General features: G+C 38.6%; 2 protein-coding genes across 2 annotated transcripts; both read right to left on the bottom strand.

Annotated features, from left to right (window-relative positions):
* Positions 1 to 20,406: 20,406 nt before the first annotated feature.
* Positions 20,407 to 22,648, bottom strand: LOC129676550 (cytochrome c oxidase subunit NDUFA4-like). Its single transcript, XM_055606938.1, has 2 exons — positions 22,637 to 22,648; positions 20,407 to 20,670 (listed from the first exon to the last, which is right to left on the bottom strand). Exons 1-2 carry the CDS (start codon positions 22,646 to 22,648, stop codon positions 20,407 to 20,409), a joined length of 276 nt encoding a protein of 91 aa, XP_055462913.1.
* An 8,614-nt stretch (positions 22,649 to 31,262) lies between these two features.
* Klhl15 (kelch like family member 15) lies at positions 31,263 to 56,929 on the bottom strand. The gene is made up of 2 exons (XM_055606942.1): positions 56,222 to 56,929; positions 31,263 to 36,581 (listed from the first exon to the last, which is right to left on the bottom strand). The coding sequence occupies exons 1-2, from the start codon at positions 56,924 to 56,926 to the stop codon at positions 35,472 to 35,474; spliced, it is 1,815 nt and encodes a 604-aa protein (XP_055462917.1). The 5' UTR covers positions 56,927 to 56,929; the 3' UTR covers positions 31,263 to 35,471.
* Between the last annotated feature and the right edge of the window lie 2,654 nt (positions 56,930 to 59,583).

The following is a 59,583-nucleotide window of genomic DNA, read 5'->3' as shown; positions in this document are numbered from 1 at the left end:
GATAGATAGATAGATAGATAGATAGATAGATAGATAGATAGATAGATAGATAGATAGGGATGGATGGGTGGATGGATGGATGGATGGATGGATGGATGGATGGATGGATGGATAGGAGATATCTTTCTTTTGATGGTATAATAAACTTTGCTTTGAAACTTATTTTTATTTTTTCATGAATTTCTTTGATCAGTTTGTGTTTGGGAACTTTATTCTTTCCCTGCCTTGTATATGGTAGAGCCAGAACTTCCTTGGAGCAGAAGATCTTTTAATGAGGGGTGGGTAGCAGCCCCAGGGACAGCTTCATACTTGCCCTCCACGGTCACAAGTCCTGTCTCCCAAGGGCTTGAGCAACACTGTTGTCACATTAGGCCTTCTTATCGGCCCTTCTCCTCCAGGGCTCATGCTCCACCCTTCACTTCTCTCAGAAGCATGCTTTGCCTCAGAGGCTCCTATCAGGCAAGTACAGAACTGAATGTCTAGAGGTCACCCCTTCCACCCTCAAGGCAGGAGCAGGCTACTGGAAAAGATACCTCAATAATTAACACTGTGTGAGAAGAACCTTGACTGACCAGTCAAACAGCCACATACCATCTACTCACCTCTGCTAAGAGTAACTATACTCCTTACTTTTACAGCAGTTGCCTCCTTGCTTTTTATTTTACTTTGCTTCCATATTGTCTTCACCTCTTTTTCATCTAGAGGTTCCCTTCTTACCTCTTTTAAATGTTTTAATTTTTTTAATATTTATTTATTTATTATGTATCCAATGTTTTGCCTGCCTGCAGGCCAGAAGGTGACACCAAATCTCATTATAGATGGTTGTAAGCCACCATGTGGTTGCTGGGAATTGAACTCAGGACATTTGGAAGAGCAGGCAGTGCTCTTAACCTCTGAGCCATCTCTCCAGCCCTTTAAATTTTATGTATTTACTTACTTATTGGTTTTTGGAGACAAGGTTTCTCTGTGTAGCCACAGCTGGACCAAAACTCACTATGTACAACAGGACGGCATTGAAGTCAGAAAACCACCCAGCTCTGATTTTGTCTTAGTCTCCCAAGTTGCTGAGATCAAAGGAATGCACCACCATGCCCAGCTTTTTTTTTAAATATTTTATTTTTCTTTTACGTGTATGAATTTTTTTGCCTCCATTTATGTATGTGCAGTACTTGTATGCAGTGCCTGTGAAGTCAGAAAAGGGAGTCAGTTCCCCTGGAACTGGAGTTACAGGCAGTTGTGAGGAACAAATGCTCTTAACCACTCAGCTGTGTATCTAACCATCTTCTGTTTAAAAAAAAAAAAAAAAGAAAAAGAAAAGAAAGATTTATTTATTTTTGTTTTTTGATTGTTCTTGGTTTTGGTTTTGTGTTTGAAGTTTATTTTTGTTTTTGTTTTTGTTCTTTGTTTTTTTGAGGGGAGTTGTTTTTTTTTTGTTTGTTTGTTTTGTTTTGTTTCAAGACAGGGTTTTTCTGTGAATGTGGAGGGATATAGAGGCAGAGAGGTGTAGAGGCCAAGAGTAGAAGAAGTTGGGGGCATAAGGAAGAGTGACCAAATGGCACAGAGACATAGAAGCCTATAGTCAGAGGGCCATTGAGGCTGAAGGACAAAGAGGCCAAGGGGACGTAAAGGCCAAGTGACAGAGTGCATAGAAACTGAAGGACAGGGAGGCTGAGGGGCATAAAGACCAAGGAACAGAGAGGCAAGGATAGAAGAGGCTGAGGTGCATAAAGACAGAGTGGACAAGGGACATAGAGGTTGAGAGGCCAAGGAGCATAGAGGCTGAGGGACAGGTAGGCCTAGGGGCATAGAAGTCTAGAATAGAAGAGGTTGAGAGGCATAAGGACAGAGTGGCCAAGAGGCACAGAGACAGAGGGACATAGAGGATGAGAGGATGAGGGGCATAGAGGCCATTGAGGGACAGAGAGGCTGAGCGGCAAAAAGGCCAAGGAACAAAGAAGCCGATGGGCATAGAGAGTGAGGGACAGAGAGACACAGGGACAGAGAGACCTAGGGCCATAAAGGCTGAGAGACAGATTGTGAGGGGCCAAGCAGCCGGTAGGGGAAGCTATTGAGAAAGGCCGAGAGGCCAAGGGACAGAGAAGGGATGGGGAGGAGGGCCCAAGAGGCCTAGAAGCTAGGAGGCTGAGGAGCATAAGGGAAGAGGAGAGAAGAGCTCAGGGGCTTAGGAAAAGAGGAACATAGAAGCTGAGAGGTAAATGGGGACAGAGGCTGACAGACACAGAGGTCAAGGGGCATACACACAGAAGGAGAGAGAGACTGAGCGACAGAGACCCTGAGGGGGCAGAAAGGCCAAGGGACAGAGAGGCTGAGGGGCTGAGAGGCTGAGGGAGAGGTAAAGAGGCATAAAGGCTAAGGCTAGAAGAAGCTGAGGGGCATAAGGACAGAGTGGCCAAGGGGCACAGAGACAGAGGGACACAGAGGATGAGAGGTATAGAGGCCGAGGGACAGAGAGGCTGAGGGGCAAAAAGGCCTAGGGACATAAAGGCCGAGGGTCATTGTGGCCAAGGGACAGAGAAGCCAAGAATAGAAGAGGCCAACAGACATAAGGAGAATGTAGCCAAATGATATAGACACAGAGGGACAGAGAAGCTGAAAGACAGGGAGCACAGGGGCTGAGGGACAGACAGGTTGAAGACTGAAGAGGCCGAGGAGCATAAGGGCAGAGTGGCCAAGGAGCATAGGGACACAGAGGCTGAGAAGCCAGGGGACATAGAGACCGATGGACAGAGAGCCAAAGGGTAGAAGAGGCCGAAAGGCATAAGGACAGTGTGGCCAAAGGGTATAGAGACTGAGGGACAGAGAAGCTGAGTGGGGGGGGGGGGTTCATAGAGGCTGAGGGGCTTAGAGGCAGAGGAACAGAAAGGCTGAGGATAGAAGCGTCTGAGGGCATAAAGACAGAGTGACCAAGGGGCACAGAGAGAGGGGGAAATAGATGCTGAGGAACACAGATGCCAAGGGGCAGAAAGGCCAGGGACAGAGAGGCATAGAGGCTGAGGGAAAGAGAAGCCAAGGTTAGAAGAGGCAAGGGGCATGAAGAAGAGATGACAGGAGGGACACAGAGGCCAAGGGCCATAGAGGCTGAAGGACAGAGAAACCAAGGGACAAGAGAGGCCAAGAGACTGGGTGGTGGTGGGTGGTGGGTTTCAGACATCCTCATTCCCTACCTGCTGCAGGATGTGACTGGTATGTCCTGCCCTCTACCCTGAATTCCCCAGCCCAGGAGTGGGTCTTTTCTCCCAGAGCCCCTTCACTATATAATCCAGACATTTTGGTTCCCCATTCTCTCGTTCTCCCCGCCCTCTCTCTCTCTCTCTCGGTCTCTCCTCTTCCTCTTCTCTCCTCTGTACACGTGCCTCCCCCTCTCCCTTTCTCTCTCCCTCTCCTGCATGGTGGCAGAGAGCTACTTCCAATAAGCCTGCATTTATATGCTCTAACTTTCTCTTGCAATTAGCTCATTCCACTGTTTCAATAAGCCTGGTCTCTATATTAGTCAATTTTCCATTACTGTGACAAAATGGCAGAACTGCTCAACTTACAAGAAGGAAAGTTTGTTTTGGTAAAGAGGTTTCATGTCAGGTTGTTTGACACTGTCCTTTTAAGCCTTGGAGACACAGGGCACTGTGCCAGTGCTGGATTAAGGATGGAAGCTGAGAAAACTCACTTCAGAAACAGAAGCTTAAAATGCAAGCTTTGTTTTCTGCACCCGCAAGCAGGTGGCCAGTTCAGGATCTGAACTCTGTCCCTGAAGGGAGATTGTGCAATATTTTTACAGGATGGGAACGCAAAGAGAGGGGAAGTGGGGTGGACGGCTGTAAAGAGAGCGGGAACGGGATGGGCTGTTACATTGACCAATCGTATTTTGACCCAAGTGTTCGAGCAAGGAAGTAAAAATGGGTGACTGGGCCTTATTCAGGTCACCTGGTTTCAAGACCCTAGACTCAGCTTTTGCAGTCATGTCATCTCTTGGACTTTGGCCTGGAAATTACAATGATAGGGGAACAAAGGGGTGGGCAAGCTTCAAGTCAAGACAGGGTAACACATTTACAAGTTGTGTGCCTTAGCAAGATGGAACTTGTTCCTGAGATGGCCGGACCCAGAAAACTGTCTCTTAACACCAGAATTGTGTAACAGAAAAGGTCTGTTCACCTCATGGCAATTGGGAAGCAAAGAGAAGACAGGAAGGGGCCAGGTCCTAATATCTCTTTTTTGATAGTACGCACTCAATGATCTAGCTTTCTCTGTCCACCACTGGGTCCCACTTCTTAATGGTTCTACCACCTTTCAATAGTGTAACCAGCTGAGGATCAAGCCTTTAACAATATGGCCCTTTGAGGCCTACCTACAAACCAACAGTCTCCAACTCTGAAGACAGCTCCAAAAATCGCAGGCCTCACCAGATGTAGTGACGCACACCTGTACCCTCAGCACTTAGGAGGTCAAAGTTGAAGCTTTGCATTCAAGGCTAGCCTGAGTGACTGAATGAGTTCCAGGACATCACTGGCTACAAAAAGAGGCTCTATTTCAAAAAAAAAAAAAAAAAAAAAAAAGAGGAAAGAAAAAGAAAATTGTCAGGCTTTATGTGTAAAATGTATAACTGACAAAGCACTCCTGATAAAAGAAGAGAGGCAATCAACAATGCCTTCCTAATGACAGTATTAACTATGCAACCGTTTATGTAGAAGCTGCTGGTCTAATTTTCAAGGTGGCTCGACAGTGATACACTAAGCAAGCACACTGACAATGGCTGCAAATTTCCAAGGAGCAATTTTTGGTAATGAGGTAATTAAGGATTCTTGAAGATGAAAAGGAATGTCATGGGTATTTCTAAATAATCACAACCATTGTGAAGAAGTGATATGGAATAATAAAAAGTGACTCGGAGCCTATGGATCACTTCTTTCTCTGGCGATCCGACAGCAGTTTTCCTAAACAATGCTAATTGACAACTCCAAGAAATGTTAATTCGTGTCAAATCAAATTTCGAGGCTTCTACTTTGTAATCTGCACTTGGTTAAGTTGTTCTATGTGTCTGTTTAATTAAAATTAGCTTATGGTTTATTTTCACACCAAACTGGTGACTGTAATATAGTAAGTTTATGAAATGAATCAGGTTTTAGAAAGAAAAGAATTGTTTTTTTCAGCTATATCATTGAGGGCATGCTATCAAAGAATGAATATTAGGACCTAACCCTTTCCTGTCTTCTCTTTACTTCTCAATTGCCATGAGGTGAACAGACCTTTTTTTAATAGTTCTTCTATTTAAATCTTATTAAATCTTTGTCTAGAAGCAACGTGAAAGGCCCAGCACCTTTGGCCAGGAGAGGCAGAAAAAGTGAATATGGCCCAACATTCAAAACTCTCTGATCCTAGTCTATAAATTTACAGTATTATATTCAGCTATGATTCATAGAAATGACATTAAGCTTAAAATATTCAAGTGTGTCATTTTTTTAAAGTTCTCAAACTAAATCATTTCCTTCTGTATTTTTGGAAAAGTGAATATTCATTTCTCCCTGGTGATATTAAATTATGACAATCTTTGGCATTCAAATTAACCTGCCAAATTACATCCTCCCCAATTCTCCAACATTTGCAGATATGAAAAGACTCTGAAAATGAAAATAAAAATATATCACAGTTATGGGCCACAATTAAAAAAACATTGTACCATTCCATCATGGAATTTTTTAAAGACTCAAATACATTCTAAGCATATTTTGGATCAATAATTATTACAGATTTCTATAAATAAGCTTTCAATGTTAAAAGATGTTGAATTAGCATTTCCAGAAATCTATGACTAATGCCATTATACTGTCTGAAGAGTTTTATTATGACATCATCTCTTCAGAAACTTTAAATATTAACCCATAGGTTATTCTTAGCATGTTTTTTTTTTTTTTAATTCAGGATACTTTGTCACTTTGTACAAATAAATGAAGGTATTTTTTTTCTAATGTCATGCAAATGTTTGTTTGGAAGCTAATTTCTCTCACTGTGTCCAAAATGTAACTTCCAAGCCTACTATAATAGATGCTACCCGGATCTCCTCGACTTCATTGCTTAGCCATCTTCTGGCTTGCCAATCCCTAGGCATCTTTGTTTATGGCAGCCTCCAGGCCCTGGGCTTATGCAAGCAAGCAAAACAGGTCAGAGTCTGAGAGTAGTTGGTTGGAGATATCCCAGTTCCTTCTGCCTTGTGGGGTGTTTATAAACTTTATGCTTGGTCTCAGAAATTTCCCAGCACAGTTGAATTTGAGTTCCCCACAGTGGTAACTGATTTTTTTTTTTTTTGGCTTCCTGGTTTCACCTTTCTTCTGTGGTGTTTTCCTTGTTTTCCTACTAAGGTGTATTTTGGTTTGGTTGTGTTTTGTTGTGTTTTCATATCTTCTTCTTGCCAGAAGCCTTGCCGGCACTTGTGCTTTTGCTCCTGCCAGCCTGCAGCTCACCAACCTGCAAATGCAGAGGCATTTGAATTTGTCATTTCCTGGGCTTACAGTGCAGCGAACAGAGCAAATGTCAATGTTGTTAGGAAATGACTTTCCAGCTACTTCTGGATTTGTCTTCTTTGTAGTCTGTGTCAAAAGACAATCATTTTATTCCTCGGCTAATCCCTCAAGATAAACAAATCTACAATTGGTTCCGGCAACCCGAAGAGAAAAAAATTGGGTCTCTGAAGTTAGGTTCCAGTCAGTGATTTCAAGGGTTCAAAATTCAGTGAATTTTTATCCCCAACTCTACAGAAACAATCTGGTACAATTGAAGAGGAAGGAATATTTCCCATCTCATTTCATGAAGACAATGTCACCCTTAATAGCAAAAGCAAAGGTCATGCAAAAACCAACCAAACAAACAAAAAACCCAGCAGGACAAGCTTGTTCACGAACTTGGACACAGAGATCCGTTGAAAAGGTTACAAATCAAATTCAGAAATATAGAACAAGAACTGTATGCAGCACAATTGGAGGTAGATTTCAGAATATAAGTGTTTGATATTCAGAAAACCACTGGGGCTGGAGAGAGCTGGCTCAGCTGTTTAACAGCATTTGATGCTTTTATAAGGGACCTGGTTTAGATTCCCAGCACCCACATGGCAGCTCCCAACCATCTGTAACTCCAGTTCCAGGGAAGTCTGTCATCCCCTACAGACCTATCATGGGCACCCGACACATGGTACACGTACAAGCAGTCTAAGCACACACATCAAATAATTTCTAATATAAAATAATTTAAAACAACCAATGTAGTCCTTTAGTTCTATCCATAGGTGAAAGTACTTGATTCAGAAAAATTACTTGAAATAAATTGGACACCTACAGTAAACATAATAAATACTTTGTAAATTAGAGGAATTTTGTTAAGTTGATAACTTAATAAATCCTACAAATAACACATACTCAATGGCAAAGATTGATGTTTTCCTCTAAGAGGTACTCATATTTAGCAAAGAAGAAAAATAATAAAAATAAAAACACGATGCCATTTAGAATTACTGTTTAAGTCAGGTGTGATAGCAAATCTCTGTGAGTTCAAGGCCAGCTTGTTATACATACAGTGTTCCAGACAAGCCAAGACTGCATAGTGAGAACCTCAAATTTTGTATGTTTCAAAAAGAGACCTAGGTATAAATCTAACAAGACATACATAAGCTCTTCATATTAAATTTTTTTAATGCTAATGAAAAGAATCCAGTTTAAAAATGCCAGATTCAGTAAGCATATAAATTCTGCCCACGTTGAAACACAGGTTTAACACAAGTCCTATCAGAAATCCAGCAGGACTTTTCTTGGTAGACTTAACCTTATTCTAAAAGTTATGTAAGGAAAACAAAGGAGGTAGAATGGTGAAAACAATTTGAGAAAAAGAATAATTAATTAAGGGTAACAACCAGGAATAATTACATCACCAGATAGTAATATACTATGCAGCTACAGAAATCTAGACAGCATGACACCAGTGGGAGAAGAAACACATAGATCAGTAGAGCAACACAGAATCTGTAAATGGACCAAAATAAATATGCAAATAGATTTTTTACAAAGGTACAAAAGCATCTCAATAGAGAAAGAATGTCACTTAACTGATTAGACAGCCATAAGCAAAATAAAAACAAAAAAATTAACCTGAATAGTACGCAAAAAAATTAAAAATAGATTATAAATTTTTAAAAAATATTTATTTCTTTATTTTATGTATGTGAGTGCTCTATCTGCATGTATATCTTCATGACAGAAGAAGGCATCAGATCCAAGTATAGATTATATGTCACTGAGTCAAAGTCATCTGTCACCCATCCCCCAAACACCACAGGCTGTTGCCAAGACTATTAGTAGTCTCCTTCCATGGCCTGGTAGTAAGGCTCTTCTTCTGGAGACACCATTTATTCATGTAACAAAGCATGGAGAAATCAAGCTGGTGCCAAACTAGAATTTTCACCCCATACTGACTAGCATTCTTGATGCTGGAAGGGACTCTGTATGCTCCCAGAAGAGAAAGGAATCAGCGATATTATCCAACTGCAAAGCCTGTGACCTGAAACAGCTACGTGCCTGCATGAAATGCTGGAGCAACAGTAGCCCAAATATTATGGGAGTGACCAGCTGTTTGGGTTTTTTTTTAATTGCATTTAAGGCCCAATCTATGAGATGGAACCCATTCCTGACAGTGCTAAAGTGGCCAAGAACCTGAGCCTTGATAGGTCATGGGCTTAAGGGAAAGCCTACTACTATTATTCTGTTAAAGGAACACGGCAATCAAATAGCCTCTAATAGCATATTGGTATAGCCATAGATCAGTGTATTTCTCAACTCTTACCAGAGAAGCTTCTTCTTTCAGTAGATGGAAACCAACAAAGAGATTTGCAGTCGGACAGTATGCAGTGAATGAGTCTTTGGAGCACTCAGTCCTAAGTGAGATATCTTCCTAAAACCCCTGCCCTTCAAGGCTCAGAGGTCTAAGCAGAAGGTCCAAGCTGAAAGATTGCAAGAATCAAAGGTGGCAGGTGACTCCAAGGAAAACTGTCTTTCAGGCACAGCAAGACTGTTACGTGGATGGACTCACAGAGACTGTGGCAGCAGGCATGAGACCTTGTACAGGTTCCAGCCAGACAAGGTCCCAGAACTGAGATGGGGAAGTGGACAGACATGAGGCCTCACCTCTAACCGAGAAACTACGTGCGACTGGTGTCTGCTGGCAAAGGGAAAGTCGGTTTTTTCAAGTGGAGTGTTGCTGGGTATATCGATCACACTCCAGAACAGGCCCCATATGCCCAGGAGTAATTGGCCAGCACAAAGCAAACTCCATGGGATGTTTGTGAAGGGGTTTCTTTTTGTTTGTTTGTCTATTTTTTTTATTACCTTTTGTCTTATGGGGGGGTTGTTTGGGATTTTGTTTTGTTTTGTTTTGTTTTTGTTGAGGGGAATGTTTGTTTTTGTTTTTTGAGAGAAAGAGACAAGAGGGAGGGAGGGGTAGAGGGAACATAAAGTTGGGGGTGGGGAGCATCTGGGAGGAGCTGAAGGAGGAAAAAACATGATCAAAATATATTGTATGAAAAAAATCATTAGGCTTGGAGAGAGAGTTCAGTGGTTAAGAACATTTGCTACTTTTACAGAACACTGGGGTTTCACTTCCAGCAACCACACGATAACTCCAGTTTCAGCTTCAGGGGATCCAACATCCTACTTTGCCTTCTCAGCCATACGCATATAAGCACACACACATAAATGAATAATAATAACAAAATTTAAAAAGAAAAAAATCTCAATAAATTAAATAATACCAAATGCTGATGAAAATGTAGAGGAACTGGATCACTTCATTAATTGCGGTAGAAATGTAAAGTGATCCAGCCACTCTGGAAACACAGTCAGAACTAAGCATGCATTAACCATGTGACTAAATATTCCCACTGTTAAACATTTATTGTGAAAAAAAAACTTTACCCAGAAAAACACCGTAGATGAATGCTCACAGAAGCTTTACTTATAACAGCAAAATGCTAGACACATCCTAAATCCATCTCAGTGGGTGAATGATTGGACAAACTTCGGTATATCTGTAGAATGGAAGAGTATTTTGAAATCCACAGAAATGAATTATTGATATTTTAGCAACAACTTCCAAGGACCTCAAGCTCATTATTCACGGTGAAAAAAGTTAACCTTGAAAGATTATACACTGTATGATTCCATCCATATAATATGCTTGGAATAACAAAACCGTAGAGGAGAAGAACAAATTAGTGGTTGCCAAGCAACAAGAACAGGAGGCCAGAATGGCAACTGTATGCAAACGCAAAATTCTGAGACAGTATTCCTTCGAGATGATGGAACATGTCTATGTCTTGATTGTGATGGTCAGTCTGCAAATCTACACATATAATAAAATGTACCCTCAGACTCGCACAAACAAATGAAGGTTAAAAATGGTGAAAACTAAACCAAGTGTGGTGGCACATGCTTATGATCCCTGCACTTTGGGGGTGGAGGCAGGGGGACCACGAGTTGAAAACATATTGAGTTTAAAGCCTGCCAGGGCTACATGCAATCCTCTTTCAAGAAAACAGAGTAAAACAATAGTGAAAATTGACTATCTATAGTATAATTATCAGTAATTAAACTGTAGTTATTTTCAGTTTTCTGGTATTTTTTATTATATAGGATATCACTATCGAGGGAAGCTAGAACCAGCACACATGGGGTGATTTGTAATATTTTTGACACTTCCTATAAATTTTTTCCAAAGGAAAGAAAATTTTAATTCTATGAGTTTGTTATCATAATGAGGAAGAGAAAAAAAGGCATAAAAGCTCTTTGGTTATTAAAGAAAGAATCTCTAGGTGATACTTAGAAATGTTAGGTGTGGATGTAGCTCAGTGGTAGATCACTTGCTTAGTATGAGAGAGAATCTGGTTTCCATCCCCAGCAAAGAAAAAAACACAAATATATGTGTATAATATTATAATTATAATATATGTGTGTGTTTGTGTACATATGTGTGTGTAAATATATATTATACACACATACATACAAAGTAGAACAGCAAACATATTGATGTGCATAAATTTCTGGCAAAATGTAAATTACCTGTCACTATGAAAGCCTTAGGAGAATGTCTTGGAGCATGAATGAGTAAGAAGAGTTTGAGACCACTGGAGTGGAAATGCTCTGACAGGACATTTACTGATTTTTCTTATCCCTGTATTTCAATCTAATCTTCTGTTTTTGTTTGGCTACTGTTGAGGATGCATAAGGGTTCATGAATTATACATTACATGATGATAAAATATCACTCTCTGTCTTATTAAATGTTTGCTGTTTTGAATTCTATTTGTCTATTATAAAAAAATTTACATAAGACTTTCTTTTCCCAGAATTTGCCTAGTATAGCTTCCCAATTTTTATTTGTAATCTTTGCTTGTTTTTATGTGTGTCCTTTCTTCTTTCTTTTTTCCTTCCTTTCTTTCAAGATGTGCTCTCATGTAGCCCAAGCTAACCTCAAACTCACTACATGGCCACAGATGATACTAAATTCTTGACCCTCCTGCCTCCATCTTCTACACAAGCATGTGCCACCATATATATATATATATATATATATATATATATATATATATATATATATATATATTTATGTGTGTCTTTGATAGAGAACAAATAGCTGGTGTATTTTTCCCAAGTGAAAATCTTTCACTGTTTTAGGAAGAAATTGAACCCAGCTGTGGTGGCACACCTAAAATCTGGGAAGCTGAGGCAGGCAGCCCAGAAGTCTGAAGGCAGCCTGAACTACATGAGACTTCATCTTAAAAACTGTAAAAGAAATGCCAGGCGTGGTGGCACATTCCTGCAATCCCAGCACTCAGGAGGCTGAGGCAGGTGGATCTCTGTGAATCTGAGGCCAGTCTGGTCTACAAAGCAAGTCCAGCACAGCCAAGACTACACAGAGAAACCCTGTCTTGGAAAAAAAAAAAAAAAAAAGAACTTTCACACATTAAAAAAAAAAAAACACTTTAAAAATTTTGTCTGATGAACTCAGTGGCAGGCTCTTTGACCTCCCCACCCCCGAGGGTGGCACAGCCTTGTTAGGCCACAGAGGAGGACATTGCAGCCAGTCCTGATGAGACCTGATAAGCTAGGGTCAGATGGAAGGGGAGGAGGACCTCCCCTGTAAGTGGACTTAGAGAGGGGCAGGGAGGAAATGAGGGAGGGAGGGTGGGGTTGGGAGGGAATGAGGGAGGGGGCTATGGCTGGGATACTGAGTTAATAAAATGTAACTAATATAAAAGATAAAAATTCAATAAAAAAATGCTGTCTGTGTGTACCTGTGTGCGTGCCCTATGAGCTGCCCAACATGGGTGCTGGGATAATGTAGTAGAGTAATAAGCACCTTTAACCAATGAGCCATCTCTCCTGCCCCAGAAAATTTTACCCACTTGTTTTATTGTGACAGCGTACTGTTTGAGTTAATCTTTTGTTCATGTTCTGTGTCTCATATGCATTCAGGACATTTCACTGCCTTTTCCTTTTTGACTTTTGCTGGGATGATCCAGTTTTCACTGTCTTCTACTTTTTTTCCCTCTTGTGACTTTTAAGGTTTATATACTACTTTTATCCTAGTATTATTTTGATTAATTTGCTCAATTCCTAATCTTTATTTCTATATTTGAAAGTGTACTATTTAGGGCTTGGGCAGTGGTGGTGCATGCCTTTGATCCCAGCACCCAGGAAGAAGCAGGCAGATCTTCGTGAGTTCAAGGCCAGCCAGGTCTACAGAGAGAGGTCCAGAGCAGCCAGGACTACATAGTGAGACCCTATCTCAAATATATACATATATAGGTACATATTTATTTATTTATAATATATATATACTATTTAAATTAGTTATAAAAATTGAAAAATGTAACCAACAGTTTTGGTGTCCTTAAAAACTCAGTTATGTAAACATGTTTTTGTTTTAATCTCAGGTGTGGGATGTGGAACTGATTGAGATTGTCCACAGCAGCAAACTGTCTGCCTCATGGAGCTCTGAGGGGGCTCTTTTGCCAGCTGCAGATAGTTTAACTCTGAGGGCTCTGGAGAGGGAATAAATGTCAGAGCCCAGAGAGTGTTGTGGGCTCTGAGAAAGAAGGAGGCTGCTGGTGCTTCCCCACTGCTGCTCCTGGTTGCTGTTGATGCCGAGTGATGAGAAGAAGATGGAGATATCCTGAAAAGAGGATTGGACTTTGCACAAGGAATCTGACGACCCTAACCAGCAGGAAGTAACTAAAGATAACTATGGTCATTCTCCCCACTAACCTTCTTTCTCTCCTACCTGGTATTGGGGTGGGATAGGGAGGGAGAAGCGTAAGAAACATAAATAAAATAGATTTTAAAAAATAATGCCTACAGAAAAATCTCTACATTTACCTCCCAGACCCATCAAGGAGTTTGTCACATTTACTAATGCACCTAATATTTTGGTGAAGTATTTTGTTGATTGTTTTGTGCAACACAGCTCTTTGGTTTGCTAGATAGGGATGTTCAGCAGTCCCAGGAACATTCCTTAAAGAGATTATCTTTTTTAAAAAAAAAAAATGCCTTAGGGACCAGCAAGATGACTAAGTAGAGAAAGGCATCTGCCACCAAGTCTGAGAACAGGAGCTGACTCTGCAGGACCCGCATGGCAGGAGAGAACTGACCCCGAAAGTCATCCTCTGACCTCCATGTGTATACACCATGGCATACACACCCCTACTCAAACACATACAGAAAAATAAATGAAAATGTAATAAGCTTTTTTAACAAAAAAATAAAATCACCTCTGTACTTTTGTGGGCCTGTTCCACCCTCTCTGTTCTAGTACATGGATCATATTTGGTCCTTTTCCTTTGCCAAGATCTCACTGTCTTAATTCTTCTGAAGTCAGTTACTGAGTTCTCCAACTTTTTTTTGTTTTGTTTTGATTATTATAATTCTTTTGCTGTATCAAAGACATTTTAGAGTTTTAAATTTTTTACAAAAAGCCTTTCTGGGATTGGGTTTGCTGACAATCTTTTCATGAATTTGGGGAGAGATGACATTTTTATTATTACTAAATGACAAAACAGCTAAAAACTTAGTATCCTGTAACATCAGATATTTATTACCTCACAAATCATGTGGTTCAGCAATCTGGGTAGAGTTCAGGGCCTCCTACCTCAGGATCTTTGGCTCACTCACGAGGCTGCAATCAAGTTGTCAGCCGGAGCTGAGTTAACGCTCAGCTGGGGGATTCCACACTAATCGAGTTGTCTGCAGCTTAACCTTGCAGGCAGTGAAGAGTGCTGGATTTCTCTCGAGAGAATCTGAATTTGGTTCCCAGCACCCACAACAGGTAGTTCACAATTGCCTGTAACTCCAGCTCCAGGGGATCTGATGGCCTCTGAGGGCACCTACACGCATACACGCATACACGCATACACGCACACGCACACACACGGTGTAGATTTGGAGAGATCCTCAAGAGACCCTAGTTTCCTTGCTATTGCTCTGATAATCACCATAACCAAAACCAGCTTGGGAGGAAAGGATTTATTTTGGTTTACAGTTCTACGTGCACGCCATTGATGATGGAAGCTGGGGCAGAAACTCCAACAGCAAGAACCTGGAGACAGGAAAGAAACAGAAAAGGCCATGGGCGAATGCTACTTACTGGCTTGATCCCCATACCTTGCTTTTTCATACAACACAGTACCACCTGCCGGGGGTGGGGGGCAAAACCCACAGTCATCTGAGCCCTCCCACATTAATCATTAATCATGAAATGACCCTCACAGACTTGCCTACAGGACAATCTGATGAGGTGATTTTCTCAATTGAGGTTCCCCCCTCCAAGATGACCCCAGCTTGTGTTACATTGACAAGACAAAAATCAAACAACAAAACTGAATAGCCAGTAGTCAAAAACACTAAATGCTCTTTCAGAGGACCTGGGTTCTATTCCCAGTAACCACATGGCTCCTCACAGCTCTCTATACTCCAGCTTCAAGGGATCAATACCCTCTTTTGGCCTCCTCGGGCATCTGGTGTGTAGTGGTGCACATATATACATTCAGGCAGAACACTCAACGTAAAATAAATAAACCAAAAGGCTACTTTAAAATGTGTGATTCCTTGCTAATTGTTGGCTTCTCACATAAGAGCAAGAGTGTGAGCGCAAGCGCTCAACAAAGCCACGGGCTTTTAGGAAACCTATCTAAGAGGTGATACTCCATAAAGCTTGTTGCCCCTTCTGTTTATTGCAAGAGCATTCCCACCTTCGGTGCACCCTTCAAGACAGGGATTGTGGAAGGAGGTGAATGCCCAGAAGGCAAGGATCACTGGAAGCCATCTTGGCTGTTAGCAAGATCCTCACAATGAGACTTCAGTTCAGGAACACATCGTATTTACTCTGGCCATCTTTGAAGTTTTTTCATTGAAGTTTTATTGTGTTGAGCCTCCAGACCTTGTACATCTTTTGTAAGGATTATGTCTAGTGATTTGGTATTTCTAGTGCTATTGCCAACATTACTGTTTTAAAATTCAATTTCCAATCATTTGATACTATTGTATACAAATACAATTGATTTTTTTTAATGTATTGACCTCATATCCTGCGACCTTGATTAAACCCATATAGTGGTTCTAGTAACTTTTTGGTAGGCTCTACAGTGACTGGCTGGCTATACAAATGGGTTGCTTTTTTTCTTTCTGATTATATATCCTTTCATTTTCTAGGCAAGTACTTCCTGTGTTAGCTATTGATTACTATTCCTTCTTACAGCCTAGAAGCTCCTTCTAGAATTGCTTTTTTTTATCCTTCAGGAGTGTGTTTTTTGGGGGAAAAAAAGTGTTTGCTATGTAGGCATGAGCCCTAGCTGCATCCCTAGCACCGACATAAAAAAAAAAAGTCAGGTGAATTAGCATGTCCCTGGAACCCCAGAGCTGGAGAAACAGAGACAGGGGAACTCTTGATAATTGCCAGCCAGCCAGTCTACATAAATCAGTGAGTTCTGGGTCCAGACAGAGACCCTGTCTCATAAACTAAGGTGATGAACCATTGAAGGAAATACGTGACATTGGCCTCTGGCCTCCACGTGCACACGTGCTCCTGAGCATGCACTCATGCACCCACAAATTAAAATTCTTTTAATGATAGCTGGTTATGGAGGAAAATATCTTTATTGCTCCAGCATTTAAAAAAGCTTACTTAGTGTATAGAGTAGTGTCGAGGGCTACAGGTCTTTCTTTTATTGCTTCAAGAATACTGTTTCATTGTCTGCCAGCTGTCACTACATTGAAAGTCTACTTGATTTTGATGTTCTGAAGTTTTATCATGCTGAGTCTAAATTAACTTTTATTTATCCTACTTTGGACCTTTTTGGTTTCTGTGCATGAAGACTAGTGTCTCAGAGGTAAAGGTGCTTGCACCAAGCCTGACAGCCTGAGTTCTGTCTCTTGGCACTCACATAATATAAAGAAAGAAGTTGTTCTCTCTGGCATGCTTCCTGTGTGTGCATACACACACACACACACACACAGAGAGAGAGAGAGAGAGAGAGAGAGAGAGAGAGAGAGAGAGAATAAATGTTAAAAAAAAGACTGTTGATATTTTTTAAACTTATCTCCTAATTCTCCAACTTTTTGATGCTTATAGCATTATTGTGGGTTTCTAATCTAAATTATAATTTGTATTGTTTACATTTTAAAGACTTGTTTTTATTCAATATGTGTGTGCATGTGTATGTACACATGCCTCCTGTATGTAGTGCCCTCAGAATCCAGAAGAAGCCACCAGATCCCTAGAACTAGAGTTGATTACATGCTGTTTGTCTCTCTGTGACTAGCTTATTTCACTTGACAAAATGACATCCATATTTAACCATGTTGCATATGGCAGGATTTCATCCTTTTTATTACCCATGACTGTAACATGTTGCTTTTATTTATTCGTTATTCAAATGGCCAAGGTGTATATGAAAACTTAACGGACCTTTTTGGTTCTTTCTGTTTACTGCTTACTGTGGATAATACTATGATAAACACAGCAATGCAGAGGTCTCTTCAACATAGTGATTTCATTTCCTTTAGATACACACTCAGAAGTGGGACTGTGCCATCCTATGGTAGTTAATAGTTGAGGCCCCCACACTGTTTTCCATAACAGCTGTGGAAATTTATATTATCTCCAATGGTTTGCAAGAGGTTCCCTCTTCTCCAGTTTCCCCAACAACTTTGGTGTATTGTAAGTAGAATGAAATGATAAGTAACGTTGAGTTTTGTGGGGGGGTTTGTTTTGTTTTGTTTTGTTTTGTTTTGTTTTAGCAAAAAAATGTCATGTAGCACAAACTAGACTTGAACTCACTTTGCAGCCAACAATGATTCTGAGCACTCCTGACCCTCTGCCTCCACTTCCAGTCACTGGAATCACAGTTTACTCTATGGTGATTCTTTGAAGTTCATACGATATTTTATCTCCAAAGACTTTGTTTCCCATCTGGTAGTTTTCTGTGGACATGCCTAAGAACCACTCTGCTTTGGGCACTGGGGTTGAGCTGAGATTTCCTCAGAGACTGATATTTCCATCTGTCCACACCCATGGGAGAGGGCATGTGCTTGGACATGGGCTTTCTTTAGCTGAACTTGCCAAAGATGTGTTTTGTGGTTCCTGCCTTCATGTGTGATGAAAGGAGGGTTTCTTTTGTCCTCTTGAGTTATTATGGGAACTCTTTGGCTGCAGCCAAAAGCCCAATTAATATTTAAGTGCTGATTAACAAGAGGAGGGAAGAAATGTTTTATTAACTTTATGAGTATAGGGAGCATCACAAGTGTAAAATTTGAAGCAGTGAACAAAAGAAAGAACAAGACCTTCGTGTTGAAATGACAGGACAAATGGACATCTTGACTAGGGTAATTCGTCCATTCTATGAATGTTACTAAGATACGCATAGGCACATAGGCAGCTAGAGAGATGGCTCAGGGGTTAAGAGCACTGGCTGCTCTTCCAGAGGTCCTGAGTTCAATTCCCAGCAAATACAGGGTGGCTCTCCACCATCTATAGTGAGATCTGGTGCCCTCTTCTGGCCTGCAGCGTACATGCAGACAGAACATTGTATACATAATCAATAAATAATACAAGTTTTGGGAGGAGGCTTCAATCGGGACATATAATGAACTGTAAATTAAAATTATAAAAGGCCCAGCGGGTTGTAGAGATGGCAGAATCTAAAGATTAGTGGTGATACATACCTATAATCCTAACATTCAAGAGGTGGAAGCAGGAGGGCCAGGAGTTCAAAACCAGCTTAAGCTACATAGCTACTTAGAGACCAGCCTGGTCTACAGGAGCTCCTGTCTCAAAACCAAATAATAATAATAAAAAGGCTATGAAATAAGTGGCTCAGGGAGTAAAGATGCTTGCACCAAACCTGACAACCTGAGTTAAGAGTCCCAGGACCCACACAATGGAAGGAGAGAAAATAAAACTACCTAGTTTCCCTATATCCTTCTTCACACTGGTGATCAACACTCTTATTTTCCTTCATCAGTCTTATATTGTGGGGAGAAAAAAGGACCTTGTTTTCATTCGCATTTCTATTACTTTTTATTCATCATATTTATTCAAGGTTTGCCCCCCCCCCGACCTTTGGTCATGATTCAAGAATAGAGATAATTTCAGCCTTTGGGAGATGATTGCGATACAGTGCTCTGCTCTCGTGTTGTACCGTTAATCACAGCCAATCTGCATTAGCTTGTTCAGCAGAAGCTGCTGCTTGACTCTCCTAGTCAAAGCATGAAGTGTATTGATTAAGAGTGTCTCTGTGTAACCAGGAGTCCAGAGATGTTCGGGGTGGTTCAGCCCAGCTTGTCAGCGTGGTCTCCACTTGCCTCTCCTTCCTCAGAGATCTGCTGCTTCCACAGCAGGTATCTGCCTATATGACCAGCAACACATAAAACCACCTCAGCAAAGCCTTTGTCTGAATCTTCCATTTTTCTAAAGGATCCTTTCCACACGTCGGCTCAACCTAATCCAGAAGAAATCTGGCCTGGCCTTTACAGAGAGCGAGCCTGTGAAGAGCCCACATCTGGCCCCCTCCCAACCCCTCTGCTGGAAGTCTTCTGCTATGATGCCTAGCCCGACTTTCTTACCATAGTGTGTCTTTTCCTTGCAGAGATATTTGAAGGGTTGTGAATGTGGAGTTTGGGGTGGGGGGCGTATTATTCTGACTTTTTGGTGCAAAGATTTAACCTCGTGTATGCTAAGCAGGAGCTCTGTCACCAAGCTACACCTGCTGCCCTGAAGCCTGTTGAAATACACTGCTGGAGCAACTAAATTCAGTTCCTTTTAAATGCTGTGTGGCCAACCAAGAAAAAAAGGCATATTGTCTGCTAGATGGGTTTCTTTCAAGGAAGCTATTTGAAAAGGCAGACACACCATATTATTAACTGAATCCCCGTCATATTTTGTCTTTGTACATTTCATTGCTATTTTATTCAGGTTGTTTTGGTCTCAAATTCTACCAGCTTAAGTATTGTGACCTTTGGTTTTGAATAATTTTCATCTGTTTTGTATATTTTCCCAGTCTTTTACATTGGCCATTGTGTGACAGTGTCATTCTTTCAAATACCAGAGAATTGACCTTTCTAATGTACTCTGTAAGGCTTTAAATTTATTTTTAAATATATTTTTAAATATATTTAAAATTTTTAATATTTACTTTTAAATATAAATCCATTTAAATTTATCAAAACTACTATATTGAGTTCATTATGTTTTATCCCTTTACTTTAAATAATTCCCTGTCCTTTTGTTTGATGTAATTTTTTTTCTCTCATTAGTTTTTTTTTTTTTTAATCAATCTTCTCCATTACTTGGGAGGCCATAGATAATTTCTTTTGGAGCTAATAAGTACGGTCTTTAAGCATTCTGAGTCTGGGAAGAACACATACAAGACTTTGTTTTGTTTTGTTGTTTCTTGAGATAGGATTTCTCTGTGTAGCCTTGACTTCCTGGACTCACTTTGTAGACCAGGCTGGCCTTGAACTCACAGAGATCTACCTGCATCTGCCTCCCTGAGTGCTGGAATTACAGGCATGCGCTAGTGTGCCTGGCCACATACAAGATTTATAGAGTGGTTTCACTGTGTGTGTGTGTGGGGGGGGTGTAAATGAAGTTGTGCATGTGCCAGGGCTTTAATGGAAGCCAGACGATGACTTCTTTGGGTGTTGGGTGTTGATCCCCATCTTCTAATTTATTTGAGATAAGCACTGTGTGTGTGTGTGTGTGTTTATGTGTGTGTGTGTCTGTCTGTCTGTCTGTCTGTCTCTTCTATTTTCAAAGATTTACTGATCAATATAATAAACTTCAAAGAATCAACATAGTATTAAGTATTCAGATGATCAATATTTCTTGGTTAAGTGGCTTCTGAAAGGCTCTTAATTTCAGCAGTTTGGAAGTTGGGACCTTCTTCAGTTTGCTACAGTCCACATTCACCAAGGAGAACTTATATTGCTCACGGGAATCCAGTTTGCTCCAATTGACACCTGGATTGAACAATGCCAGATGTATCACACATTGTGCTGCTCCAGTACCTCTAGCTCTAAAAAATACAAATAGGGAAATCAAGCTTGGGTGCTTCTTGGCCTGATTTATGGTCTAGTGGAGCGTGGTTGCAGAGGAGGCCTAAGTGCACAAATAGTAGCAAAAAGCCCACAGACCGCAAGCTAGGCAGCTTCTGCTGAGACCTCTGTCACTACATCTGTATCTGGCTTTGTATAGGTGCCGGGGATTTGAATTCAAGTCCTTATCTTCTGATAGCAAGTGCTCTACCCATAAAGACATCTCTCCAGCTGCAGTTGAGTGTGTGTGCGTGCGTGTTTTGAAATAGTGTTGCTATGTAGTCCAACTTCCCTTTATCTTGCAATCCTCCTGCCTCATCCTCCATGAGTGCTGGGATTAAAAAGATGTGAAAAGACTATAAAAACCTACTAGATCATGGCAAACTATCTCAGAAGCCAAGAGAAAGAGCTTTCCAGAAGTCACAGCATAGTGACATGAACGTTAGTGTATATACCTGGAGTAGGCTAAGACACAACCAAGTTGGAATCTGTTAGCTGATATTATTACCAAAAAAATGGAAACCTTCATTGTTTACCTTTTAAAACAACTTCATTTTCTTTTAAAGTTTATAGCACCACTAAATAAAGTATTTAATCAGAACAACAATATTTTTTTATGTTGGCAATTGAACCTAGGGCCTCACGTACTAGAGCAGGAATTCTACCATAGAAACATGCCCCAGTCTCATAGCAACAATAATTAATTTTTAAAAAGCATCCCCAGCACAGGGTCTTTTCTGAGACTGACATGCAACCAAAGACCATGTATGAATGTAACCTAGAACCCCTGCTCAGATGAAGCCTGTGGTAGCTCAGTAACCAATTGGTTTCCCATAGTGAGGGGAACAAGGACTATTTCTAACAGGAACTCAATGACTGGCTCTTTGGCCTCCCCACCCCCCAAGGGATGAGCAGTCCTGTTAGGCCACAGAGGAGAGCTTTGCAGGCAGTCCTGAAGATACCTGATAAAACAGGATCAGATGAATGGGGAGGAGGTCCCCCTATCAGTGGACTTGGCAAGGGGCACGGTGGAGATGAGGGAGGGAGGGAGGGAGGGACTGGGAGGGAATGAGGGATCGGGACACGGCTGGGATACAGAGTTAATAAAATGTAACTGATAAGAAAAAAATAAAATAAAAAAAAAAGCATCCCCAGGCCTATATTGCCTACTTGTCAGCATTTTTAAAATGAAATAGTATTCTTTAGTTCTTTGCTATTTAGCTAAGTTGAGTTCATAATTTATTTCCTCCCTCTTTTAATAAACTTTTAGGTTTAGATATAGATGAATTATTTGGACCCTTAAAACTGCCTTTGTGGGGCTGGAGAGATGGCTCAGATGTTAAGAGTACTAGCTGCTCTTCTAAAGGCCCTGAGTTCAATTCCCAGCAACCACATGGTGGCTCACAATCATCTGTAATGATATCTGGTTCTCTCTTCTGTCGTGCAGGTGTACATGCAGGCAGAACACTTTATACATGATAAATAAAGCCATCTTTCAAAATATTTTTTAAAAACTCCCTGTGTAGTTTTTACAAGACTTCCCCAAGTTTTTACCACTTGGGCTTTTTAATCTTTTATTGTCACGGAATATTTTTTGCTGGATTCTTTTCGAGATAATGTGAACCACTGTTGTTTTTTAACCCTGGCAACAGAGATAAGCAAAGGGCTTAGGAGATCAGGCTGTCTCAGCTCCCTTGTAACTCTTAGATCAGTCAGTCATGTCGCCTCCCTGGACTTCGGTTTCAGTAAGACATGGATAGTAAGAATTCCTGTTGGGTTAGAGTTAATAAGTCAAAAGTGGGTGACTTGGTCCACATAGCAACACTTACCATCAGTGCCTGCTCCACACGTGTCTAAAACTGGCTAGCTATTATGAAATTGTGAAAGGTAATCCAACAGGCCTTACAGATCAGCACCAGACAGCTTTCTCCCAAAAGTCTAGCTGTGACCGTTTTCTTCTTCAAACTTCCTTCCAGCAGAGTACTTGGTGCTTTGGGGCCCACCTGCCTTAGCATGCATGCTAGCTCTATAACCCCCAAGCCATGTAACATTAGAGCATCTGTTTGGTCTCTTTCATCTAGACTGACACCCCTGGATCCCGCACAGTGGAAGGTGTGGAAGAACAACCTCCCCAAGTTGTCCTCTGACCTCCACATTTGTGCCATGGTGTGTGCATTCATATACACACATACATAAATAAAATTTAAAAGGTAGCACATATATGTAGGCCTGAGGATAACTTACAGGAGTTGCTTCTTCTGCCGTATGTGGCCTGGGGATTGAACTCAGGTTGTCAGGCTTGATGGCAAGCACTGAGCCATCTCACTGGCCCATTCAAGATAAATTTATTTAATGGTTGCCAAACGTAGCTACGTGTAGGTAGTCAGGTCTTTCCGGAGTGTCGAGTCTTTCATTTTGGAGATAACCATCTTCTGAAGCTCAGGGCTCCCTTCTCTGTAAACTGCCATCGTTTTGGCTCTGAACTGGAACAGATTCTATCTGTGTGCCCCTATCTATGCTGGTGCGGGCTCCGTCTTCTCAGTATCGCTCATCTCTTTCAAAATTCTCTCTTCTGTACCTGTGAAGGTTGCGGGTCCTCAGGGCGTGGCCTTGTGCTGGGTCCAACATTTCTGGGTCTAGGCACAGGGGTAGAAGCTAACGTGCCCCCGGGGCCAGCTGAGGGAATGGGTTCTGGCCGTTTCCTGGCCCCCATTATCTCTGTAGCAGCAGGCGCTGGCAGGTAAGTGCAAAGTGTGACTCACCAGTGACAGGACTCCAGGCTCGGTGGAGTGGGACAGAAGCCAGACTCTGCAGGATGCCAGAACCCCGCGCTGCTCAGAGCAGCTGCAGCAAGCTGGGGCCTCCCCGTGGGAGCTTGCCACAAGGGCAGACCCACCCTCAGGCCCAGACCTGGGCCCTCTGCGTTGAAAGAAGCCTGTTTACAGCAGCCCGGGACTGTGTGAGCATCTCAGTGTGCAGAGCTCTGCTGCAGAGCACAGGCTGCGCTGGATTTTTTAGTCCTAATCCTTGTTTTTCTATCCAGCCAGTTAGCTCACGCAAAATCTCCAAGTGCCTCGGCAGAACAGCTCACGGATGGCTCTGTCTCTCTCTGGATTTTCCTGTGAAACACAGCGCCCCTCCCCCTCACACACACAGCGGTACTATCAAAACGCTGGGTTGCCAGGCACCTAGGAGTCCTGTATGCACAACTCAGACTTCATTGGACCCTTCTCTTTGAGTACTGTCCAGGGCTTGCCTCACTTTCCTAAGAATTCCCAAACTTCTATAGCTTTGAGCAGCTTCTGTTTGTTCTACACATGAGAATCACATACTTGAATACTTTCCCGGATTTAAGTTACAAATCACTTTGTTCCTACTGGCTAATCCTGGTCTACCTTCCTTCTCCCGTATGGGCTCAATATTACCCAACAAGAAGTATTCATGACCAACACTGGTCACTGTACAGCAGTGGCCTGACTGCTCTCATCTTAATCCACCATGATTCTCTGAGGTAGGTTCCAAGATTTCTACTTAGCAGATGAGAAGACTCAGGTTGGACTATTAGATCTTTCTTTTTAGGAGAGTACTATTTTTTCACAGAAAAAAAAAAATCAATAACATTTGTATCATGATGGGTTATGGGGAGATGTGTTCCACTGTTTTGTCTACTGTGTTTCTCCCTTTTCCATTCCTGTCACAAACACTGGAGATAATCCACTTAGAAAAAGTTTAATTGGCTTCATTGCTTAAGAGGTTCCTATGATCAAGTAGTTTTGTTGTATTGGGATCTGCAGGAAGGCAGTCCATCATGCCAGAAAGCAGCTTGAAGCCAGGAAGTAAAGAAAGGAAAAAGGAAGAGAGCAGGATAAAAAGGAAGAGAGCAGGATTCCACACGAGTGGCTGAGGGAAGCCCCTCAATAACCTAACCTTCTCTCATGCAGCACCTCCCGAGGGACCCACGCTGTGGAGCAAACCTTTCTTTTGGAGAGTATACCACTAAAATGTGTTTTGTAACTGAATATAATCTTGAACTCCTCTGTGCTAGGAAGTATAGGCATGCTTAATGTGGTGCTGGGAATGAAAGTCAGGGCTTTGTGCATTCTAAGCAAATACTTCAGCAGCTAAGCTACATCCTCAGCTCCAGCAATCACTTTTTTAAAAGACAGGATTTCCCTCTGTAGCCCTGGAACTTACTATGTAGACCAGGCTGACCTTGAACTCACAGAGATCTGCCTGCCTCTTCCTTTCTAGTGCTAAGATTAAAGGTCTTCACCCCCCATGTCCATTCCTAGCAATCTTCTAAAGCTATAATGTAGTTTCGATTTTTATTTTTTATTTTTTTTGCTTCTGGCTCTAAAAGGTAAACACTTTTCAGGGATATTTTTGGAATCTTCTAACTTGTTCCCAGTTCCATGTTGATGGGCACCACTTCCAGTCCAAATTTTTGCTGCTAATGCACTTTCCCTAATTGTAACTCTTTAAGAGTCTGGTAATAACTCCCATTTTTCATTGTCTTCTCTAGTTCAGAAGCCAGTGGTGGTGTGTGGGACAGTCTTCTATATGTCTCAGTGGGTTATGAAAGGGTCCACTCTATGCTGCTGTCTAGACCATCATACTCTCATTTTCTACCTAGCTCATCATTGCGATTATTCTATTTTGAACTAAAAGATGGTGGGTAGTGCTGGAGAGATGGCTCAGCGGTCAAGAGCACTGGCTGTTCTTGAGGAGAACCCTGGGTTCAAGTCCCAAAACTCACATGGTGGCTCACAACTATCGATAACTCCAGTTCCAGAGGATCTGTAGACCATTTCTGACTTCTGCGGGCACCAGACACATACATACATGCAGAGAAAACATTCACACATAAAATGAATAAGATCTAACCCCTTCAAAAAAAAAAAACAAAAACCCAAGTAAAAGAGAAAGAAACAAAATAGATACAACAAGAGACAAAGTTCATAGTGTGGTTCCTAGAACCAGGCTCTAAATGTTTAGTCCTCTGCCCAGGAAGGCCGGAGTCTGAAACAGAACACAATTGTTGAAGCAAGAATGACGCACATTGCAAAACCTTCCCTCCAATCTTTTCTTTTATAAAGTATTCCATAATATAAAGTATGGATTTATTTTTCTGTCTAACTAACTCCACTTACCTTCAGATTCGTTTCAAGGATGCTCAGGATTTCACATTGTTTTCTGTCAATCTCACTATTTTAATCTTTTCCTCTAAGGCCATGGGATGCTTTAGTGAAAATTATAAAGTGATTTACTGGGAAATTGTAAAATGTAATTTTCCTCATATCCACTTTTTACAAAGTCATCTGTAGTTCCACGAATATTCATGAATGTTATTGTTGCTGTTTCGCAACTGCTCCCATAGTTCTTTGGTGAGGAATTCAACATTCCCAAAGCAATCCATATGCTTCTCCACTCACATTTACCCTTGCAATTCTCTCTGGTACAAATCCTCTTTATTTTCGGCCTTTTGCAATTCAAAAACAGGATTGTTCAACTCACTGCCTTGTTTTGAGCCTGAAGACACTGATACAGGTTCTCATTCTCTTATCCTGGCTAGCCTAGAACTCTCTATGTGGACCATGTTGACCCTGAACTCACAGAGATCTGACTGCCTCTGCTGCCGAGTGCTGGGATTAAAGGTCATGTGCAACCACACCCAGCCTGACTCCATTTGTGTGAGTACAGACAGGTAAACTTCAGTTGAAACAATAGGATGCATTTATTTGTGGCACAGGATCTTGCAGTGGAGCCCAGTCTAGCCTCAAAATAGTAATCTTCCTGCTTGACATTCTTTAAAAAAAAAAAAAAGATTTCATTACTATTTATACAGTACTCTGCCTGTATGTCTGCCTACACATGACAAGACGACACCAGATCTCATTAAAGATGATTATGAGCCACCATGTGATTGTTGGGAATTGAACTCAAAACCTTTAGAAGAACAGCCAGTGCTCTTAATCTCTGAGCCATCTCTCCAGCCCCTTCACATTTCTTTCATTTCTTAGATTTATTTATTTAAGATAAATAAGTTTATTTATTGTTTATTTAGCATATATGTGTGTATATATATATATATATATAAATTTATATATATTCAAATCTGAAAAGAAGAAGTCAAAGTATCACTGTTGGTAGATTATATGATAGTATACATGAGTGACACAAAAAAATCTACCACGGAACTCCTTCAGCTGATAGACCCCTTCAGCAAAGTGGCTGGATACAAGATTAAACTAAAAAAAAAAAAAATCTGAAGCCCTCCTGTATACAAAAGACAAATGGGCTGAGAAAGTAATTAGGGAGACACCCTTCACAATAGCCACACACACACACACACACACACACACACACAAACATAAAATAATCTTAGTGTAACTCTAACCAAGCATGTGAAAGACTTGTATAGAAAAACACTTTAAGTCTCTGAAGAAAGAAATTGAAGATATCAGAAAATGTAAAGATCTCCTATGCTCATGGCTTGATAGGATTAACATAGTAAAAATGACCATCTTACCAAAAGCAATCTACAGATTCAATGCAATTCCCATCAAATTACCAACACAATTCTTTACAGACCTTTAAAGAAAAATTCTCAACTTCATATGGAATAACAAGAAACCTGGAATCACTAAAGACAAACCTCTACAATAGAAGATCTCCTGAAGGTATCTCCATCCCTGATCTCAAGCTGTACTACAGAGCAATAGTAATAAAAACTGCATGGGACTGGCTTAGAAACAGAATGGTGGATCAGTGGAATCAAATCGAAGACCCAAAAATAAACCCGTTCACCTATGGACACCTGACTTTTGAGAAAGATGCCAAAACCATACAATGGAAAAAAGATAGCATCTTCAACAAATGGTGCTAGTCTAACTGATGTCCATATGTATAAAAACGCAAATAGAGCCATATTTATCACTCTGCACAAAATTAAAGTCCAAGTGGATCAAAGACCTCAACATAAAATCAGACGCACTAAATCTGTTAGAAGAAAAAGTGGGGAAGAGCCTTACACTCGTTGGCAAAGGAGACAACAACAGAACACCAACTGCACAGGTTCTAAGATCAACAATCAACAAATGGAACCTCATGAAACTGAAAAGCTTCTGTAAAGCAAAGGACATTGTCATCAAAACAAAACAACAGCCTACAGACTGGGAAAGGATCTTCACCAACCCTATATCTGACAGAGGGCTAATATCCAGAATATATAAAGAACTCAAGAAATTAGACACCAACCAACCAAATAATCCAATTAAAAATGGGGTACAGAACTAACAGATAATTCTCAATAGAGGAATATCAAATGGCAAAAACACTTAAAGAAATGCTCAACATCCTTACTCACCAGGGAAATGCAAATTGAAACAAATCTGAGAATCCACCTTAAACCAATCAGAAAGGCTAAGATCAAAAACTCAAGTGACAACACATGCTGGAGAGAATGTGGAGAAAGGGGAACCCTCCTCCATTGCTGGTGGGAATGTAAACTGGTACAACCACTCTGGAAATCAATCTGGCGCTTTCTCAGAAAATTGGGACTAACAGTACCTCAAGATCCAGTATACCACTCCTGGGTATATACCTAAAAGATGCCCCACCATTCAACAAGGACATTTGCTTTTTTGGACATATGAACAAGGACTATGGTCATAGCAGCTTTATTTGTAATATCCAGAATCTGGAAACAACCAAGATGTGCCTCAATGGAGGAATGGATGCAGAAATTGTGGCACATTTACACAATGGAATACTATTCAGCTATTAAAAACTAAGAAATAATGAAATTTGCAGGCAAATGGATGGAACTAGAAGAGATCATCCTGAGTGTGGTAACTCAGAAACAGAAAGACAAGCATGGTATACACTCATTTATAATATAAGCTAGCCATACTAAAATTTGCAGACCTAAAGAAGCTAAATAAACACTAAGGAGGACCCTAGGGAAGATGCTTAAATCTCATTCAGAATGGCAAACAGGATAGACACCAGAAGTAGTGGAAGAGGGGCAACAGGATGGGAGCCTACTATACAGGGTCCTCTGAAAGGCTCCATCCGACAGGAATCGAAGCAGGTGCGAAGACTCACAGCCAAACTTTGGGCAGAGCACAGGGAGCTTTATGGAAGAAGGGGGCGAAGGGAGATAGAAGGACATGGAGAAGACAGGAGCTCCACAAGTAGACAAAGCTAAAAAACCTGAGCCCAGGGTATCTTGCAAAGACTGATGCACCAACCAAGACCATGGATGGAGAGGACCTAGACCTGCTCAGATGTAGCCAGTTGGCAGCTCAGTCTCCATATGGGTGTCTGAGTAAGAGGAGCAGGGGCTGCCTCTATCATGAACTCAACTGCCTGCTCTTTGATCACTTGCCCCTAGTGATGCAGCCTTACCACAGAAGATAAAGGCAGTCCTAATGAGACTTCACAAGCAACGGGCAGATGGCAGAGGAGAACCCCCCCCTTTCAGTGGACTAGGGCGAAGGGATGGGGGGAAGAGAGAGGGAGGAAGAGACTGAAAAAAGTTGAGGGAGGGGACTTCATATTCAATTGAGATGTATAATGAATAATTTGTGAAAAAAATTAAAATTAAAAACAAGATTTAGTTACTACTTATACAGTACTCTGCCTGCATGTCTGCCTACTCACAAGAGGGCACCAAATCTCATTATAGATGGCTGTGAGCCACCATGTGTTTGCTGGGAATTGAATTCAGAACCTTTGGAAGAACAACCAGTGCTCTTAAGCTCTGAGCCATCTCTCCAGGACCCTTCACGTTCCTTTAATATTTATTTAAAATACGTTTATTTATGTATTAATTTATATATGCAGGTACACATGTATACCATAAGACGACATCAGGTATCATTATAGATGGTTGGGAGCCACCATGTGGTTGCTGGGAATTGAATTCAGGACCTCTGTAAGAGCAGCCAGCGCTCTTAACCACTGAGCCATCTCTCCAGCTCCCCGTTTCAGATTCTTAAGACTATGCACCACCATACTAAACTCCATTATAAAGAATATATTTCTATTGAAGGACATGGGGCACACCTTTAATCATAGCACTTGGGATGCAGAGGCGGGCAGATCTCTGTGAGTCAGAAGTTTCTTGTCCAGCCAGAGCTTAGTGAGACTGCCTTTAAAAACAAACAAAACAATGTATTTTTCACTGGGTGGTGGTGGTGGTGCATGCCTTTTTAATCCCAGAACTTGGGAGGCAGAGGCCGGTGAATCTGAGTTTGAAGCTGGCCTGGTCTACAGAGTGAGTTCCAGGACAAACTAAGATTACAAACACGGTTCTATTGCTTTTGCTACTGTCAGTTTATTTTAACTTATGTTATTTGAAAATTTTATACATGTTTACAATATATCTTGGCTGTATTTTACAGTGTCAGTTTTATTTTTTTTTTTACCAACTCTGCAATATTTTCTGTTGACAATTGTTTTTTTTAAATTCTCAGAACAAACACAAGTTAAAATGAGTCCAGGCATTTTTTTTTTCATTCAGATAAAATTTCACTAGGCACTATGTCATGTTATTTCTACCTGCAGTAGAATACAGCAGAGTCAAAGAATCAAATGTTCTCCAAGCAGGCTAAAGTCGTAGGCTCGGGGTACATGTCTCTGTCAGAGCATCCTGCCTTGTGTGACTTCCCCATGCATTTTTGTCTTTTCTTTCTTCGCCGCCCTTTTTTCCCATATCCTCCCAGTTGAGAAATCCCATTTAATCTGCACAATCTAGTGAAAAGTCACTCCTGCATAACCAAGTACAAAGTCAATTCTTCCATGAAAGTGGTCCTTGTCTTCCTCAATGGCTATTAAGACCCCTGAACTCCCACAACAGGCTACTTTTTCCTCTGGCACTTTATTTTCAGTCATATATATATATATATATATATATATATTACTGTTCATATTCCCTCATTAGCATAACCAAGTCCTCTGCCTATTTTCCAAGTAAGAAATACCTTTAAGAACAACAAATGAAACATAGTAGAGAAAATCTAAAGCTCACCAACTGCCTTTTCTCGGTTCTACTATTTCTATTCTGGACGACTACAAAACTCTTGTTAGTGGACCTTTAACTACTTGGCTTTGTTGTATCATTTCCACTGCATAGAATATAAATAACTTTACTCTAATGCTCTCATTTGAATAATCTGCTGAAAACATTGGTAAACACCACACTTTTCTAAGCATGTTGAAGGGTTACAAAATGTACTTGATTTATTAAGTTATTATAGTGACTTGAATGTGAAGGACTAAATTTAAAAAAACAAATAATCAGGCAGCTTGGTCTTCATGTGTGTCTCCTAGTAAGAGGAGGAGGGGCTGTTTCTGACGAGGACTCTGTTATATGCTTTTCGAGCACTTCCCCTTGGTGGGACTGCCTTGCCAGGACATTGTAGATGTGCTCAGTCCTGATGCGAACTGATGTACTGGGAGGAGGGGGGGGCGGGGAAGCTGCCCTTTTCTGAGGAGGATGGGAAGGGGGAAAGGAGAAAGAAGGAGGGTAGGGTGGGACCATAAGGAGAGGAGGGAGGGGGCTATGATTAAGATTTAAAGTGAATTATTTATTTAATTAAAAAACTAAATAATCAGATAAAGACATAGTTTTAAAGATTAAAAATATTTTATTTAAACTTTTCTTCATAAACACTTTTAACTTTTTCAATTTAAAAACAGAATGGATAGCATAAACATGTTGAATAGATTATATCCACGGCTTGGGAAAAATTACCTGACAAAAAAATGTAAAGGCTTTTAAAACAGGTATAAAAGGCAAACCTTAAATTAGTCTAAGATTTTAATATCGGCCCTAGGATTATTTGACTATTGGCCCCAAAGGTACCTAAAGGTCAAAATATTTTTCTATAGACAAAGTATACCCAAGAGTATAGGGCATATACGAGTTAGGTTTAAAAAAAAAAGAAGAACCTTTCTGATCACCTCTTAGGAACATTCCTTCAGAAAGCAAACGCCCAATCCTTAGTGATATACTTTTACTGATATACTGATTAGTAACTTTTAATGCAGTTGTTCCCAAAGACATCAAAAGAAAACCCAAGAATTTTAAGAGGGAACTAGCCGATAGCTTTTCAATGTTACTCGCATATTTGGAGTTATACTGATATAGTGAAAGGATGAGATTTCCATGAAATTATCTATTCCAGTCTATGCCTATGGACTATTTGAAGTAATAAACTCTCAATAAACTAATTTTTCAGAACTTTAATTTTTAAGATAAATCTCTTTTTTAGAAGATATTTATTCCCAGACTGACTCTAAATGTAACTAAACAACTGTATGGTCTCTCAAAATGTTCAGAATACAAAAAGAAAACTAAAAATGTAGTAGGCAAACAAGAAAACTGGCACTAGCAGTTTCATTGCCGTATAGCCCTCAATTATTTCTAATTTACACTACTGTCTATGTTGTTTTACTTCAGTCTAAAACTTTAAATTATGTATTCTCAAGAGAGCTAGTCTCTTTTGAGAGATAGCTTATAAACTGAAATATCAATTTATATTATAAACTGAAATGTATGACCTATACCCACATATACATATATAAAAATAGTCCCACAAAACATTAGACATGTTTAGATTATGCAGCTCAAATAATTTGTTATAAAATATTTTAAAGCTTAGTTTCATGTAATTAAGACAAATCTCTCCATTTTACCACTTCTTCCCACACAAGTGTGTATGTCCTTTACTGTAATTCAAGCAAGCTTCCCAGAATGAGGTGTCCAAAGGTGCTGCTTTAAAACAGATACGTGAAGGGCTCAGTAAGTATTTCACAATTAGAGCAACACTCACACAGAGCAGGGCAATGAGAACACAGAAAAAAAGCTATCAAGAAAAGCTAATCATTCTATAATGCTTTGCCTTTTAGTAGCATTTCTTCCAATACAAAACCTTCAATGTGAGAATCTTGTATTTTATGAAGAGGCTAGAGTGCAAGGATTTTCTTTAACATCAAAACTTAGAAGATCAAAGACATATAAGAAAATAAGTAGTGCCATTAAAGAAAATCAGCTTTTTTTGTGAAGTCTAGTATTTAAAATGTGAACTGGAAGATGACACATTTAAAGATCCTAACAGTTAAACCATATAATTTAAAACCACTTACTGAGTTTTTTTTTTTCAAAATGACAATCTTCAGCATATATAATGCATATTAACAAAGTGGTTTCAAATAAAGCACAAAAGAGCTTGAAAAAAAACCTCTGAAAATTTTTCCATAGTTTAGTATAATAAAAAATAAACCTATTGCAGCTATTAAACCATAATTTTAAAAGGGAATGTAAGTTATTTGTGGATTTATAATCTAAATTAGAACTACAGTTTCCTCATACATTCAGAACCCAAGCAATAGTAACTAGTCTTAAAGCTCAAAACTGACTACTGCTAAGATTATAGTCAGACATGACTTACGTGAAGCTGAACCCAGAATCAGTTCAAGTTAAGATTTCATGAATTTTCTGAAACAATCACTGACCTTGGCCTTGTATCTTCAAAATGGAAGACCAAGAACTTCTAGTCAACTGTTTGCGCAGATGTTAACCTACACAGGACTATGGAGTTGTATCAAGCAATTACAGAGAACTGCTACTGGAGTGTAAAGTTTTTGATATGAGTACCCTGTCTGATGTCCTTTCCTTGGTCATTTCCAGCAAAAGATATCAAGGAAAATAACGAAGACATTTTCTTTAAAGCAACACATATAGATGTCTAAGTATATTTAAAAAAATTAGATGGCTAACCTAATTTATAGTTTCCAAAAGCAAAATAAACTTACTTAAAAAAAATTACCCACATTCTAAGGGAAACTCAAATATCAAACTTTATTTTCCGAAATAAATAAGTGAAAGACCACCTAATGAAAATTGAATAACCATATAAAAGAAGCCACTACTTTGATTCCTAAAAGAAAAAAAAAAAGTTTTCCTTTTTAAAAGCTACTCGTGTACTTTCTAAACCTCAAACACCTCTGGTTTTACAGTTTTGAAAATCAGGCTTTCTTCACACTATGAACTGCAGTGTGGTGGGAAGGGGAGAAAAAGAAACCAAAATCGTCACATTTCCATGACTTCACACTTCCATTTTATGTTCAATGGTGCCAGCAGCAAAAATAAAACAAAATAACCAGAAAATTTTATACAACAGCAGCCATATAGAAGGCATTACAATATTGCACCAAAATCACATATCTGGCAATCTATGCCAGGTTAAGATTTAGTCACATACAGACTGTTCATGAGAAACAAAAATGGCATCAGTTTGAATTATCCACTCACAGATCACTCTTGTTTAATTCTGTCAGCTATATTTCCTTCCTTTGCATTTAAAGAGTTGAAATGTGCAGCTAATCCTAAACCGTTTATTATAAATGCCTTTAAAACAGCTATTTGAGATTCATTCTAAACTTTCTGGTGACTATCCTTCATGCTAGTAGCTTTCAGAAACAAAAAAAAAAAAAACAAAAGAAAAACACTGAGGGTTGACATCTCTCTCTAGTGCCACTGAATTATTTTGTACAAACTAATCAAGCAGATATAACCAGCAACATTATAACTTATTTCTTACCTGTAAGTCAAAACTGAGCTCAAACTGTATAAGAACTGCTGCCCCACATTCAACACCTCCAGCAGCCTTACTGAATAGAAACAACAGGAGTTGTACTTTTAAGGGGCGTTTACTTAGGAATCTGGTATTACCTAACTTTTCTTTAAAAGTGCTTACACGATGCAGGGTCAGAGCTTGACACAGACCACTCCAATTCTCACTAAAACAGGGCAACCAACATTAAGCATACTGCAAAGAAAAACACTTTCAAACAAGAAAAATATACAGCAATGTGAAATATTAATGTTTAGTTTTGAAAACAAAATGTCAAACATTAGTTTTTATAAATCCATACATGTTTCAGAAATATAAGTTCAAATTTCACTGAACTAGTATGGACTGAAGATAGACTACTTTGATACAGAATGAGGACTCCAGTTATTTTAACTTTCTAAAAACATTAATACATTAAAGACATTACATCTAAATTTCAACAGGTACGGCGAACTGTGTGTGCAAGTGCACTAGCTTAAAAATATAGAATCCTAACCACACATAAAAGGGATGTGCCTTATATATTTATAGGGTGTATGTGAGTATGGGTATGCTTTCACTAACACAATGCAGATAAGAGAAGGCAGCTTAGAAATAGTGTTTTGATATAAAAAACTTTTGTAGAAAATTTAAATTTTTGCATTTTCAGCAAAAGCCATGCAAAAAGGTAAAGAGTTTTAAACTTTTAAATAATAAACCAAAACATATAGCAGACTAATGTATGTCCAAAAAGAGTTCAAACGAAGAGAGAGTAAAATCACATCCAGTGACACTTACTGGGTCTCCACTTAGAAGATGCACAAATCCTACACTAACATCTGAAAGAAATGTTTAAAGCGGAAAATCAACTTCCCAGGTAAGTGAAGCAGTGTATAAACTGCTTTTGGGAGTAGTTTCAAGAGCCAGTGCTTCAAATGAACTTATTGCATGAGTTTGAGGCCACTCAAAGAAAAAGTAAAGATGCTAGCACAAAATGAAAAACTTACAATATTAGAACAATGGCTTTGATAGTAAAACTGGTGAGGTTTTTCTTTATGCTTTTAAACTACTGTATCACAAATGCTTTTTTTTTTTTTTAGCCTTTTTGTTGTTGCTGGTTTTTTTTTTTTTTTTGCTTTTGTTTTTGTTTTCTTTTTTTTTTTTTTTTTTTTTTTTTTTTTTTTTTTTTTTTTTTTTTTAATGGAGAAAGCTGTCATCAGTTGCAACGTCTAACCTCATCCAGTACATAGTCCGGAAAATGCAAGTTGCAAACTTGTAAACCATCCAGCTTGCAGGGCATACGAGGGTACTCATCCTCCTTCCACTTATTTTCATCTGGGTCAAAGGTGAGAATGGAATCACTGTAATGGCCATTATAACAAAGGCCCCCAAGGACCATTATCTGTTTGTCCAGCACAGTCACACCATGGCCACTTCTACCAATCGGCATGGATGCCAAGATGGTCCACTGATCAATATCTGGGTTATATACCTCTGTGGAAGGGCAGCCCTGAGATTCAAAAGAGGCCCTCAAGATCACACAGACACCACCGAAGACATAAAGCTTGCCATTGTAAGAGATCATCTTGTGAAAGCATCTGGCGTAATTCATCTTGCTCTTATTCTCCCAGCAGTTGGTGACTACTTGAGTTCTCCTGGTCCTCTGTTCTATGGTCCCTTCTTTACTGGGGTCAAACACACATACTTGTTTAGATGTAGAAGATGAAGTTATTCCTCCAGTGATAAACAACTTGTTACTGAGAACTGTCCCCTCATGTCCATATTTGTTAACTGGATAAGGATCTACAAATTCCCACTTATCATTAGTGATATCATATCTCTCTGTTGAGTAGAAAGTTTCATCCCTTGTTCTGCCAGCTACAGCATAAATAAACTTCCCAATAACACCAACAGCAAATTCTGAACGAGGTACAGACATGTCTGCCATGCGCAGCCAAGAATTTTGTCTTGGATCATACCTGAACACTTTTGATGAGGCATGGAATTCTCCATCTGGGCCCAGTTCTTCTCCACCTAACAGGAATACAAAGTTATTGACAATAGCAAGGCAGTCTGGCCTTAGAGGTACTTGGGGGCCCTCCAGTTCCCACCAGACTCTTGGTTTCTTTAACAGAAGAATTTTACTATTAACCATACTGTGCCCAATCATTCCTCGGAATACTGTAGTTTGGGGTTTGGCAGAACGAATACGACTTGATTTCATGTCCAATAAGGGTTGCTGGTGAACATTCTGGAAGTAATTCAATGCTTGGTCAACTTCAAAGCGTAGCTGTCGAGAGTATCTATAAAATTCTGATGTTTTAACCTAGGAATTTAAAAGAATTTAATCAAAAGTTAAAGCATAAATGGAAATGAAACTATTAATGCCTACTAAAATGATCAGAATATTATTTTAAGACTCCTTTGCTAAAACTGTTTTTCCTGGCAAAATTATATACTTTGTTTTCTACAAAGCTTTTTCTTTATAACTGCTTTTATAACTTGTACTTATAATCACACATATATGTTCCCAAACCTTTAAAAACAAACAACCTCTTTTTAAAGTACAAGTTAATTTTTAAATAGAAAAACATTTATGAAAAAGTCTATCACACACCTATTATGTTAAGTCCTAGGCTACATGTGGGGATCAGGCTTCACAGTGGAAAAAGACCGTATCTGCAGTTTCCTTAACCAATGAATGATAATATATACCATAAAACAACCTCAAGTGCATCATTTGGAAAGTTATGGTGGTGAGTTAGTGAAAACTTCACATACATACAAAATTTCGAGTATGTTTTTGACATAAAGACTAGTCTGAAAAGTGAATAAATTGTAATAATTGAAATAAATAACTAAATAAATAAAATTAAAAATAAAAAAAGACTAGTCAGTTTGAGGCCAGCCTGATTTACAGAGTGAGTTCCAGGGCAGTCAGAGCTACCCGAAGAAACTCATCTGGAAAATCCATACATACATACACAAAAAGACAGTTTGACATAAACAACTCCATAGTAATAATTCTGCAGACAATAGGTTAACTTATCTGTAATCTAAGTTTGGGTTTAAAAAAAAAAACTCAGTTTTTTTATGTAAATGTTTTTGTTTTAATCCCAAGTGTGGGATTTTAGTTTGTGCACAGCTGATAAACGCCTCATGTGGGGCATGATCTTTGCTAGCTGGCCTGCCTCGTGCCTCACAGACGGCGACTTGGTCTAGGACTCTGAGGTATATAAATATGTGAGCCCAGAAAGAGAAGGTGTGGCAGTTTGGAGACCATAGACTACAGGTGTGGTGGTCTGGAGAGACAAAGCAGAGAGGCTTTGTGGCATAGCAGCTTAGAGGAGACTGCATGCTACATTTGCTGTTGACGGAGATTGGTATAGCACCAAAAAGAACCAATTGACCCTAAACAGCCCAGAGAAGCAAAGGGGTCTGTGGACCCCCTCCCTACTAACCTCCTCTCCTACCTAGGATTGGAGAATTGGAAGAGAGAAGTTTTGTTTTGTTTAATTTTATTCAGTGTTCTGCCTGCATGTACACCTGCATGCCAGAGGGCACCAAATCTCACTATAGATGGTTGTGAGCGACCATGTGGTTGCTGGGAATTGAACTTAGGACCTTTGGAAGAGCAGCCTGTGCTCTTAACCTCTGAGCCATCTCTCTGGCCCTGGAAGAGAGAGGTTTTAAAGAACCCCAAATAAAATAGAGTTAAAAAATGAGTGCAACACTTTTCTGTTTTTGGAACCACAACTACCTTAATATGATTACTGTCAAGATCTTTCAAAGCACGTAAGTGCTTTGGGAAGTACTAAGGGAAGATATAAAGGTAAGTGTAAGAAGTGGTTTGTTTCCTCAAATAACTTAGGATATATTTAGAAAACCAAAAGCATACATAAATTGGCCAATAGAATCATTTGTCAGGTATGAACTATTACAGTACATCTTTGTATACTAGCACTTTAGATTAAGAACATATCAAACCAACCTGAAATGTCCAAGAAATACTTTGTAAAAGAGGATGTTGGAAACCAGCAGGGGGTGAGAGAATCTGTTTCTTAATGACAAAGATGCAGTAAAAGGATCCTATATCTGGACAGGAACAGTGTGGAGAGAGGGGAAAATCTTTATCTTAAGACTGTTGGAGGCACCCTGCTGGTTGAGGTTGCAGCTCTTGCTTGTACCTGATACCCATTACTAGTTCAGCACTAAAAGCAGAACTCTCTCCCTTTGGCAGGGTTCCCTGCTAGCTCTCCCCTTCCTGTGCTTATATGTTAATCAAGTACTAACATTCTATTCTTATAAGAGGAGCATGCTGTATAATGCAAATCAAGCATCCTTGAAGTGCCTAGTTCCAACCAATTATGTACACCTATTCTTGGAACCCCCACCTCATTCCTCTAGGGGGGTATATAACCTTTGCTCTCTGAAATTAAAGTTGAACTAGCCACCAGCTGTCCCCAGGGTGTGTGATCCCTGTACAGTTTGTTCTTGTTCTCGCCCTCACCGGCCATTCCAGACATGCTTCTCATCTCCTGCCCCTCCTGACTTGCGAGCTGCTGGAAGGCAGCCCCCAGGCAGGAAGAGAACCAAGGGCTAAAGATGTAGCTAAGTAGAAGAGTACTTGCCTACTACGTGGCAAGGCCCTGAGTGCATTTCTACAGCACTGGAAACAATTTTACAGTGTCCTTGACTAATCTGATATTGAACAGAGTAGAAAAGTGAGAACTTTAATGTGATCTGTGGACTGAAACTTGAGGCATTTATTTACACAAGAGTGGTGGGTTATCAGTATGAGAAAAGCAGCTAGCTTGGGAAAGGTATTCAATTCCCTGGCAGGTAAATTGCAGGCAGGGTGCTAAAGGTGGAAACTTCCATGTCTGTTGGAAATCCAAAATGTTAGCTCAATAAAAAGTCAAAAGCAGACATATGAGCTTTTTCTCCCTTCCTCCTAGGTTTCTTTCATTAATCCATCGTTGTCATTAATTATCTTAGATAAGTCCAAAAAGATATCCAATATAGCATGCAATCAAAGTTAAATGTTTTCTTAACTGTATTCAGTATAACTGATTTCTTCTAACTGCAAGCATTTCATCTATGCAAATAAGACCACTACTTTGATATGGACGCTCCCTCCATTGGCTTCACTAAACTAGTGAAGGCAGAACATCTTTTCTAACTCCAAAAGATGACAAACAGTAGCTGTATTGGGTACTTCACCTGTGAGAGAGCAGTTAACACTACCTGATTTCCTGCTAAGAAAATTGAGGCTTAGGATATTGTTATTTACATAACTAAAACTAGTAGATTAGGATATGAAGACAATTTTACTCTGAAGTTGGTTTATCATTTATCGTTTCCAGCATGTCCAGAATACAGATTCTGTTCTGTTTTATAAAAATCTTTAAATAATATGTTCATTAATAATAATTAAAAAAAACTAGCAAGAGATTGGACCTAATGATTCTTCTCAAAGAAACTGTAACTGTCCTTAACAAAAACTACCATTTGGCAGGCAGAGGAATACGAATGTGTAAAGTTGAGGACAGCTTGGTCTACTAATAAAGTTTCACAGCAGTCAGGGCAGTTATACAGAGAATCCCTGTCTTGAAAAAAACATACAAACAAAACAAAACCAACCAATCAAAACAAAATCAGTCATGCCTGGTGTGTTGGTCCACACTTTGTAATCTCAGCACTTGGGAGGCAGAGGCAAGGGGATCAGAACTGCAAGCCACCTTTGACTACATAGAAAATCTGAAGCCAGCTTGGGCTACATGAAATTCTGTATCAAATTAAAAAAAAATATCAGTTACCAAAATTACAATGATTACACATTCAGCTCATTTCTTTCTGGCAAAACAAGTGCAGAAGAATTCAGCAAATAAACAATGTAAACAAATGATTGTAATAATGAAAAAGACATGATCTTTACTATTTTTACTTCACGTGTTTAAAAAACATCAATGAAGAACCAAGGCGCAGGGGTGGGATGGTGTCTGGAGGGATGGCTCAAGGTTAAGAGCACTGGCTGCTTTTCTAAAGGTCCAGAGTTCAATTCCCAGCAACCACATGGTAGCTCACAACCATCTACAATGAGATCTGGTGCCCTCTTCTGACATGCAGGCAGAACACTGTATACATAATATACAATTTAAAAATAAAAAAGAACCAGAGAGAGAGAGAGAGAGAGAAAGACCTGAGCGTCTTATCTCTTATGAAGAACAATGAGAGACTAGTTCAGCTACTAAGGATAACATCATTGATAACTTATTAACATGAAAAGATGCTCACAGAATATTCAGTCAGTTGGTTATTTTACTGTACTGAGAACTGAACTCAGGTCTTAAATGCAGGCAAGCAGCACACTACAGAGCTATCTCCCTAACCCGCACAGTATATTCCGCTCACTTTCTGAACAACAACAGTACCCTGGCACTATACCAATTAAATGTATTTTTATGTGTGCTTACTTATGTTAGTAGTGATTCTGGAATTTCACAAATATTTCTGGGTTGTTCCTTATCATGTATCAGATTTATAAAAAGGGAAAATAACTATTTCCACTTTAAAAACAGGTCTCAAAGAGTTGGGTGTATAGCTCAATGGTAGTGCACTTGCTTAACATATATAAACTGAGGTTTAATTCCCGACACCTGAAAAGAATTTAAAACCATCAAAACTCTACTTCAAGCCTGGCATGGTGGTACATGCCTGGAATCTAGTCCACAGGAGGCCAAGTGGAAATCAGCCTGGATTGCCTAGTGAAATCTTGTCTTGGAGGGTGGAGCAGACATAACAGATTAAAATTTTATTAGTAAAAATGAGTATTTTCCTTTCCTATTTACTTTTTCTATAAATTGTCTAATGGTATGCTTTATCATTTTCTTATTGATTTGTTGGAACTAAAGGTCCATACTCTGTAAGTTAATCATGGTGGTGCAACCTATCATCCTACCAGTCAGAAAGATCAGGATTTTAAGAACATCTTCAGCTACAGAGGAAGATGGAAACCAGCCTGTGCTACATGAAACTGTATCTTGATAGAAAGAAAAAGGGAGGGAGAGAGGGAGTGAAGAGGAGGAAAAAACACAAAACTAAATTAACAAGAACCACAAACCTCAAATTACGTATTTAAGTGTAATGAAATCAAGTGGTCTGGGTGTCACACAAATTTCCAAATAATAATTAAACATCTTATTAAGAAATCCAGTATGGAGATTAAGGATTCAATTTAGAAATTTTCTTATTTGAGAACACATTAGTTATACAACCTTGGACCTTTAATCCTGTTTCCTCATCTGTTGTTATTGGGGTAACAATAGCATCCATGCTTTTAACTCTGGCAAATGACTGAAACAGTCCATGTGCAAAGGATTTAGTTCAGTGTCTGTCATATGACTACATATAAAAATCACCAGCTGTTACATTAAAAGGCAGGCAGAAATGAGAGGAACCTACTTTGGACCTAAAAGTATAAATAAATATGAGTAGTGACATACTAATAGAATACTATTCTACAGAAAGCAGTCTTATTACTCAGAGATTGAGAAAGGAGAAAACTTCACATACTAGACAGGTAGCTTTCAAATTTTTTGAAAAGAAAGTCAGAAGCTATGCAAGGAAGCTTGGAGGCTGAAGTATAAGGCTAACTCCTTAATTGCAAAAAACACTGATGGAAGAAAAAAGAAAGTAAAAAACCTGATGTGGTGCACAAAGAGTTACCTGAAATTCAGATGTTAAAAAAAAATATATATATATCATAAGACCAGGTGTGGTTGAGCACACACACCTTCAATCCCAGCACTGGGATAGGAAGAGGCAGGTGAATCTTTATGAGTTTGAGGCCAGCCTGGTTTACAGAGAAAAAAGTCCAGGATAGTCAGGGCTATTACACAGAGAACAACTGTCTCAAAAACTAAAAAAAAAAAAAAAAAAAAAAAAAAAAAAAAAAAAAAAAAAAAAAAACAAGCTCATAGAGCAAGTATCATAAAGAGTGGGACAAACTGTAAGAATAAGGTAAAATATGCTGGCACTTTACAAAGTATAAGATACTAAAAACAAAACAAACAAATAAAAAAAACCCAGCAGTTTAGAGGTTAAAGTAACAAGTAGAAGAAAAAGTAAAATCTGTCCCCCATGAACTACTTAATCTATTAACAAATAAAAAGAGGAATGCTTCAGGTGGCACAGGCCTTTAATTCCAGCACTTGGGATGTAGAGGTACATGGATCTCTGTGAGATCCAGATATACATAGCAAGTTCCAGGCCAGCCAAAGACCCTATCTCAAAGAAAAAAGTTACCTAAATGAATTATAGTCTATACCATTATTTTTACTGGTTATATATGGCATGTGAAATTAATCCAAAATGTACTGATATATTTAAAATGTTAAATGAGGAAAAGCAAAGTACACTACATATATTCTCAAAGAATGAAAATCAGCTGTTTTTCAGTTGGAAGCATGGGGGGGGGTCTACACATGTGTTCATCACACAACTAGCAGTGAGCTCCTGGGGTCTACTGTGTTTTAAATCTCTCTCGTATATATCTATGTATATATATATATATATATATATATTATATATATATATATATATATATACACACACACACACATACAAACACACAAGGATTAGAGTCTTTTGCAATAATCAGAAAGTTATCTATTTCCCTCAAACCAGGACAACTGGACCTCTGGAATCAATAAGCCCTCTGCCACTGGAAGCAGTTCATTTGTGACTACCAGCAGAACAGCAAGTGGGAATCCCAGTGTCTCAGAAGAGTAGGCTATATGACCAGACATCCCCTTCCACATTCTAAATCTGGCTCTTGCAGGTCATCAAACTGGCCCACCTTACCGTCCAGTCTTGCATTTTATACCCAACCTAGTTTATTTGTCCTCTTCCCCATTCATTCTGTGCTCCTTTGAAGCAAGTTCCAAAGAGCTTATAAGATTCACTTCTATGTTCAAGTCCAATCAAACTATTCTACCTCTAAACCTCCAATAATGAAATTCAGGCCTTTTGAAATAGTTAATTCAAAGATCTTCCAACCAAAGAAATTTAGTTCCTATTTCTTTTGGCCAAGGCAAGTTATAGATCTGCTTCTCTCTTTTCCCAAAGATACTTACTGCTGTGCTTTTTTAAAATCTACTCGGTAACAACAAGTACAACCAATTTCTTATTTCATTGTGGAGGTAAAACTAATGCCTGTACTAAGTCTTGTCTAAGTAATTTTATACCACACATGCACTCTATTTTAAAACAGAAAGCATAGGGCTGAACCATATGAAAGAAATCCTTCAAAGTGTATTCATGAAGAAGAGTTACCAAAAAACAAAGGCTGCTCATCTTTTCATAAAAAAGCATTTCTTCCATCATTCATTCCTCATATAACAGCTAAGCCATCTGTATATCAGGGGCTCTTAAAAGACAAATATACAAAGAATGGCACAGCTTTAATGTTCTGAATTACTTTCTTTCTCCATTCATAAACATTAAAAGCTGTCTTATTTTAACACTTTGAAAGATTATTACTTTTCCTACTTTCATACATTAAGAATTTTATTATACAAGTGATAGTTTTCCTTTAAGAGAAAATCCTAGGACATACATATCTCTTAAAAATAGTGGTCTAAATTTTTAGTTGGTCATTTCCTTCTCAAAACTTTTCACGTTAATGTAATTGTGTACCTACATATATTCATAGTTAGGGAAAGAAGAAATATGACAAAGGATTAATTCTGATTGTGGTTCCTTAATGGCACTAAAACAGCTAGTCACTAGAACAAAGTAAAAATTCTGTTTCCTCTCAAATATTATACAACCCATTTATTAAATAAGCAAATTTTAAAGGTAACTTTTTACTACCTGTTAAGAAGTGAAATTAACTTGTAATATAACAGGTATTTCCCTACAATTTACTAGGTTGAACTCAAAATCTATGATTTCAAGTATCTACTAAAACTGACTACAGTCTAAAAATTAAGTTTTTAGGCAACAAATTTAAGATACTATCAGCTGTTTCACTTTCTGATTACTCCTGATGATCAAACTCAAGACCATACATACATATGCTAGGCATATTCTCTCCTACTAAGCTATACCCAGAGCCATAAAATTTTTTAATGTCCAATATTATTTCCACTAACCCAAAGAAAATGTTCTGTATTAATATTTCCTTCATTGTTAGGCTCTGAACCTTACTCCTTCCTTACAGGAAACATCAGCTATAACAACAGACACTTCTGACCCATCTTACATCCTAAAATGCTAACTTAAATATCAGGATGGGTGCAAAAAAGTAGCATGTCCAAGTTTGTATCTTGGTTGTAAGCTTCATCCTCCCTTTTCTACCATGCTCCAATCTTCTGAAGAGGATATAGAAACAAAGTACTACTACTATGGGGCTTATGATAAAATAAATCTTACCTTTTAGAAACTACAAACTGTTTCATTTAATTTGGGGATTTTGTTGGTGGTGGTGGTAGTGGTGGTAATGATGGGCAAGTTTTATGAGATAGGGTCATACTATGTAACCTTGGCTGGCCTGAAACTCACCATGTAGCTTAGGCTGATCTTCACCTTGTGAGAAATCCTCCTACCTCAGCTTCCCAGGTGCTCGGATGTGGCAACACACCTGGTTCATTTGATAAAAGTTTTGACTGTCAGTAAAATGTGTTGTATTAGAAATCTACCATGTCAAAGTCTTTATAAAATCATATTCGGGGGGTAAGGGCGGGGTTCAGTGGTAAATTCCTAGGCTAGCATGCATAAAGCCCCAAGTTTCACACTCAGAAGCAAAAAATATTCATGATCAGAACTAAAGCTTATACTGATTTATGTCAAATAAACACTAGATGCACTGGGCAGTGATGGCACATGCTTTTAGGGAGGCAGAGGCAGGTTGATCTCTGTGAGTTCAGCCTAGTCTACCCAGCAAGTTCCAGGACAATGCTATACAGAAAAACCCTGTCTCAAAAAAAAAAAAAAAAAAAAAAGAAAACAAACAAAAACCAACAAAAGTTAGTTAGATGTAATATGCCTTTTATTGATCCCTTCGTCCTTATTAAAAAAAAAAATGATGAAAAGTAAATCCAGATTAGGTGTGAATCCTCTCTGTAGTAATACTATGATCACTCAGCTCTTGGTACCAGAAAGGGACTGGTTCCAGGACTTTACGCTGATGCTCCAATCTCTCACTTATATTTACTGGGCACTCATTTTCCAGCATGCTCTAAACCATCTCTGGATTGCTTATTTAAAAAAATTAGAACTAAACATGCTTAGAAAGCTAAATTTACTTACAACTTCAGAATGACAGAACATTCTCAGAGACAGTAGGAAATCATTTAAAAACAGTTCTTAATATTTGAATAACTGCAAGGTCATTAAAGAGAAAATGATCTGAAAGCTAAAAAATAAAATCTAGTTAATAGTTTTTACTGTGGATCTACTAATATTTAAATAGCAGAAATAAGTTCTAAGTTCTAGAATTCACTACTTATGAGAAAACTTTTCCTATTTACAGAAACTCTCTACTATACAAATATTTGATTTATAAATATAGCAAAGCAAGCAAGCCAAAAAAAAAAAAGTTTAATCCTAAAACTGACTTCTCGGTGAATCATGGATGGTACTCATTTAGGGAAATGTGATTCATTTTAGGTAATAAATTTCAAAATTAAAACTTCAAACTGAGCAGTGGTAGCACATACCTTTAATCCCAGAACTCAGGAGGCAGAGGCAGATCTCCAAGTTCGATGCCAGCCTGGTCTATAGAGTAAATTTCAAGACAGCCAGGACTACACAAAAAGCACGTAAGACTTTAACACCTAAAATCTAAACATTCTCCTTGTTCCTAACCTTTTCTCCAATCATTTTGACATTTGGTCTATTTTTTTTTCAGCCACAGAGACTAAATCCAGAAGTGCTTCCACACTAGAGCAAGCTCTCTACACATCCAGCCAGCCTCCTTTAATCCTTTTCATTTTCTGTTTTTCTATCATTTCTCCCAACTTATTAAAAGGGGTTACTTCTCTTACACATCAGCAAAGAGGTCCTTATTCTGATTGTTTCATCTTTCTTGTTGGAAAGGGAACACTGAGATGTTTTTCTTTGAAAACAGGGTCTATGTTGCCTAGCACTCACAGATATTTGACTGCCTCTGTCTCCTGAGTGCCAGGATTAAAGGTATACAACTACTATGCCTGGCCAAGAATGAACTTTCAAACTCGTTTTCAGTAGGTCCCAAACTACTTATTACACCAACACACTGCTTTTCCTAAGGCTCTAACAGCATCCAATATCTAGGCTTCTCACATTCTTGAAAAAACTGTGAGTATAAACTGAATCCAAATCAGAGGTAGAAAAAAATAAAGCACTCTGTATATACACCAGACTTTAAAGCCTAAAAAACACTGTGGGTCATTTTTTTAAAAAACTACATGTGTTATTTCCAAACATCTAAGTCTGTGGGACTTGGGAGGAAGAATAATAGTAATTAAAAAAAAAAAAAAAGACTGATGTAACTGGGCAAGCACACTTAACACTGGCCTTGTTCCCAAAAGAAAACCCATTCATTGTTTGCACTCGAAGGTCCAAATGAGCTAACTTTTCATTTAAGCAACTTCAAGTTCTAGCTTTGCAAATACTACTTAATATCTAAAAAGGATTTTAAGCTCTTTCAAGTCCAACTCAATCTAATAAAAAATTCTGATCAAATGTCTAATTTTCTTTCTTTAAAAATATTTTTAAAGGTTGGGGAGATGGCTCCATGGGTAAGAACACCCATGTAAAAGTATGGTCAGTACTGGGGGTTAGAAAAAAAAAAAAAACAGATTCCAGCTCACTAACCAGCCAGCCTAGCCAAAATGGCAAGCTTTAGGTTTAGTGAAAGTGATAGGCTTCCAACATCCTCCTCTAGCCTCTATGTGCATGTACACAGGCACATATATACAAACACTTAATACACATGTGTACAAGCAATACATATACACACCCTAAGTATTGTCAAATATAGCACTGTTTCTTATGTGCTTCTAAAATTGTGAGGGATAGAGGGAAATTTCTACTTATTCTAGCTCTAATTCAAGTCATAAGATATACACAAAGTCTTTAAGAGGTTTTAACTAAATGGTGCTAAAATTTCAAGTAACACTTTGATGTAAATTTTACTTCAGGCAAGTGCCAGATTAGTCAGCATGTTCCAAAACATACACGAAGGGATTTCAGAGGCCAAGAACACAGTTTATTGCATGGGCTGCACATCAATTAATGAAATATCATACCCCAAGCATAAGATCAAGAACAGTAACTGTGTTAACAGTTCACTGTAAATGCTGTATAGATCAAATATGTTGATGGAGAAACTGTGTGGACGATTAGTGTATGGTAAAGAACACTGACAGCTACTGTATTCTAAGGTATAGATAATCAATCTCATCCTTGAATTCTACCAGTTTCTAAGTGAGTTCAGAATGTTTTGTATCATGTTGCTTTAATTCCGGGGTATGTGTGCTTATATGTACATGGAAGCCAGAGGTCAACCTTGGATGTCATTTTTCTGGCATTATCTACCTGTTTTTGACACAGAATTTCTCACTGGCCTGACAATAGCAAATTAAGCTAGGCTGGCTAGCCAGAAAGCTCCCAGGATTTTGTCTCTTCTATACTGGGATTATAAATTTTCAACATCATGGCAGACTTTCCTGCATGGGTACTTAGAATCAAACTTGTATGTTTGCATAGTAAGCACTTTACCAATTGAGCTATTTCCCCAGATACCAAAATGTAAGGGCTTTTTGTTTATTCCGAGACAGGGTTTCTCTGTGTAGCCTTGCCTGTCTTGGACTCATTTTGTAGACCAGGCTGGAATGGAACTTAAGAGGTCTGCCTGCCTCCTACCTCCCAGAGTGCTGGAATGACAGTTGTTTTTTGTTTTTTTTGTTTTGTTTTGTTTTTTGTGGTTGTTGTTCTTGTTTTAAGACAGGGTATCACTATGTAGCTGTGGATGTCCTTAAACAACATAAAGAAAGCTGGCCTTAAAATCACATAGATCTGCTTGCCTCTGCCTCCTGAGTGCTGGGATTAAAGATGTTCACCACCATGTCCAGATCAAATTGTAGTTTTTAAAGCCATGAACTCTAGATGAGCATTGTCACACAGGCCTGTAATTTCATCATTTAAAAAACAGAGGCAGGAGGACAGCCACAAGTTAAGCCATCCTGGGCTAGAGTGAAATTCTGTCTTAAAATATTCAAGTGTTAGAAAGCTTTTCTGAAGCATTATATTCACTGACTCTTGAATTAATTTTCACTAATGAAGACATTTTAAGCTATCAAAATTGTCAAAATGGTAAATATTCTATTACACGTATGTGGGAATGTGCATGCCATTGTATGTGGATGAAGGTAAGATGACAATGCTCACCTTCCACCATGTAGGTCCCAGGGATTGAACTCAGGTCATCAGGCCTGGCAGCAAGTATCTTTACTCACTGAACCATCTTGCCAGCCCAAAGTAGTAAACAGTCTTAAAATAAACTTTTATAAAATAAAGATTTATTAAGTCGAAACATATTCCCAGTAATAGAAAAGTACTATTCTAAGTTCTATACATACAACAGATATTCATTCTGGCCTTTTCTCCTTAAAAAAATTAGTATTGCACTTTAAACACTGTAGGGATGCATCATATAGCCCACTAGCAGAGTATATGCCCTTGGGTGTGCTAGCATCCAAAACTTTTTAAATTTTATACAAATCCAATTTGGGGTTAAAAGAGTGAATTCTTCTTAACCAACAAGGGGAGAAAAAGCACATTACGGAATCTAGAGTATCATGAGGTAGTTCATAAAACAATGCATTCTGCTTTAAGTAAACTCATCTGTTTCCTTAATAAACAGCCAATCAAATCAAATCTAAAACTCTAAATATAAAGCTGAACTGATCTGTTTTTCTATCATCATAGGACTTAATAATTTTGAATTCAAATTTATACAGTATCTATAGGGCCAACTTTATTTTATGCATTTTTATGATTTATGAAGAGGCTCCAGGTTAAAAAATATTAAAATATGGACTCAAAATACAGCTAAGTGGAACATCTGCCTAGCATGTGTGAGTCCCTGGATCACTTCCCAGCACCACCAAAAAAAAGTTAGGATGCCACTAGACATTTGTTTGTTTTTTCAAGACAAGAGTTTCTCTGTGTAGCCTTAGCTGTCCTGAACTCGCTTTGTAGACCAGGCTGGCCTCAAACTCACAGAGATCCGCCTGCCTCTGCCTCTCCAAGTGTTGCCCATACAGGCATGTGCCACCATGCCCAGCTTGCCACTAGACTATTTTTTATTATTCATTTTCTGTTTGTTGAAGCAAGGTCCTATACCATAGCTTAAGCTAGCCTCAAACTCAAGGCAATCCTCCTGCCTCAGCCCTCCAAGTACTAGCATTACAGGAGTGAGCCACCTTTCCTGCTATGTCACTATATTGAAGAAACTAACAAATGTGTTTCTAATCAATAATTTAACAATTTTGTTACAAATACAGAGTATTAGTAGAGTATAATTTTGCCCAACATGCATTTACTTATCCTACCTATTTATGTATATGTGGGCATGTGCACACCATGGCATGTGTGGAGGTCAGAGGACAAGTTTTTTAAGTCAGGTCTCTCCTACTATTTATGTCCTAGGGAAGAAACTCTGGTTGTCATTCATCTGACAAGCCCAACATTGTTTCTCGTTTTTATAAGCCGGGCATCAGGTGGTGCACACCCCTAATCTCAACACTGAGAAAGCAGAGGCTGGTAGATCTCTGTGAGTTCGAGGCCAGTCTGGTCTACAAAGTGAATTCCAGGATAGTCACAGAGAAACCGTGTCTCAAAAAACCAAAAGAACACATCAACAAAGACCAGCCAGGCACAGGGCCTCACAACTGTAATGGTAACATTCAGGAAACTAAAGATTGCCTCAAGTTCAAATCTAGCCTAGGCAACATAGTGAGTTCCAGCCAAGCCTGGAACTTAACTGCTTCTTTAAAATGTGTCTATAAATAAGAACTCGGTCCAACCCTCACCTAGCATCACAAAATTTTTAATTAAAAAACAAAAGATTCTGAAATTGTCAGATTTAATTAATAGTTTAAAATGTGTTTTTATACCTTATGTTCTTTCAGAGTTATGATTTTTTTTTTGTTGCTGTTCATGCTAACAATTTAGAATTCACAATTTTGGAGATCACAACTTTAAAATTTCGTAATTTTATTAACAACTTCTAAATGGCCTAAAGTGAATCACAGGTAAATAGCATGCACTTTACACTTCCAGGGGCTCTCATTAGTCTAGCAGCTTTAAGAAAGATCCTGAAAAGAGAAGAAAGCAGACCTGGATTCCAGTCTAGGCAGTACCACTTGTTCTGGAATAATATTCCTAACCTTTCTGAACTTGTTTTCTTACCTCTAAAACAGGGATAACACTTGGACCTTACCTATGTGTACAGCCTGGCTCAAACACATACATGTATATGCACACACAAAACAACATGTATGTTTGTGTGTGTGTGTGTGTGTGTGTGTGTGTGTGTGTGTGTGTTACAGTGTTCTAATAAACAGTAGAGGCAACTTTGAGAACTCAGGAAATCTGGAAGCCTTAGCCTGCGATGACTGGTCACAGTATAAATTGAGGCAGTGTGTACAGATGAGAAAAATTCAGAAGGGATATTACAGGGAATAATAATGCAGTAGAGTAAATCTACTGATTTCAACATAGCTAGAGGGCATTCAGATCCTGAGATTGATTGGATGGGGTAGAGCTCTTCTTCCCCCCAAAACAGAATACCTCTCTTTTAAGATGCCATCGCTCAGATATGAAAGCTACTGATTCAAGAAGAAGTTCCTTCTCAAAACTCTGTATAGGCACTTATTTTCCTGAGGACCGAAAAAGGATCCTGACAAAAAGATGTGACATTCATTAACCACTCCATGGAATGTTTAGGTGTGTGAGTTCTTTAACACTAACTGTACATAACCATAACCAAAGGGTGAGAATTAGGAAAAGGGGATTAAATATGTGAGAAAGGCTGTTTACTATATCAATATTCAGTTGCCAATGAAACCTCACTTAATGTTAGAGCAATATTCTGCTATAAAAATACAAACCAAACAACAAATCCAAGATAAAAGATGCAATTTTACATGTCGTACTATCTACATTTTAAAAAAAACAAAAGGTGAAATTTTCTTTTGACGTATTAACTCAATATTGCCAAAGTACAATTTCTACATATAATCAATCTCAAAATTATTTAACTCTGGGGATGTAGTTCAGTAATAGAGCATCTAGCTGGCAACCATAAGGTCCTGGGTTTAATCCTTAGTTCCAAAATAAATTTGAGATAATTAACATCCTTTTTAGTTGCCCCTTTTTAAAAAGATTCATTTATTTTGTGAACATGAATATTTTGCCTGTATGCACATGTATGCGGCACCACGTACATGGCTGGTACCATGGATACCCTAAAACTGGCATTAGCCAGTTGTAAGATATCATGTGGGTGCTGGGAACTGAACCCCCATCCTCTAGAGAAGCACCCAATACTCAACCACTGAGCCATTTTCTCCACATCCATTTTTGTTATCTTTTATCTTTGAACAGTGAAGCTCAAGTAGCAATTACACACCAATTTTGATGGTGCTGGAGATTGAACATTGTGTACGCTAAGCTTATACTCTACCATTCAGCTAGACTGAAGTCTCAGGATTTTTTTTTTCCCCCAAAGAAGGAATCTTTCAATTTTAACACTTCACACAGTTTTAACTCCAATAAACTGAAGTATTCTACTTTTAAGAGAGGGGAATTTTATTACTCTCAAAGAAACAACACAGAAGAGAGTGAATAAAATTTTTGATTTTAGTTACAGAAATGAGCTGCTTGATGTCATAATACAAAAAGAATGGTGACTGGTGATTTCTAAGCCTGACCAAAACAACTAAGTGGTTTTCTAAGTTTTTTCTCTGACATTACAATATTTTCCTGTAATTGTTCCTGAAAAACATGATGCAAAAATGTAGGTGTGTTAATAGGAAACACGGGGCATAAAGAAACTAAGTTAACAACAACACAAGGAAATCAGATACACCTAGAAAACCACCAGAAAGTGAAACACTGATTATGAATGAGCAGTCCGGTCTTTCTCAAAAAAGGGGGCAGGGGGGCTTAAGAAAGTTTACATATACATGATGACCAAGAGCAATGGATTCTAGTGGATTTTGGAGGCAACTGCAAAAACCTGAATATGTATTAATAATTTGATGAGGGTTCTTAAGTGTCATTGCCCCTAAGGTAAAAATAGTATTGTAATACTATTTTTAAATAAGGAAAGTCCTTACTCATAGGAGAAACGTAGTTTTTAAGAGTGAGTTATTTGTATTTACAACTTATTTTCAAAGCCTAGAAAAATCTGGCAAATGTAACAGTTCTTAAATCTAGGTAACAGCTACAGACTATACAGGTGTTCATTACACAAAAGGAGAGACAATTCAAAATTAAAACAAAGACAACCAAATGTACTGTACAAACCTTGATTAAATTTTAGTTCATGAAAAGCAACTAAAAAAAGACACCTTTGAAGTAACAGGAAAGGGCCTGGCTGTTACATGATATTAAAGAAATACTGTTAATTCCCTTGGGTATGACAACAGCATTTTGGTCATATAGGATGATATGCTTAATCTTGGGAAATGATAGCTGAAGCTGTTAGGGATGATTGGTCACAATGTCTACAACATTCTTTGAACCTGTTCAGGAAGAAAAAAAAAAAAAACATAATAAAGACTATACAGTTGCTACCTATCTAGCAAATATAATAACTATTATCTTACATGTTATATTTGTTTTGGAATGATCATTCTATTCTTTCAGCTTTTTGTATGTTTAAGTAAGTCTACAAGAGAAAGTTTAAAACATGTAAACGCTAAAATAAGACCATATCAACAGTCCCTGCAAGATGTGACATGCGGATATAATCTCTGCACTTAAGAAGGCTGAGGCAATGATGAGATCTGACAGACTAAGATCAGAAGGAAGGAGAGGGGGACCTCCCCTATCAGTGGTCTTGGGGAGGGGCATGCCTGAAGAAGGGGGAGGGAAGGTGGGCTTAGAAGGGAAAGAGGGGGGGGGGTTTGGGGGGATACAAAGTGAATAAAGTGTAATTAATAAAAGTTAAAAAAAATTAAAAAAGAAGGCTGAGGCAGAAGATTGCCCTGAGTATAAAACCAGGCTGGGCTCTAGAACATGTTTAAGTCCAGCCTGGAATGGAGTAAAAGGCCTTATTTGAAGAAAAAAAGAATGGCTTTGTTTGAGACCTACAATGTTCTGAATACAATAATAATAAGAACAGCAGCAATAATGATGTATGGATACTATTTTCAAGGAGCTTGAAATATAAGGTAAACGAGGTCTAAATTCTTTGAGACAGGGCCTCTCTCATAGCCCTGGCTACACAGTTTCAGGAGCTTGCTGTGCAGACCAGGCTGGCCTCTGCCTGAGTTCTGGGATCAAAGGCATACAGCATTTTATCTAAGTATCTAATTGCCAACCAAATTCTACATATTGGTTTGGTTTCTGAAGTTATTATTTCTACAGATAAGGTCTCTAATCTGCATAACTGAAGAGCATCTCAACATTTAAAAATTCAGAGATTGCTTTGATAAACTTAAATCTCACACATTAAGGCAAACTTACTAGTATTACTCAACTTGAAATCAAATTTTATATTACAAAAAATTAAAAAAATGTATCTTCAGTTTTCCTAAGAAATTCCAAGTAGTTTTCCAAAGTAAGGGGAACACGGACTATTTCTAACAGGATCTCAAGGGCAGGCTGTTTGCCCCCCCACCCCCGGGGGAGGAGCAGTCTGTTAGGCCACAGAGGAGGACTTTGCAGCCAGCCCTGAAGATACCTGATAAAACAGGGTCAGATGAAAGGGGAGGAGGTCCTCCCCTATCAGTGGACTTGGAAAGGGGCAGGGAAGAGACCAGGGAGGGAGTGTGGGGTTGGGGAGGGAATGAGGGAGCGAGGGAGCAGGATACAGCTGGGACACAGAGTTAACAAAATGTAACTAAAAAGAAAAAAATAATAAATATATTTCAGAAAAAAAAAAGAAATTCCAGAAGAAAGCCTTAATAACATTTTTATCCTGATAAAACCAAATGACTAGCGAATGGTGATAACTACTATTATGTTGTAGGTGTAAAAGGAAACCAACAAATGCACGTTAAACAACTACCCCAAAGCATTACCTTTTATCCACTGTAACAACTGCCTATCTTGAAAACTGATAACTGAAATACAAACTAGCCTAGCAGCTCACCATTTACACATCATGAACTGCTATCATACTATCCCACAGAGAAGAAATTTTATTTTCTATCTCAAAAATACTTTCTACTTCAATCTAGATTGAAACTGAGGGATAAGATGCTCTGTTTTAGTGGTAAGAAAGCATCTATATGTAATGTATAAAGACAAAACATGAATCCCCTGGGAAAGAGCAATAAAAACAATAGTACAGAAAGAAAAAAAAATCAAAACATAAGCAGCAAATGGTTTATGTAGTTGTTGTAGGGCTGGTTCTTACTTAAAAAAAGCATGTAAATTCTTTCATTTCAATTATTTCTACCATATTAATACATTCTGATAATAAGGATAAAAGTCCGTAAAATTGAGTTTTTTATTAAAGGTGATAATGACTTTTCATAGTAGTTCAGAAGGAGGGGGCATGACAGGCTCCTGAGTGTTAGTTAAAGGTGCAAATTTGTTTACTTTTCAAATGGCAAAACCAAACCTCCTTTCCAGAGATTATATGTTTTTCACAAAATCTAAAGATCTGGTAACTAAAGCTAAATGTTTTAATATAAAGGGTGTCTGTCGACCAAGTTGGCTGTGCTTTCTAGAAAGGAAAGATGAAAGAGATAAACAGAAGCCCAGAGGTAACATGTGATTAGTAAATCAATTAAGTTAAGCAATTACTGAAGCTGCTCTCTCTCCTTTGGGCAAGAATGGATCACAAGTGACACTCTGATATAGAAATGAAGATGCTTACATGCGAAACAGCCAACACTGTTTTAGAGGTATTTAAGAGAGTTACATGGTAGAATGTACACAGGGATGCTTGAGGAGTCTGTACAGAGATGTTTTATGGTCTACTAGTTTGGAAATGTCAAAAAGTTTTTAGACATATAATTTGTTTTTATGGTTAAATTCAGTTAGTATTCACAATAAAATGGGGAACAGAAATAGGCAAGAATATGGAAGAAAATCATTCTGTAGCCTACTGGTTATCAAGAGCTATTTATGTGCCCTTACTGCATTTTAAATAAGAAAATGCATTTAATGTATATGTACCATGTAGAACTGTAAAAATCCTCAATGCCAATTCTAGCATGGATTACTTAAATTAACTTTCAAAAATAACTTAACACAGTTCACATTAAGAAAGACTAAAGTGGAGCTGGAGTGATGGCTCAGCAGTTAAGAGCACTGACTGATCTTCCAGAGAACCCAGGTTCAATTCCCAGCAGCTACATGGCAGCTCACAACTTTAACTCCAAGATCTGACACCCTTAAACAGGAAAAACACTAATACACATAAAATGAAAATAAATTTTAAAAAAGAAAAACTAAAGCAAATTTGTAATATTTACATTATAATCCAACCTTAAAAGTACTTTAAAAATTGAACTATTCTACTACCTACCTGGTTTACCCTTCACCCATAAAATGTATTTTAACAACACCTAAATGTGTAAGATATAACGAAGTCAGCTTCTTATATATAAAATATTCTTATAAACTACTTCTTTTTTTTTTTTTTACTCCTGACCAACTGTGGGAATCTTATCTATAAAGACATCTGTTTTAACTTAATGAAGAGTCCTATCTACTGCTTTCAAAGGCACCAACCTTCTCAAAAATGCTGGCTGGAGTCATCAAACAAAACCTGATGTTCTGAATGATGGTATCTGTATGTCGCCACCGTCGTCTGTCATGTCGAAGCCAAGACTGCACAGCCTCATACAGCTCTATTTCTGGAAACCTGCTCAGATGATCATTATCCAAATAAGACATGAGCTTCTCAAAGCTCAGATAGGACAGGAAATCAGGCCTGATCATGAGTGGCACAAAGTTGTCTAGCAGAAAGGCGTCCAGCTTCTCCCTGACTCCCTCGATGTTAACACCAAAATCATCTAAGAGTCTCATAATTTCTGCACAATTTTCTAAGCAGATTTTGGCTAAGAGAAAAGAGCAGCAGAATTTCACCACTTCTATAAGCTGAACATACATTGCTGCCTGAAGGATTTCATGAACAGTACTCATGCTCAGTTCTATAGTTCCATAATACATAAACTGAAGAACATGGCTGAAACCGGTAGCTGTTAGACCTTTCAAATGAATTTTGTTCTGATCTCGTTCCCTCATGTCTGCTGTGAACATAATTCTGAAGTAATCACTCTGGGTGGCCAAGAGGGCTTTATGGGCCTGGAACTGATGGTCTTCAATAACCAAAGTGACATCAAGAAGCAATCCCTCCTCATACAGTGCTCTGAACCCAGAAGAGACACTGCTGTCATGGATGGAGGAACAGAATCCTTCCACGTCCCCTGCCATGAATCACCTGAAAAAAATTAAAGAAAAATGGCATTATTCGTGACCATTTATTCAGACGGTATTAAGAGTTATAACAATTTTTATAATATCTTAGGTCTACTAGCAAAATCCTAAGCGTACAAACCTTTAGAGAGAAGACAACCTTTTTTTTTTTTTTTTTTTTTTTTTCAAGAAAGGGTGTCTGTGTTGTCTTGGACTCACATTGTAGACCAGGCTGACCTTGAACTCACAGAGATCAACCTGCCTCTGCCTCCCTGAGTGCTGGGACTGCAGGCATGTGCCACAGAACCTGAATACTAGAAGGCAACCTTCTATGAAAGTTTCCAAGCTGTTTTTGGCTTCTTACCTGGAGAAGAAACTCTACTAAAGATAGATCTATCAAACAATGGTAACCTGTTAACTTACAAACAATACATGCCTATCTGACTTACTTTATGCAAAATATATGCATGTTCCAAAATTAGTAATACAAAAGATTTCATAAGAAAATAATTAAAGAAAAGCCAAAAATAGAAAAAAAATTATACAAAAAAAAAACCCAAAAACCTCGAAAATTCCTAGAAATTCACCCAAACAAAATAATTGGATAAACATGCCAAGTTGTACAGAGAAAATTCTTCTCCCCAGCATTATTTATAATAAACTATTAAAAAAATATCTGGCACAGTAGCATACATCTACAGTTCTAACTACAGGAGGCTGAAAAGAGAAAAATTCCTTGAATCCAGAGTTCCAGGCTAGCCTGGGCTCAATGAAGGAGGGAGAAAAGGAAAGTAGAGAAGTAGAGGAAGAGAGGAAGGGTGATAAGCAAGGCTTGCTGAGAATTCAAAGTCAACTCGAGTTACAAAGCAAGTTCCAGACCTTCCTTGTCCACAAAAAAAATATTCAAAAGCTTGTCATTTGTGAGGGCATGTAGAACATACCTATAATCCAAGCGCTAGGGAAGCAGAGGCAGGAGAATTGCAGTAAGTTCCAGGCCAGCCAGGGCTACATAACAAGACACTCTAAAATAGAAAACTAGTCTGACAACAAATTATTAAATAAATATGATACGGCCTAATGCTAGATTACCGTAACAGATAAAAGTGGTGGTAGCAATCTCTCTATTCTGACAAAGGATATTTTTAGATGTTAGCACAATATATTCAGTATTCCTTCAAAAATAAAATACATATGTATTGGTTCAGATAAGACAGTCTGGAAAAACAGATACCAAAATGATGACCCTAAGCAGTAAGTTTTAAGAAACATTTCTTTTCTTTTATACTTACCTCATTAACCTCATTTTAAAAAACAGATAAATGGTTTTATATTTAAAAAATATAATTTCTGAAGAAAAATAAACAAATTTCTACATAATTAAGAAATGAAACTGAGACCATACAATTAGATCTAAGAGGCTGGGCATGAAGGTAGAAATCTGTGAGTCAAGGCCAGCTTTGTCTATTCAGGATAGCTAGAGCTACACTGTGAGACCTTGTCTCAAACAATAACAACAAACCAAATCAGATTTATGGCTAGGGATATAGCTAAGAGGCAGACTGCATATTTAGTATTCAGGCCCTGAGTTGAATTCCAAGCATCACAAAAAATATAAATAAGAAAAATAAATTAGGTCCAAATAAAGCAAAAATAATTTATTGTTTGTGAATTGAAGTAGTTTCTCTATTGCCCACTAACACTCACCACAGGCAATCTTCTATCTTGTTCTTTCTTTGCATGCTCACACAGCTCCTACCTTCCTCTGTAATAATTTCTCCATTCCTGAATGCCCTCACAACTCCTAATGTGTCTTGTTTGGAACCTTGCTTCATTATACACATTTCCTCACATGTATACATCGGTTCAAAGTTCTTTCTACATCCTCATTTAAATTAACCATTTTCCCTCAAATTCCTACCTTCCTTAAGTCCTGCTTTTATTCCCACCTTCATCCACCATTAAAAAACTACTCTTCCAAGGCATACAGATTATTTCTAATCCTATTCTTAACTTTCTACCGTCCTTTTCCTAAATCAAACTTGCCCCCCTCTTTTTTTTTTTTGTTTTGTTTTTTGAGACAGGGTTTCTCTGTGCAGCTCTGGCTGTCCTGGAACTTGCTCTGTAGACCTGACTGGCCTCAAACTCATAGATATCTGCCTGCCTCTGCCTCCCTAAGTGCTAGGATTACAGGCGTGCACCACCAGTGCCCCACTAATACTCGGGACTTTTATTAAAATTAAAAAAAAAATCTATGCTCTGACATCTCTTGTTTCACATCTCTTGATCAATCACTCTCCCACCTCACTGGCACCTAGATGAGTTATATGTACTCATTCAGCATTCACAAAAGACAGCTTGCACAAAAACTGAGTCACAACTTCCGGTATTCCTCAACTCCTATATACTCTCCCTTATTCCACTGCAAACCCTTAAGACCTGCCCTCATCCAGAACTAGTCCACATCTGAAATTCAAACTATCAACTTCTTAATTAACACTGCTCCTTTTAAAGAAAGAAACTCACCATATGGTAAAAGCTGGTCAAAGACTCATAAGCCTCTACCACCACAGCTAGTGACATTCTTTCTCTTTCTTCACTTGCCATATCATATTAACTTTATCATCTTTTCTGCATCTTATACTTTCACATACCAGATCAACAACTCCTCCATTTCC

The sequence above is a fragment of the Psammomys obesus genome, unplaced genomic scaffold (genome assembly GCF_907164565.1).
Source record: "Psammomys obesus unplaced genomic scaffold, mPsaObe1.curated_primary_1811, whole genome shotgun sequence".
NCBI lineage: Eukaryota > Metazoa > Chordata > Mammalia > Rodentia > Muridae > Psammomys > Psammomys obesus.
The sequence above is the reverse complement of the archived record's forward strand: the minus strand, read 5'-3'. Positions and strand labels throughout refer to the sequence as shown.

Coding starts and splice junctions, on each gene's coding strand:
- Klhl15 (XM_055606942.1), bottom strand. CDS start 56,926: ATGGCAGGGGACGTGGAAGGATTCTGTTCCTCCATCCATGACAGCAGT. Junction 36,582..56,221: donor CAGCCAGCATTTTTGAGAAG/GTTGGTGCCTTT, acceptor TTAAATTCCTAG/GTTAAAACATCAGAATTTTA.